Source organism: Rhinopithecus roxellana, chromosome 3, assembly GCF_007565055.1.
Source record: "Rhinopithecus roxellana isolate Shanxi Qingling chromosome 3, ASM756505v1, whole genome shotgun sequence".
NCBI classification, from domain to species: Eukaryota; Metazoa; Chordata; class Mammalia; order Primates; family Cercopithecidae; genus Rhinopithecus; species Rhinopithecus roxellana.
In genome coordinates, this window is record NC_044551.1 from 116,225,261 (window position 1) to 116,297,141 (window position 71,881).

General features: G+C 40.9%; 3 protein-coding genes across 4 annotated transcripts; 1 reads left to right on the forward strand and 2 right to left on the reverse strand.

Moving 5' to 3' along the window:
- Window positions 1-13,808: 13,808 nt before the first annotated feature.
- Window positions 13,809-44,347, reverse strand: LYRM7 (LYR motif containing 7). Of its 2 annotated transcripts, none has more exons than XM_030926964.1 (5): window positions 44,218-44,347; window positions 34,371-34,443; window positions 32,403-32,470; window positions 28,502-28,583; window positions 13,809-15,594 (listed from the first exon to the last, which is right to left on the reverse strand). In XM_030926964.1, exons 1-5 carry the CDS (start codon window positions 44,233-44,235, stop codon window positions 15,524-15,526), a joined length of 312 nt encoding a protein of 103 aa, XP_030782824.1. In that variant the 5' UTR covers window positions 44,236-44,347; the 3' UTR covers window positions 13,809-15,523. The 2 variants fall into 2 exon arrangements, with proteins under 2 accessions (XP_030782824.1, XP_010379864.1); XM_010381562.2 differs by having other exon boundaries at window positions 32,403-32,473; window positions 44,218-44,346.
- Window positions 44,348-49,765: 5,418 nt separating this feature from the next.
- Window positions 49,766-55,950, forward strand: HINT1 (histidine triad nucleotide binding protein 1). The gene is made up of 3 exons (XM_010381564.2): window positions 49,766-50,159; window positions 52,582-52,686; window positions 55,624-55,950. The coding sequence occupies exons 1-3, from the start codon at window positions 50,049-50,051 to the stop codon at window positions 55,786-55,788; spliced, it is 381 nt and encodes a 126-aa protein (XP_010379866.1). The 5' UTR covers window positions 49,766-50,048; the 3' UTR covers window positions 55,789-55,950.
- Window positions 55,951-65,731: 9,781 nt separating this feature from the next.
- On the reverse strand, window positions 65,732-66,146 carry LOC115896425 (60S ribosomal protein L36). Its single transcript, XM_030926965.1, has one exon. The coding sequence runs from the start codon at window positions 66,093-66,095 to the stop codon at window positions 65,778-65,780; it is 318 nt and encodes a 105-aa protein (XP_030782825.1). The 5' UTR covers window positions 66,096-66,146; the 3' UTR covers window positions 65,732-65,777.
- Between the last annotated feature and the right edge of the window lie 5,735 nt (window positions 66,147-71,881).

The window sequence follows — 71,881 nt, forward strand, 5'->3', positions numbered from 1 at the left end:
ATTTATTTCCCTAGCTCCTGAGAGTGTTGGCTGCAGAAGCTGATAGCTATGGCTCTTTCTAAGAGTTGTCCCACTGATGGAATTGTCTCACCAAGGTTATGTCTCTTCCCTGGGGCAGGCTTGTCCTCAATGCCAGGGAACAAAAGCCTGGTCCCCTTGCTTCAATTCAGAACAATTCTGAAGGCTATTTCAGCTCCAGGCCCCCTCTGCAGCTGCACTGAAATTCAACTACTCCCTCCAATCTTGCTTCCCTCACTTCCTGAGAGCACTTCCTAATTTAAAGCTCCTGTGTATAAATCTCTACATCGGTCTGTTTCTCTGGGAATCCTGTCTAAAACAGTAGACTTTTTACTGTTTCATGGCCACAGTAAAAGATAAGAGGGAAAAAAAAAGGCTACATAGAGCAGTTTGTGGCAGGAAGCTTAAGATCCCTCAAAGTACTCTTCTCTCACAAACAAAATCCTGTGTTTCTCTTTCGAATTTATATATTTTTAATTTTTTTTTTCTTCTGGAGACATGGTCTCACTGTGTTGCCCAGGCTGGAGTGCAGTGACTATTCTCAGATGTGATCACAGCTCACTGTGGACTTGAACTCTCTGGGCTCAAGTAATCGGCTTCCTGAGTAGCTAGGACTACAGGCACAGTCACTGCACTCATCTCCAACTTGCATTTTTAAAAATGGTGTTAGGTGTGAATTATTTCATACCAGGTTATTTATTTAAGACACTAAAAATACATCACATTTTGTTTTTATTATATTTTACAAAGCTTGTTCTAATACATTATTTTTATATTTTTAAAATACTGTATTTAATTGCTAATTAGTGCTAGTTTCATGGCAATTGCCTACTTCCTTGCTGGTCTTCCACACTAGACTGTCTTGTCTTTGAATCACTAGCACCTGTCTTTGAGACTGACCCTGGGCAAGTATTCAGTTAATCTTGGTTGAATAAATGAAGAGATTGCATTCAGTTGAAATTGAGGAAAAGATTATAGCAGAAGAAAAAAATCCTAAAGGTCCGAATCACATTTCATTGAATAAGATTTCTTATCCTCAGGAGACCAGAGCTATTAACAATGAATTGCCAGAAAGACATTTTAAAAACTTGTTTTTTTCAAAAAGAATCAGTATCCAGGCTGGGTGCAGTGGTTCACGCCTGTAATCCCAGAACTTTAGGAGGCTGAAGTGGGAGAATCACTTGAGGCCAGGAGTTCAAGACCAGACTGGGCAACATAGTGAGACCGTCTCTACAAAACTAAAAAAAAATTAGCCAGGTGTGGTGGTGTGTACCTGTAGTCCCAGCTACTTGGGAGGCTGAGGCAGGAGGATCACTTGAGCTCAGGAGGTTGAGGCTGCAGTGAGCCGTGACTGTGCCACTGCACTCCACCCTGAGTGACAGGGTAATGCCCTGTCTCAAAATAATAATAATAATAATAATAATAATAATAACAAGAATAATAAAGAAAAGAAAAAGAAAAAGAATTGGTATCTGGAATTCTGAGTTTGGCAACATGTAGACTAAGTTAATAGAACCCTACCCACAACAAAATTATGTATGAGATTCAATTTTAATTTCCTCCAACATTTTATTTTGAAAAACTTCAAAGCTAGAGTAAAGTTAAAAGTTGGAGAACAAAAATGAGCTCCCCCCTTTTCCCTCTCTTTCTTTATCTTTATGAACTAATAGATTATTATTATTTTTTTTTTTTTTTTTGAGATGGAGTTTTGCTCCTGTTGCCCAGGCTGGAGTGCAGTGACGTGATCTCGGCTCACCACAACCTCTGCCTCCTGGTATCAAGCGATTCTCCTGCCTCAGTCTCCCGAGTAGTAGCTGGGATTACAGGCATGTACCACCATGCCCGGCTAATTTTGTATTTTTAGTAGAGACGGGGTTTCTCCATGTTGGTCAGGCTGGTCCCGAACTCCCTACCTCAGGATATCCGCCCGCCTCGGCCTCCCAAAATGCTGGGATTACAGGCGTGAGCCACCGCGCCCAGTCGGATTATTATTATTTTTTATACAGTGTGCTAGTCTATCATGGTCATTATTATTTTTGATGATAAATTGTCCCATGTTTGATCAGCAAGTCTTCCTTCAATCTGACCTCTGTGTCATTTTAACATAACCCCACTAATCGTTTGTTATTTCTTTGCATTCTGGCACGTACTACATGGCTGAACTCACAAGAAAGGAGTTCTTGTGAACTCCCATATGCCAGAAAGAAAAGAGATCTGAAAGCAAAGTAGTGCATAACTGATTAGTACACTGACACTGATGTAGTCCTGGAGGTAATTAGGGAACTTAGAAATAAACCCTAACAGCTACACATATCCGTAAGTGGTGAGTGCAGCAGAGAGTAGAACTACGTTTTTGGCTTGGCATAAAGCTAGGACCCTTCAAAGGATTCTAAGTGCCATGAAAGGCGGATGAGAAACTCTCCCCATAAGCCTAAGGACAGCAAGGTTCCAGGGACTCTGGGTAGGGGGAAAAAAATCACTGGTGAGAGATAAAAATTGCCACACCATGGCGGGTGCAGTGGCTCACGCCTGTAATCCCAGCACTTTGGGAGGCCGAGGCGGGTGGATCACCTGAGGTCGGGAGTTCGAGACCAGCCTGACCAATATGGTGAAAACCCATCTCTGCTAAAAATACAAAAAATAGCTGGGCGTGGTGGCAGGCTTCTGTAGTCCCAGCTACTCGGGAGGCTGAGACAGGAGAATCGCTTGAACCCAGGAGGCAGAGGTTGCAGTGAGCCAATATCACGCCACTGCACTCCAGCCTGGGTGACAGAGTGAGACTCCATCTCAAAAAACAAAACAAAACAAAACAAAAAAACTGCCACACATGTGGTGATTTAGATTATTTAAATGTAATTAAATAAACTTATTTTACTTTATTTTTATTTTTTTGAGATAGGGTCTCACTCTGTCACCTAGGATGAAGTCCAGTGGTGCCATCATGGCTCACTGCAGCCTCCACCTCCCTGGGCTCAAGTGATCCTCCCACCTCAGCCCCCCAGTAGCTGAGATTACAGGCATGTGCCACCGAGCCCGGCTCATTTTTTAAATTTTTTGTAGATATGGGGTTTTGCAACGTTGCCCAGGCTGGTCTTGAAATCCTGGGCTCAAGCAATCCTCCTGCCTCGTCCTCCAAAATCCCCTTCTGGGATTACAGGCATGAACCACTGCACCAGGCAATTTAATTTTAAATGATTTGTGTGGAATGGAAGTCTCCAAAATACCCTCAGGGTGCCTAGCAAAGGCATGCACAAAATCTATTTGGAGGGACGTTCCCACAATCCACAACTCAACATATCTTCATAGAATTAACAATTGCCATTCAAGATGTACCCACAATAAAAAATGACAAGACACATGAGGAAAGAATGTGTGGTGAGCAAAGAGGAGTATTGACCATGCAGTACTTGATAGGTTAGGACATTCTGAAAGAAAGTATAAATTAGAATCTTTAAATGGTGAAATAAATGAGGAACCAGAATTAAACAAATCACTGTGAAAAAGGAACAATGAATTTTCCTAACAACTTATTTCTAATAATGTAGCAATTAAAAAATAAACCCAATAAAATTAAATAAGAAATACATGGTATGGATAAACAGCTGATTAGATACAACTAAGGAGAGTAGTGAATTAGAGCGGGTACCAAATTTGTGAAATTAAGCAAATTAACCAGAATGAAGCACAATGAGAGACGTCTGACAAGAATTCTTGTAGGAAAGAATAGAGACGGTGGGTTGTGGTGGCTCACACCTGTAATCCCGGCACTTTGGGAGGCTGAGGAGGGCGGATCACTTGAGATCAGGAATTCAAGACCAGCCTGGTCAACATGGCAAAACCTCATCTCTACTAAAAATACACAAATTAGCTGGGCATGATGGTGCACACCTGTAGTCCCAGCTACTCGGGAGGCTGAGGCAGGAGAACCACTTGAACTGGGAGGCAGAGGTTGCAGTGAGCTGAGATCCTGCCACTACACTCCAGCCTGGGCAACAGAGTGAGAATCCATCTCAAAAAAAAAAAAAAAAAAAAAAAAAAAAAAGAAAGAAAGAAAGAATAGAGAGTTTTTGTGAGGTAGTATTTGAAAATGGATGAGAATTTTCTAGAATTGATGCACAACATAAATCCTCAGTAAGATGAAGTAGACCAAGTGTTGAGTGGGATAAATAAAAATAAAACCTCTACCTAGAATACCAAAGAAAAGACAAAAATCTTACAAGCAATCATAAAGAAAGGGTGGATTAGCCAAAAGGATTTGCAAAGAGATAATAGACTTTTCAGCAGTAAAATGAGAGGGTAAAAGATAATGCAATATTATCTGTGAAGTGTTAAAGGAAAATAAAGCCTATGTAGAATTCTATACCAAACTATTATTCAGGATTAAGGGTGAAGATAAATATTTTTAGGGACAGTTTCACTGAAAGAACTATTAAGAATGCACTTCAAGAAGGAGGAAATTGAATTCAAAAAGGAAGAAGGATTCAAGAAGCAGTGGTGAACAAAGAAAATGTTGAATATGTAATTATATTTTAGTAAGCATTTAGTGTAAAGTGAAAAGTTAATGACTAATGAAGGAAGTGGTTAAAAGCAAGGTGGAACTACACATAAGGAGATTCACAAATATGTTAAAATAAATTGCCTCCATTACCTCTGTATCAGTCTGTTTGCGTTGCTATAAGGGAATACCTGGGGCTGGGCAATTCCTAAAGAAAAGAGGTTTAATTGGCTTACCATTCTGCAGGCTGTACAAGCATGACACCAGCATCTGCTCCACTTCTGATGAGGCCTCATGAAAGAAGATGAAGAGGGAGCCGGCTTATCACAGGGCAAGAGCAGGAGCAACAGAGATGGGGAGACGTGCCAAGCTGTTTTAAACAACCAGGTCTCTCATGAACTACCAGAGAGAGAACACACTCATCACCAAGGTGATGGTGCTAAGCCATGCATGAGGGATCCATGCCTATGATCCAAACACCTCCTACCAGTCCCCACCTCCAACAATGAGATTACATTTCAACATGAGATTTGAGGGTAGCAAATATCCAAACTATATCATCCTCCCCAAATTTCCTCATGCCCATTTTTAATCCCTCTTGCCCACCTGTCCCTCTGCCCTCATCTCTTGGAAACCACTGATCTGCTTTCTGTCACTATTGAGACAGGCAGGCTGGTTGGTTCCGTTTTAATGTGGTCTGGAGGAAAAGAACAAAAGCCCCTTGCTTAAGTGCTAGCTTACCTCTCAGCCAATTAGTAACAAAATGCCTAAGAAACTATCAAAAACAACTTCGTCCCTCAGGGAGCTAGGGACCTCCCCAGGGCTCTGCATGTGCAGCTAGACTTCATCTCCAACTTACAGTTACCCCTTCCTCATTTTAATGCTAACAATCACACCCAGGCCATGAAGATTTAAAATGCTAATGCTACATCGGATGTATGAAGAAGCATGTGGAGCCACTGTGCAAGTGCTAGAAAAAACCCTCCCATACATGCCCTGACCCAATCCTTCCCTATAGAGAGACTTATTAAAACTAATCCACACACTACCCTCAAGGAGCGGCCCATTCCTTTTGCTTTCATGGTGCTGGCTCCTTGTGCACAAGTTGAATAAAGTTTCCTTTGCTGCTATGTTTGGTGATCTCTCTTGATTTCTATACTGGGGGACTGCAAGAATCTGGGGCACCTGCCAGTAACACTATGAATTAGTTTGTAGTTTCTAAAATTTCATATAAATGGGAGTCATACAATATACACCTTTTTTTTTTTTTTTTTTTTTGGTCTGGTTTCTTTCACTCAGGATAAATATCTTGAGATTCATCCATGAGGTGACATATAGCTATTGCTGTTTCTTTTTATTCCTCAGAAGTATTCCATTGTTTGCATTTGTATGGATATACCGCAATTTATTCCTTCATCTGTTGATGATATTTGGGTTGTTTCCAGTTTCTGGCCATTTCAAATAAAGCTAATATAAATAAATCTTTGTATAGAAAATTCTTTCATTTTTCTTAGGTAAATACCAGGAGTAGAAAATTTGGATTATATGTGAGGTATGTGTTTAACTTTTTAAGAAACTGAACAGACGGGCACAGTGACTTACGCCTGTAATCCTAGCACTTTAGGAGGCCAACGCGGGCAGTTCATGAGGTCAGGAGTTCGAGACCAGCCTGGCCAACATGGTGAAACTCTGTCTCTACTAAAAAAACAAAAAATAAAAATAAAAATTAGCCAGGCGTGGTGGCACGCACCTGTAATCCCAGCTACTCAGGAGGCTGAGACAGGAGAATTGCTTAAACCTGGGAGGTGGAGGTTGCAGTGAGCTGAGATTGTACCACTGCACTCCAGCCTGGGTGACAAAGCAAGACTCTTGTCTCAGAAAAAAAAAAAAAAGAAAGAAGGTGAACAGCTTTCCAAAGTTGTTCTGCTCTTTTACATTCCCATAATCAACTTATGAAAATCCCAGGCCGGGCGCGGTGGCTCAAGCCTGTAATCCCAGCACTTTGAGAGGCCGAGACGGGCGGATCACGAGGTCAGGAGATCGAGACCATCCTGGCTAACACGGTGAAACCCCGTCTCTACTAAAAAATACAAAAAACTAGCCGGGCGAGGTGGCGGGCGCCTGTAGTCCCAGCTACTCGGGAGGCTGAGGCAGGAGAATGGCGTAAGCCCAGGAGGCGGAGCTTGCAGTGAGCTGAGATCCGGCCACTGCACTCCAGCCTGGGCGACACAGCAAGACTCCGTCTCAAAAAAAAAAAAAAAAAAGAAAAAAAAAAAAAAAAAAGAAAATCCCAGGCCGGGTGTGGTGGCTCATGTCTATAATCTGAGCATCTGGGAGGCCAAGGCAGACGGATCACTTGAGGTCAGGAGTTTGAGATGAGTCTGGACAATATGGTGAAACCCATCTCTACCAAAAATACAAAAATTAGCCAGGTGTGGTGACACGTGCCTGTAATCCCAGCTACTAAAGAGGCTGAGGCATAAGACTTGCCAACATGTGGTATGGTCAACCATTCTAATATTGGCCATTCTAATAGGTATGTAGTAGCATTTCATTGTAATTTTTAATGTCCAGTGACTAATGATGTTGAACAACTTTTCATATGCTTATTTTCCACTTGAGTATCTTTTCGGAGGAAGTGTCTGTTCAAATATTTATCTATTTTTAAAATTGGGTTGTTTTCTCATTATTGAAAGTTCTTTATATATTGTGGGTAAAAGTTATCAGATATACAATTTATAAATATTTTCTCCAAGTCTGTGGCTTGTGTTTTCATTCTCTTAAAAGTTACTTTTACAGAGCAAAACATTTTTATGAAGTTCAGTTCGTTTTTTAAAAATATATTATGCTTTTAGCGTTGTATCTAAAAAATATTTTCCTAAAAAAGGTCACAAATATTTTTCTCTTTGCTTCAAGTAGTTTTGTAGTTTTAGGTGTGAAAGGAAAATATCTTGGGCCCCCAAAATCACTAAGCTAAACAGAAAGAAAATTCAAGCTGGGAACTGCTTAGGGCAAACTTGCCTCCCATCCTATTCAAAGTCATCCCTCTGCTCACTGAGATAAATGCATATCTGATGGCCTCTTTTGGAAAGGCTAATCAGAAACTCAAAAGAATGCTGCCTTTGTCTCTCATTGAATGATGTCTCATGTCTCCCTAAAATGTATAAAACCAAGTTTTGTCCTGACTACCTTGGGCACATAGCATCAGGACTTCCTGAGGCTGTGTCATGAGCACGCATCCTCAACCTTGGCAAAATAAACTTTTCAAATTAACTGAGACCTGTCTCAAATTTTGGGGGTTCACATAGGTTCTACATTTAGTTCTAAATATTGATTTTTAATTTTTGTATATGATATGAGGCATGGATCAAAGTTTTTTTGGATATGGAGACTTAATTTTAATCTTTGTTATGACAGATTTAGCTATTTATGGACCTTTATTATTCCTCATACATTTTTGAGTTTTACTAGTTCCTTACATCTTACTGGAATTTTAATTGCAATTACAGTCAATGTAGAGATTAATTTGGGGGAGAATCAACATGAGCCTACAGTGTTTCTCCAAGACAGTTTCACTGAAACTGTCTTGCCAAATTCATCAGTTACCTCCATGTTGCTAAATCCAACAGGCAAGTTTTAATCTAAATCTTACTTGGCCTTTCAGTAGCATTTGGCAAAGGGTACCATTTCCTCTTCAATGAAACTTGGTTTCCAGGACTCTATATCAGAGATTAGCAAACTTTTTCTGTAAAGTACCAGATAGCAACTCTAAACTTTGAGGCCCTTATAATCTCTTTTGCAATTACTCAACTCTGCCTGTACTGACTACAGTGTGAAAGCAGCCATAGACAATACGTAAACAAATAAAAGGCAGCAAGTTACATTTGGCCTCTGTGAGCTATAGTTTGCCAACTTTTGCTCAGCATTCTCCTCATTTTAATCCTTTCATTCATCCTTACCTTACCTTTTCTGTCTCCTGTGTTTGTTGCTCCCTGTTCCCTTAACCTGTCAACATCAGAGCAACCAGGACCTAATTTTTGACCTTTCTTCTTATCTATAATAGATTTGTTGATGATATCACCCAATGTCACGATTTTTTTATCTACACTAATAAATCCCAAATTTGTATCTCCAGCTCAGATCACATACTAAATTCCAGATGTTATATCCAATGTCCTTTTAACATCTCCACTTCGATATCTAATAAGCATCTCAATCAAGACATGTCCAGAACTCCTCTGTCTTCACAAACCTACTCTGTTTTCAACATAGTATTAGTCAAGGTCTCCAAAGAGAATCAATAGGATATATGTGTATTTATACCTATGTATTGACTGATAGAGGAAATCCATTACAGCTACTGGCTCAGTTACAGAAGCTAAGAAGTTTAACAATCTTACATGTGCAAGTTGAAGAACCAGGAAAACTGGTGGTGTAATTTAGCTTGAGTCCAAAGGCCTGAGAATTGGGAACTGACAGTGGAAGTCCTGGTCTTAGCCTGAAAGCCTGAGAACCAGGAGCACTGATATCAGTAGATACATGTCTTAGTTCAAGCAGAGAGAGCAAATTTGCCCTTTCTCATCTGTTCGATTCTAGTCTGGACTTCAAAAAATTGGATGATGCCCACCCACATTGGTGAGAGTGACATTCTTTACTGAGACTACCAAGTGAAATGCTAATCTCTTCTAGAAACACCCTCACAGACACCCCAGAACTAATATTTACCAGCTATATGGGCATCCCTTAGCCCAGTCAAGTTTATCATAAACTAAAAGACAAGCCACATATTGGAAAAAGATAATTAACAAAGGATTAGTATCCAGAATATATAAAGGATTGGTCAGAAAAAGCCAGACAACCCAATAAAGAGGACAAAAGATATAGACTCACATTCATAATGGAAAACCATAATGGCCAATAAACATATGACAAGATGATCTGCCTCCCCAGTAATAAAGAAACGCAAATTAAAACAATATACCATTTTATATCCATTAGTTTGACAATGAGAAAAATCACACGTAACAGTGAGGATGTGGGGAAATGGGAACTTTCACACACTGTCCATTGGAATGTAAACTGGTACAACTATTTTAAAGAGCAATTTAAAAATTTCTGGAAAAGCTGAATATGCATGTACCCTAGGACTCAACAGTTCTGCTTCTTGGTGTGTATGTCCGGGTAAACTTTTTCATGGGTGTAAAAATCTATGTGCTGGAGTGTTTTGAAAATTGGTTTGCAACATAAAAAAACTGGAGACAATACTATCACTCATCAACAGAGACATGAATAAACAAACTTGTTTACTCTTACAATGGAATAAAACATAAAATACCTAAATTCATGCCAAATTATGGCGAAATCACCAAAACCTAATGTATGATGAAAAGCTGCAGAATACATGGAGCATAACACCATTCATTTACATTTTAAAATCACAAAACAACTGTTTTTTGAATATATACACACTTGGTAAAAGTATAAACACAAGTATGGGAATGATATCCACAAACTATAAAACAGTAATTATCCCTGGAGAGAGAGGATAAAGAGAAGGGTGGGGTTTAGCTTTACAAGATTTTATGACTTGGACCTTTAAACAAATACGGCAAAATGTAACAACTGTCAAACGTGGGAATTAGGTTCATGAGTGTGCTATATTATTTGCTAACATTTAAAATATTTTATAATAATTTTATATTAAAAATCACTAGTAGCTTATTGTCTTTTAACACTTATATGTTGATATACTCACTGTAAACAATATTTAAACGTGCAGGAGTAAATAGAATAAAAGTTCTCATTTACTGCTTCCTTCCCTAAATCTCTTTTCCTCCCCGATTAACTACTAACATTTATCATGTATCGCTTCTACCCATACGTACATACATATGCAAATACGTATACAAAAACAGTTTTCTTGTATATAAGTGAATTCCTAGCAACACCTGCTTACACACACACACACACACACACGATGAATATCCCTTTTCTGAAATACTTTGGATCAGAAGTGTTTCGGATTTAATTTTTTTTTATTTTTTTGTATTTTGGCTTACTTGCATTATATATTTACAGGTTGAGCATTCCAAATCTGAAAATCTGAAATCTTCTAGGGGCCATTTCCTTTGAGCATCAGTCATGTCGGTAGGTCAGAAAGTTTTGGACTTTGGAGCATTTGAATTTCTGGATTAGGGCTACCCAATCTTCTGTGTGTGTGTGTATCCTCATCCTTTTCAACTCCTGGAAAATATTCCAGAGTATAAATAAACCATCTTTTCTTTCATCGTACCCTAACTTTGGAAACTTATCTGTTTTAAATTGTTTAAAATTACAATGCTACAGCAATTTCTGTACATATATCTGAATACACATTTATTAGTATTCTTGTGAGTTTTTGAGATATAGACTGAATATATTTAAAATTTTGATGATGTCAATTTTCCTTTCAAAAAGGCCCCATAGTCAGGCGTGGTGGCTCGAGTCTCTACTCTCAGCTATTAATGATGTTGGGAAGATTGCTTGAGTCCAGAAGTTCGAGTCCAGCCTAGACAACATGGAGAGACCTTGTCTCTTAAAAAAAAAAAAAAACCCAAAGAAACAAAAGGCCATATAATTTATATTCCTTTAAAAATGATATGGCACTGCCTATTTTCTTACAGTTTTACAACCTTTACAAATATTGGATATGTTTCTTTAACTTGTGACAACTTGATGAACAAACATGTTTCATTTTAATTTACATTTCCCTCATTACTAGAGACTTAGTATTTCTCCTTTTGTGAATTTCTTATTTGTATCATTTGCCCATCTTTCATTCGAGTTGTTTTGCTAATTGATTCATAGGATCAATTAACTATTTTAATCCTGACATAGGTGGCAAATAACTTTCTCTAAACTTTATTTATAGTAGCTTTCACAGAATACAGAAGTTTTACATTTTTATGTGGAGGTATTTGTCAATCTGTTGGGATTCTGAGAAATTTTTTTTCTTTTTTTGAGACGGAGTTTTGCTTTTGTTGCCCAGGCTGGAGTGCAATGGTGCGATCTCAGCTCACTGCAACCTCCGCCTCCTGGGTTCAAGCGATTCTCGTGCCTCAGCCTCCCGAGTAGCTAGGATTACAGGCATGCACCACCCTACCTGGCTAATTTTGTATTTTTAGTAGAGACGGGGTTTCTCCATATTGGTCAGTCTGGTTTTGAACTCCCAACCTCAGCTGATCTGCCCACCTTGGCCTCGCAAAGTGCTGGGATTACAGGCGTAAGCCACCGCACCTGGCCTCAATACATTTTTGAAAAACTGTCATCTCCAGAATTTTCAATTGTCCTATCGGGGAACATAGTATATCTCTCCTTTTTAAGTGTTATAGCTTATTTTAAAAGTCTATTCCCAGACTTTAAAAAGTCTACTTTATAGTTTTGCATGCTATTACAAATAGGATGTTTTCCATTTCTGATTGGTAACAACTGATATACAGTAAAACTATATTAATTTTGCATGTATCCACTTTGGCTTCAGAAAACTCGCCTCAGAACTGGAATCTTCATTTCTTTATTGACCTATGGCTTTGTGTTTAGAGTTAAATTATGTGCTTTGTCAATAGGTATGGAAATTCCACACATTCTTATTCTCATGTGCTTTTTTGGTATTGTACTGATGCTGTGAGATGCATCTACAGGAAAATAAGAACCAACTTAAACACAGTTTGACTAAAATCTTAATTTTAATGTTCTGAATTAGAAGTTGTACAAACTACCTGCCATATTCCCTCAGCTTCGAATCTACATATGCTTCTCAAATCCGACTCTCCTGCTATATACCATTTCTAACTTCAGCTAAAAGATTGTTTTAGAAAGTCCTGCTGGGCCTCTGAGTCTGAATATTTGCAATTAGAATTCATATACCCCACTTTCACTAGATCTCAACAGTCAAAGCAAAATTATATTTGGGCAACCCCTTTTGTGAATACAGAAAACTTAAAAAAAAAAAAAAAAAAACAAATAAAAAACATTTAATTAACGCTGGTTATGGTGGCATGCACCTGTAGTCCTAGCTACTTGGGAGCCTGAGGCAGATCGCTTGAGGTCAGAAATTCTAGGCTGCAGTGTGCTATGATTGTGCCTATGAATAGATACTGCACTCCAGCCTGGGCAACATGGTGAGATACCCACGTGCAAAAAAGTTTTATTTTTTTCTTTTTTTGAAACGGAGTCTTGTTCTCTCAGGCTGCAGTGCAGTGGCACGATCTTGGCTCACTGAAACCTCCACTTCCCTGGCTCAAGCAATTCTCCTGCCTCAGCCTCCTGACTAGCTGGGATTACAGGTGTGCGCCACCACGTCCTGCTAATTTTGCATTTTTAGTAGAGATGGGGTTTCTCCATGTTGGTCGAGCTGGTCTCGAACTCTCAACTTTAGGTGATCCACCCGCCTCAGCCTGCCAAAGTGCTGGGATTTCAGGCGTAAGCCACCATACCCTGCCATGAATTACTTTATTTAATTAAACTATTAAATAACCAGTTAAAATCCATTTGAAATATAAATATGTAAGAATGTGGTGGCTTACACCTGTAATCCCAGCACTTTGGGAGGCCAAGGTGGGAGGATCACCCGAACTCAGGAATTTGAGACCAGCCTGCCCAACATAGTGAGAGCCTGTCCTTACTAAAAATAAAAAAAAAATAGGTGTGGTGACGCATACCTGTAGCCTCAGCTATTTGGGAGGCTTAGGGAGAATTGCTGAGCCCCAGGGGTCAAGGCTTTAGTGAGCCATGATTGCACCACTGAACTCCAACCTGGGTGACACAGCAAAACTCAATCTCAAAAAATAAATAAATTAGCATATGCTATATAAACAATAGAGTGCCACAACTTTCACAATTTTGTGACAGTCAAGCCTGTTGTTGACATGTTTATATACTTCACAGGAACTTTATTTGTTTTTGAGATGGAGTTTCACTCTTGTTGCCCAGGCTGGAGTACAATGGCATGATCTCAGCTCACCACAACCTCCGTCTCCTGGGTCAAGCAATTCTCCTGCCTCAGTCTCCCGAGTAGCTGGGATTACAGGCATGTGCCACCACGCCTGGCTAATTTTGTATTTTTTTTAGTAGAGATGGGTTTCTCCATGTTGGTCAGGCTGGTCTAGAACTCCCGACCTCAGGTGATCCACCTGCCTCAGCCTCCCAAAGTACTGGGATTTACAGGCGTGAGCCACTGTGCCTAGCCAGGAACTTTATTGTGTAGTCTTATGGCATGAAAGTACAATATCATATCTACCTATCTATATCAATATACCTTTTTTTTTTTGAGACAGAGTCTCACTCTGTCCCCCAGGCTGGAGTGCAGTGGCACAATCTCGGTTCACTGCAACCTCTGCCTCCTGGGTTCAAGCGATTTTTCTGCCTCAGCCTCCCAAGTACCTGGGACTACAGGCGCCCGCCACCATGCCTGGCTAATTTTTGTATTTTTATTAGAGATGAGGTTTCACCATATTGGCCATGCTGGTCTCCAACTCCTGACCTTGTGATCCGCCTGCCTCAGCCTCCCAAAGTGCTGGGATTACAGGTGTGAGCCACCGTGCCCAGCCCTATATCAATAAGTCTTAAAATCTCTAAGCCACTATCTTTAATAACCATGTGAATTATTAATCTCATTTGCTACTAATAATGACTATAAGAAAGCAATCTGGAGTTATTTAAACTAATGTGAATGAAAAATGGAACCAGGGAATTCAGGTTAAAGAAAAAAAGCTCAGTGATAAAATATTCAATAACACTAAAATACAGAATATACATTAAATTTAAATAACGTCAGCCAATTTTCCTCAAAATATGTCATATAGACACTAAAATAACTGTAAGTCAGCACCTTTATATAGTGATTATATAGTGTGATGACATTCAACATTCTCTTATAAGGGCAAATTTCAAATTTGAAACAACTTTCATTTTTCTCTAGGTATAACTTCTAGATACATAACAATGCTTGCATCGAGAATCTTGCAATAATTAAAAACCCTGTATCATCATCAAATGAGAGAATTTATCAGTGAATGGGAGAAAACATACTATTCACTGAGAAAACAGAACGGCAAAGATACACAGATAAAAGAGAAACAACAAGAATATTAAACAGGATTTTACAGTTCCTAGTGTTAGATGGTAGACTGCCAGGCCCTTTTGTGATACTGCCCATCTTCTCAAGGACAGGACATGTGGAAGAAGAGAAGCCATTTAAGTTTCATTAATGAAAACGAAGAGAATGTAGACACCTACTACATTTCACAGTAAAGTCTAACTTGGTCTAAATACAGCTAATTCTACTAAGGCCATATTACTTAGTTTGATCAAAGGCCACTATTTCCTCTTTAAATTAGGATTTCTTTATTCCATAGTGACCCTAGGTGAATTCATCTATTTTCAGAAGACTGATAAAAAAAAGTCTTTATAAGAACACAGAGATACTCTCTATCTCTAAAAAGAAACTGTACAATTATATGTTAGCTACAGAAATAATCCCAGTGCTTTAGAAAACAAATGCCACTTTCTGTAGAGAGCTGGCACACACTGTGATTTTTTTGACTAATTTAATATTTTTTAGGACTAAATATCATTTTAATCTAATAATTTAAATGTAATAATTGCATTTCACATGGCAGGAAAACTCACCAATTTGTAAAAGCACCACATTCTCAAATAGCTATGGTAAGACCAAATACTCATCAAGGTCAAAGAGTGAATATATCTCCCTAAGCGTTTATTTTCCTTTATGAAATTTGATTTTCAATGAATGAAATGTTTTCTTATCTAATTTCCTTTAGAAATACTTAATTATGTTCTTTAGTTCTCAGTAATGACCTTTTAACATGAAATTTAAATATGAAGCTATTCTGTAATTCATTCATTTTCAATATGTCAGTTCAGAGAAAAATGTCTGCATTTCCAGGACTTTTGCCAGAGTTGTAGATTTTAAAGTGAGAAAGTGCAAAGACTTGTTGTATTCTAGAAAACTCATTGCTTCTGAGTTGGTGCATCACAGTATGGCACATTTTCTACAAGAAGGTCTTTCCTAGGGACCAGTTCTGAAAGAAAAAAAAAAAAAAGAGAATAATTAACATCACTAAAATTAGAATTAAATGCAAGGACACTCATTTCCCCCTAAAATTTATAATAGTAAAATATCTAATTTTAAGATAAATCTTACAGGGATATTTTATTTCAGCTGATATCTAAGGTGGCATCCTTGACTCTAATTAGAATTAATAGCATTCTCATTTCAGATTATATAAAAACATATATGATCCACTTAACCCTTTATTATTAAATACAGCAAATTAAATAACTGAAGAGAATTCACCTAAAACTTCTATTATTGGCCATTTAATTACCAATTACTGATAATGAAAACAATTGGAAATTTTGCTTATACTATCTACTATATGAAAAGCAAGACTGGTCTCCTAATTTAAAGATTATAAATTTTATATAACAATGGTTCTTAAAAGAGGGTGTTTTGGGTGTTCACATCAACTGGAGAATGCTACTGGAAGTTAGTGGGCAGGAGCCAGAGATGCTAAACCTTCTGTAATGGACAGTCTGGCATAGTGAAGAACTGTCCTGTCAAAAATGCCAATAGTGCCCACATTGACAAATACCATAAAACAACAACAAAAACCTGTTGAGCCCTAGGTAAGACGTTTTGCTGGAGTCAAGATAAAGCTCTTAAGACACAAATTTTTGGCTGGGCATGGTGACTCATGGCTGTAATCCCAGAACTTTGGGAGGCTAAGGCGCTATGATCATTTGAGGTCTGGAGTTGGAGACTAGCCTGACTAACATGGTGAAACCTCATCTCTAAAAATACAAAAAAAAAAAAAAAATCAGCTGGGTGTGGTGGTGCATGCCTATAGTCCAGCTACTTGGGAGGCTGAGGCACAAGAATCGCTTGAACATGGGAGGCAGAGGTTGCAGTGAGTTGAGATGGTGCCACTGCATTCCAGCCTGGGTGATACAGTGAGAGTCCATCTCTAAAAAAAAAAAAGTTCCAAATTTTTGAGGAGATACATGATTTCTTCTTCTTTTCTCCAGAAGAGTTGAATCTAGATGAGCTATCAATCAAAAAATGCTTGCACGACCTTCTATAAAGTAACCTGCCTATACTTTTCAAAACATCATGGACATGAAAGACGAAGAAAGACTGAAGGACTGCTCTAGAATAAGGATGACTAAAGAGACATGATGACTACATGCAATGTGTGATCCCCAATAGGATACTGGTCCACAGGGAATTTTTTTTCCTTTTGCCATAAAAGACATTATGAGGACAAATGGAAAGATTTAAATGATAGCATTGCATCAATGTTAATACCCTGGTTTTGGTCATTATATTGCAGTTGTGTTAGAGAATGTCCTTGTATATTTAGGAAATACACATTGAAGTATCTTAAAGAAATATACTCTAAAGTATTTCTCCAGAAGATCTAGACCCAAATGGGCTGTCATAATTTTAAAAATGTTCATTTTGGGGTAAATAGGCATTATGTCTGCAACTTACTCTCAGAAAGTTCAGGAAAAAAAAAGAGGGAAGCTGAGGTGGGAAGATTGGGCATGGTGGTACACACCTGTATTCCTAGCTGCTTAAGAGGCTGAAGCAGGAGGATTGCTTGAGCCCAGGAGTTTGAGGTTACAGTGAGCAATAATTATGCTACTGCACTCCAGCCTAGGAGACAGAGAGACTCTCTCTAAACAAAACAAAACAAACAAAAAAAAGACAACACTAAAACAAATTCAACCCAAAAGGCAAACTGAATATTTCACTTAATTAAAGAAGAACTGGTCTGACTAAAAATAGCCAACTTATTAGCCAGATGATAAATTTGGCTTACTAAAATGAAAAGCAGTTAAATAATTATTATTTAATAATTGTTTATATCTCACTTGCTTTTACCAAACCCATGGAGATTTCATCAGAGAATAAATGGTAGTGTATGTTTTCACTTACTAACAATGGCAATAATTTGTTTCACTTATCAAACCTATATGTGCCTATTTCAAGCTAGACATTACATCAAGAAATTAAGATATGAAGGTGAATATATGATAGTCTCTTCAGATTCAAGGAGCTCACAATCTAATGGAAAAGACAGGTAGACAAACAACAAATTCTAGTATAATGTCATGTGTTACAACAGTGGAACAAGACTTTTTTTTTTTTTTTTTTTTTTTTTTTTTTGAGGCGGAGTCTCGCTCTGTCGCCCGGGCTGGAGTGCAGTGGCCCGATCTCAGCTCACTGCAAGCTCCGCCTCCCGGGTTTACGCCATTCTCCTGCCTCAGCCTCCCGAGTAGCTGGGACTACAGGCGCCCGCCACCTCGCCCGGCTAGTTTTTGTATTTTTAGTAGAGACGGGGTTTCACCGTGTTAGCCAGGATGGTCTCGATCTCCTGACCTCGTGATCCGCCCGTCTCGGCCTCCCAAAGTGCTGGGATTACAGGCTTGAGCCACCGCGCCCGGCCGGAACAAGACTTTTATGGGAGAATGGAAAAATAAATGGTTAAATATACCCATATCATTTTAGAGTATGCTCAGCTCTGAATAACCAAAGTCCAACAAGCTGGTTTAAATAAGTAAGAGATTTAATTTTTCTCATATTATCAAGAAACACAGATTAAAGGCCAGGCATGGTGGCTCGTGCTTGTAATCCCAGCACTTTGAGAGGCCAAGGTGGGTGGATCACAAGGCATGGGTTCGAGACCAGCCTGGCCCACACAGTGAAACCCCATCTCTACTAAAAATACAAAAATTAGCTGGGCATGGTGGCAGGCACCAGCTACTAGGGAGGTTGAGGCAGGAGAATCGCTTGAACCCGGAAGGCGGAGGTTGCAGTGAGCTGAGATCGCGCCACTGTACTCCAGCCTGGGTGACAGAGCTAGACTCCGTCTCAGAAAAATAAAAAAAAGAAATACAGATTAAGGCAGTTCTGGGCTAGTGCTTGTCCTTAGTGATACTAAGGACCCAGGCTCTTTCTCTCTTCCTGTTCTGCTACCTTCCATGAGTGGTTTTGTCTTCACTGCCGCTGTCATATCACATCTGTACTCCAGATGTGAAGAAGAGAGAAGAGAAAAGGGCAAAACGAGAGTGCCAGCTCAGCCTATTCCTTTTAAACAGGAAAACAATGACTTTCTTGGAAGTAACACCCAATAGACAGGGTTTATATAGACCAGAAAGGTGTCACATGGTCTGGAAAATAACTTTTTTTTTTTTTGCTTGGTACATTGCACCCTGAACACAATTTTTCAGTTAGTAAAAAAGAACAGGAGAAGCCAAGTGCTGTGGCTCACACCTATACTCCTAGTACTTTAGGAGGCCAAGGCAGTTGGATTGCCTGAGCTGTAGTCCCAGCTATTCAGGAGGTGTGAACCCGGGAGGCAGAGGTGGCAGTGAGCAGAGATCGTGCCACTGCACTCCAGCCTGAGCGACAGGACACTCTATCGCAAAAAAAAAAAAAAAAAAAAAGGGAGAGAGAGAACAGGAGGATAGATACTGGAGAGACAACAAGCACCCCCCTTCCCCGCCTTTGGCTATGCAAAATGCATATACATCCTTCTTTCCATCTGTAGAATACATCCACTCACTACCTGTCCCCTAAGGTCTCATCCAGACTGAAATCAAGGATGTTTGGTTACAGTGCTAGTTTTTCCATTAGGTTCCGCTGAGCCTCATCGTTCTAAGTTGGAGATATTGGGGAAGATGCCCTTTTTGGGGCCTTAAAAGCTTTCATAGTCCACTTCCTGGTAATAGGAGTTTAGGGGCCCAGGGTGGCCTTAAGAGGTGAAAAGAGTTAGCCAGGCTTGGGGTTTCTTGGTAATAAAATTCACTCAAAAACTTTATAAGCTTCAAATTGGTTTCCAGTCACTTCCATGCACAAGTAGCCACAGAAAAATAAGCACGAAGACTGTCATCCTTTGGTAGCAGCCTCTATGTTCTGCCCATCTCCCTAACCCTTACCTTAGTGACCACTTCTTAAAGAAATGAAGAATAGTAAGCTCCAGTCAGTAAATGAATCACGTATTAATATTTGTCTGGAAGAATGAGAAGTCTTGAGGCATCGATCTTATTTCATGTTACAGCTCAGAATTCCCCTGCTTGTATTGGCTTTAGTTTTTGTGGATATGAACGATTAGCATTTTTAACTCTTCAAGGCTCTCTGAATTATGGGACTCTTAATCAATTAGACTCTAAGATGCAGACAGAAGCGTGCCTTTTAGCAAAGTAATACTTCTATCTCTACTTTGTGGGCTAGCTTAATCTGCATTCATCCTCTTTTTCAATTTTATTTATTATTACTACTATTATTATTATTATTGTTATTATTATTATTATTATTTTTTTTGAGATGGAACCTCACTCTGTCTGTTGCCCAGGCTGGAGTGCAGTAGCTGTGATCTCGGCTCACTGCAACTTCCGCCTTCCAGGTTCAAGCGATTCTCCTGCCTCATCCTCCCGAGTAGCTGAGATTACAGGTGTCCACCACCATACCCGGCTAATTTTCGTATTTTTCAGTAGAGACGGGGTTTCACCATGTTGGCCAGGGGGCTGGTCTTGAACTCCTGACCTCAGTGATCTGCCCACCTCAGCCTCCCAAAGTGCTGGGATAACAGGCATGAGCCACCGTACCCAGCCAATTTTATTTTGCCTAACTCATATCACCAGGAAGTGGACTATAAAAGCTTTAACTTTTGGCCTTGGTTACTAGTCCCAGAAGCAGCCTCTGGCTGCTTAGAAGCTGAAAAGGCATAAACAGGTTGTTTCAAATTGTCAAGAACCAGGCAGGCTTGAGACTAAGCTTCCAGGAGCAATAACCAAAGCCATACCACAGAAATAGGCTAATGATAAAAACTGCCGCTCTCTCATGGGATGCCAGAAGAAAATGCTGCCATTTTTACCCTCATGGAATACAAGATGCTATACTTCGGATGTTGCCAGAAACTCAACTTTACTATGTCTGCTCTTGCCACCATACCAGTGCTACTTCTCTTCTCCATGAGGAACTTGATCCTGAAACCACTGATGCTACTCCTGCCAGCAAAACTGATTCTGTGCTGAAAAGAAGTGAGTGTGCGTCACCTAATCAAACACCTGTGCCTGAGCTACAAAGGAAACTGAGGAACTTAAACTTCCTAGGTTCTGTCTTAGGGATTTAGAATTCAGGCAGATGGAAATTCTTGAAACAAAGCAGGGTTATTCAAAGAGTAGTAAATCACTGGAAAACCTGTCAAATATCCACTATTCTATTTCTTTACCCAATTCACCTTATTGGATAATCTTTGGCATCAAAAGATGTTCTACAACTGAATTCTTCTGTATTCATTAACTGTTAACACTTTAATTAGGTCAAATGTACCCCAAGTATATTTACATGCTGTATACTGTTTTCATTATAATTTTGTCTTACTGATTATAAAATCCCTGACTTTGCTTTCCACATTAGATACTGAGTACTGTAACAGCCTTAGTTTGTTGATGTTGCCAGTCCTTTAAAAACGAACTGCATGGAGATCATGGTTTATTTCCTGTACGTTAGGCCCCTGAAACACCTTATCTACTCTGGTCATATTAAATATATCAATAAAAAGCAATTTCTTTCTTTCTTTCTTTCTTTCTTTCTTTCTCTCTCTCTCTCTTTCTCTCTCTCTCTCTCTCTCTCTCTCTCTCTCTCTCTCTCTCTCTCTCTCTCTCTCTCTCTCTCTCCCCCTCCCTCCCTCCCTCCCTCCCTCCCTCCCTCTCTCTCTCTCTCTCTCTCTCTCTTTCTTTTTTTTTTTTTTGAGATGGAGTTTTGCTCTTGTTGCCTGGGCTGGAGTGCAATGGTGCAATCTCGGCTCACTGCAACCTCCGCCTCCTGGGTTCAAGCGATTCTCCTGCCTCAGCCTCCCGAGTAGCTGGGATTACAGGTATGTGCCACCACGCCCAGCTAATTTTGTATTTTTAGTAGAGATGAGCTTTCTCCATGCTGATCAGGCTGGTCTCAAACTTCTGACCTCGGTTGATTCACCTGCCTTGGCCTCCCAAAGTGCTGGGATTACAGGTGTGAGCCACTGTACCCGGCCAAAAAGCAATTCCTTGAAATAAAGTCTTTATCTCAATTTTGGACCAAAATACAAATTTAGGTAAAAAATTTAAAATAAATTATTATGGATAGCATAGTTTATAATAGTGTGATAATCATAGAGATATTTTGAATCCAAATAATTTAAAGGACATTAAAATATTTCACACTGAAGTTCTAGAAACACTTCTAAATATTTCAAGCACATTATGTATATTATATAAATGATGACTTCAAATTAGGGAAACTGTAACACAAAAGTATTTTCTTCTAAGAACCTGTCCCTAGCTCATTAAGTTTGGATCTGTAGCTCTGCCTATGTGCCTCAACAATCTCTGCCTCCTATCATGGCATTGCAAGAACTGTAGCTGTATATTTAATTGTCTGTCTTTTACACAGCACTCTAAGTTCCACTGGATAGGAACCATATCTGTCTTGCCCACTGTTCTATCCCTGACTCTAGCATAACAGCGATTCAATGTTTGTTGAATCACATTAACATGTCTTAGAACACAAACCATAAGATAGTTTTAGACAATGACAGATCTAAATAAACCAAAAGGCAGAAGTTTAAAATACATCTGAAGAACAGCTTTTTGGAGCTTTTTGTTTTTTTAACTGTATCATTCGTTTAGAAGTACATCCCTATTTTTTCTTACATATATGCCAGAGAGGAAGTTAAAAAATATGGATCCTATTAAAAAACTAAGTACCATAAAAAATAATGACCTGAAGTCCTGGGTTTCCTTGGGGCAATCTTTAAAATTTGTATGAATGAAAATATATATGTTTGTCTGGCCGGGCGCGGTGGCTCACGCCTGTAATCCCAGCACTTTGGGAGGCCGAGGCGGGCGAATCACAAGGTCAGGAGATCGAGACCACGGTGAAACCCCGTCTCTATTAAAAATACAAAAAATTAGCCGGGCGCGGCGGTGGGCGCTTGCAGTCCCAGCTACTCAAGAGGCTGAGGCAGGAGAATGGCAATGGCGTGAACCCGGGAGGCGGAGCTTGCAGTGAGCCGAGATTGCGTCACTGCACTCCAGCTTGGGCGACAGAGCGAGACTCCGCCTCAAAAAAAAAAAAAAAAGAAAAGAAAATATATATGTTTGTCAAAGGCCAACATTGTAACCAGGTGACTAATATCCACATTAGAAAGAGGGTTTTGACAAATTTCAATAATCAAACAGAAAGCAAGTATAGAATAATGAATAACCTAAGTGTTTTTCTAAGTCATAAAGGCTATGCTAGACCAGTGATGAATGATATGAATAAAATATTATGATTTATACAAACTCATGCACGTGAGGTAATACAAAAAAAAGAAAGAGTAGAAAATATTTGGAAAGAAAAACAGTTTCCAAAATATTTTTTAAAGATTTTAAAAATAAGGAATTATTTCAAATGATGAAATTATGCTTGTAATAAAGAACCTTGAATTCACCTGCAAGGATAAAGGAAGTAAATGTTTTCCTTTTATTATTTTTAATTGATACATACTAAATATGCATATTTAAGGGGTACAGTGATAGCTCAATGCATGTATATGTGTGATGATCAAATCAAGGTAATTAGTATATTTATGACCTTATTGATCATTTCTTTGTGTTAGGAATATTCAAAATTTGCTCTTCTAGCTATTTGAAAATATACAATAAATTGTTAATTATAGTTACCCTACAGTGCTATAGAACACTAGAACTTATTCCTCCTAGCTAATTGTAATTTTGGACCCATTAACCAACCTCTAGCTATCCCCCTCTGACCCTTCCTGGCCTCTAGTAACCACTATCTGCTCTCTGTTGCTCTAAGTTGAACTTTTTCGGGTTCCACATGAGTGAGAACATGCAATATTTGTCTTTCTGTGCCTGGCTTATTTCACTTAACATAATGTCTTCCAGGTTCATGTATGTTGTCACAAATGACAAGATTTCCTTCTTTTTATGGCTGAATAATATTCCATTGTGTGTGTATGTGTGTGTGTGTGTATAGGTATATACATATGTATATATACATTTTCTTTATCCATCGGTCGATGGATTCTTACGTTGATTCCATATCTTGGCTATTGTGAATACTGCCCACAATAAACATGAGAATGCAGCTATTTCCTGCATACAGTGATTTCCTTTCCTCTGGATACATATCCAGTAGAGGAATTACTAGATCATGCAATAGTTCTATTTTTAGTTTTTGAGGACCCTCTATACTGTTTTCTATAATGGCTATCCTAATTTACATTCCCACCAATAGTGTATAAGAGTTCTCCTTTCTTCACATCCTTGTCAGAATTTGTTATGTTTTGTCCTTTTGACAACAGTTATTCTATCTGGGGTGAGATGATATTTAATTGTGGTTTTAATTTTCATTTCCGTGATTAGTGATGTTGAGTATTTTTTCATATACTTGTTGGTCATTTGTATGTCTCCTTTTGAGAGATGTCTGGAAGTGATTTTTTAAAAAAATAAAAAATGAGAAATTATTTAAGATAAGGAGTTCCTGCTGGGATTCAATGTTTAATTTTCACTGTAGATACTATTTGAATGGAAGAAAAAGAGAGATGGATTTAGAATTCACGCATACAAGGTGATTACTCTTCCAAATGAAGTTTCATTTTATTACTTTTGATTTCTATTATTTTTCATTTTGAGACATCACATATTTTTTAGAAACACATAATCACAACTCTCCATTTTCTAAACAAGAAGCAGAATTTTAATTCTGGTCATTTCTATGTGACAGTGTAGACACTGCTAAAATATTTGGAGGAATTTTGCTTAAAGTAACTTTTAGAAAGACAGATTAAGGAATCAAATTTCTTACATTTTGGAGCTATACATATATATGTATATATATGTATGTGTGTATATATGTGTGTGTGTATACATATGTATAAATATAAAAACACACACAGAAATAATGAGGCTATTATTAAGGCAATATGTATTAATACTCATAAAGGAGTCAAAATATTTAATTCTGTGGGTAAATTAAAATATACATAAAACCAAAGGATAAAAAGAAATCTAAACAATATTCAATACTGTTATATCTAAAACAAGGCATTTGAAATATAGATACTAAATTTAGTTATTTAAAATAACCTAAAACTTTATTCATGTGATAAAAATAATATATATCTGTGATTACCTGTATAAAATGTTGGCTATACTACACAGAAACTCTAAAGATCATTATTAAGATAAAAGCTGATGACTACACGTCTTAAATTTAGGATTAACTATGTTTTCTGCCCTTATAAACATAACTCGGATCAGCCAGGTGCAGTGGCTCACACCTGTAAACCCAACACTTTGGGAGGCCGAAGCAAGTGGATCACTTGAGGTCAGGAGTTCCAGACCAGCCTGGCTAACATGGTGAAACCTTGTCTCTACTAAAAATACAAAAATTAGCTGGGCGTCGTGGCAAGCTCCTGTAATCCCAGCTACTTGGCGGGCTAAGGCAGGAGAATCACTTGAACCTGGTAGGTGGAGGTTGCAGTGAGCTGAAATCATGCCACTGCACTCCAGCCTGGGTGATAAGAGCGAAACTACGTTTCAAAAAAAGCCCGGGTGTAGTGGCTCACGCCTGTAATCCCAGCTCTTTGGGAGGCCAAGGCAGGTGGATCATGAGGTCAGGAGTTTGAAAACAGACTGACTAACATGGTAAAACCCTGTCTCTACTAAAAATACAAAAATTAGCCAGGTGTGGTGGTACACGCCTGTAATCCCAGCTACTCAGGAGGCTGAGGCAGGAGAATTGCTTGAACCTGGGAGGCAGAGGTTGCAGTGAGCCGAGATCACACCACTGCACTCCAGCCTAAGAGACAGAGCAAGACTCAATCGAAACAAAACAAGACAAAAGACAAAAACAATAACTCAGATCTAATAATTTCTTTTTCTTTTTCTTTTTTTTTTTTTTGTGAGAGAGGGTCTGGCTCTGTCACCCAGGCTGGAGTGCAGTGGTGCGATCTCGGCTTATTGCAACATCCTCTCCCAGGCTCAAGTGATCCTCCCACCTCAGCCTCCCGAGTAGCTGGGGCCATGGGTGCACATCACCATGCCTGGTGAATTTTTTGTATTTCTGGTAGAGACAGGGTTTCACTATGCTGCCCTGGCTAGTCTCAAACTCCTGAGTTCAAGTGATTTGCCCACCTCAGCCTCCCAAAGTGCTGTGATTATAGGGGTGAACCACAGTGCTCAGCCCAAGATCTAATAATTTCTGATAAGTCCCCATTAAATAAAAGTAACTTTAAAAGCCCTTTGGACTTATACTACCAGGTAGGAAGATCTATTATAAGGCTATAATAATCAAGACATTATAGTATATGATGCAGGGGAGAAAATCAGATTGAAGAGATTATAAAGTCCAGAAACAGATGCACACATATATAGTTCTTTGATTTTATGACAAAGGTGATCCTGTAGAGTAGTAGGGGGAAGAGTGGTTTTTTCAATAAGTGTTGCTGGATCAACTGGATAGTCACACATGAAAAAATAAATCTTGACTCCCCATCTCATACCATATACAAACCAACTCTAGTTGATATAAACAATCAAATGGAAAAGATCAAACAATACAGCTTTTTTTTCTTTGTTGAGACGCAGTCTTACTCTGTCACCCAGGCTGGAGTGCAATGGTGCCATCTCGGCTCACTGCAAGCTCTGCCTCCCAGGTTCATGCCATTCTCCTGCCTCAGCCTCCTGAGTAGTTGGGACTACAGGCGCCCGCCAACATGCCTGGCTAATTTTTTGTATTTTTAGCAGAGACGGTTTCACCGTGTTAGCTAGGATGGTCTCGATCTCCTGACCTAGTGATCCGCCTGCCTTGGCCTCCCAAAGTGCTGGGATTACAGGCGTGAGCCACCACGCCTGATCTTTTTTTTCTTTTTTTTTGAGATGGAGTCTCACTCTGTTGCCCAGGCTGTACAGTGTATCATCTTGACTCACTGCAGCCTCTGCCTCCCGCATTCAAGTGATTCTCCTCCCTCAGCTTCCCGAGTAGCTGGAATTACAGGCATACGCCACCATGCCTGGCTAATTTTTGTATTTTTAGTGAAAATGGGGTTTCACCATGTTGCCCAGGCTCGTCCTGAACTCCTGACTTCAAGTGATCTACCTGCCTCGGCCTCCCAAAGTGCAGGGATTGCAAGTGTGAGCCACTGTGCCCAGCCTACAGTAAAGCTTTTGGAAGAAAGCATAGGGGAATCTCTTCACGATCTTGCTTGAGCTAGGCAAAGATTTCTTTAATAGAATTAAAAAGCACTAATTATTAAAAAATTCATAAATATGACTACATTAAGAACTTTTCATAGAAAGATAACATTACCAAAGTGAAAAGGAAAGCCACAAAGTCAAAGATTCTTGTAATACATATACCCACCAAATTTCTATATTCAGAACATATAAAGAAATCCTTTAAATCAACAATAAAAAGGCAGACAACCCCTTAGAAAAATGGACAAAAGACTCGAACAGGCACTTCATAAAAAGGAATATCCAAATGTCCACTAAAAAACTGAAGAGGTCCTTGTAGTTCATTAGTTACCAGAGAAATATAAATTAAAATCACAATGTGTTATTACCACATATCCAGCAGAAAGGCCAATTTTTTTTTACACGTGGCTTGTTGTGCATGTTAGTTACATGGGTATTTCATTTTATGAAAATTCACTGAGCTATACAATTAAAAATTGAGTACTTTTTTGTTTGTGTGTTATACTTCCATAGTCTGCTTAAAAAACAAAGTCTTTCAATATATATATTTTTTGAGGCAGGGTCTTACTCTTTCACCCAGGCTGGATTACAGTGGCATACTCACGGCTCACTAAAGCCTCAACCTCCTGGGCTCAAGTGACGCTCCCACCACAGCCTCCCTACTAGCTGGAACTACAGGTGTGCACCACCGCATCCTGATAACTTTCGTATTTTTTGTAGAGGCGAGGTTTTGTCGTTGCCCAGGCTGGTCTTGAACTCCTGGGCTCAACTGAGACTCCTGCCTTGGCCTCCCAAAGTGCTGGGATTACAGGAATGAGCCACTGCACCTGGCCAACAATTTTGAATGTCATCTTTTTGTTGTTACTGTCCCCAAAGATACTTTAGAGAATAAAAACAAAATGTTATGTGAAATGAGATTTTGCTGAAGCAGCATCTGGAGTCTTGAGGTACAATGAAGGATCCTCAACTATATTTCCATTTCCTATAATCCTAAATCTTCTGAATTAAAATAACTAATTATAGGCCAGGTGCGATGGCTCATGCATGTAATCCCAGTGCTTTGGGAGGCCGAGGCAGGTGGATCACCTAAAGTTAGGAGTTTGAGACCAGCCTGGCCAACATAGTAAAACCCTGTTTCTACTAAAAATAGAAAAATTAGCTGGGCATGGTGGTGTAGTCCTAGCTAGTTGGGAGGCTGAGGCATGAGAAACGCTTTAACCCAGGAGGTGGAGGTTGCAGTGAGCCAAGATCGCACCACTGCACTCCAGCCTGGGCGACAGAGTGAGACTCCATCTCAAAAAAACCAAAAAATGAAAAGCAAAAGTCATTATAGAATAAAAGGTAAAGGAATAGTCTAGGTAAGTGATAAATGATGCCAGAAAAATTAAGAACTATAAATAAATACGATAAAAATATATAGTTGTACTGTCTTTGTAATTAGTTTTGAAATATAACAAGATAAAAACAAAAAATAAAAATTAAAAGGAAACAAATGTGGTAAAACAAAGTTTCATAATTCAATATTATAGACTATAACCTTGTAAAATATATATGCTATATACCACATTGCCTGGCAAAATCAAGCTGTTTTACCACTCAGCATTACATGTGCTATAATTATTCAATATTTTAAAACACAGTACAGTTAAACCATTTTTCTTTAATTTTACTTACTCAGTGTATTGTGGTCTGTGTGAATACCTTGTATAACAGATGTTCTGAGTAATAATTCAACATCAGAACCTATTTTCATTAGCTGTTAAGAAAACCAAACAAACAGAGTAAGTCCTTTAGGTGTTTCATACGAATGTACTGTTTTCGAAAATGATAGTTTTACTATAATTTCTTTTCAGGTAATACAGTAGTTTCTCCTTATCTGCAGTTTCAGTTACCCGTGGTCAACTGCAGTCTGAAAATATTAAATAGAAAATTCCCAAAATAAATAATGTATAAGTTTTTAATCACATGTCACTCTGAGTAGCATGATGAAATCTCATGCCATCTGCTCCATCCTGTCTGGGATGTGAATCATTTGTTTGTCCAGCATATCCATGTTGTATACACTGTCCACCTGTGGTCACTTAGTAGCCATCTCGGTTATCAAGATTGACTGTTGCCACACTGCAGTGCTTATATTCAAGTAACTCTTATTTTACTTAAGAATGGCTCCAAAGCACAAGTACTGTGTCTAATTTATAAATTAAACTTTATCATAGAAAAGTATATATAGGCCGGGCGCGGTGGCTCAAGCCTGTAATCCCAGCACTTTGGGAGGCCGAGATGGGCGGATCACGAGGTCAGGAGATCGAGACCATCCTGGCTAACACGGTGAAACCCCATCTCTACTAAAAAATACAAAAAACTAGCCGGGCGATGTGGCGGGCGCCTGTAGTCCCAGCTACTTGGGAGGCTGAGGCAGGAGAATGGCGTAAACCCAGGAGGCGGAGCTTGCAGTGAGCTGAGATCCCGGCCACTGCACTCCAGCCTGGGTGACAGAGCGAGACTCCGTCTCAAAAAAAAAAAAAAAAAAAGTATATATAATAAAAACATAGTATATAGGATTTGGTACTATCAGAGATTTGAGGCATCCCCTGAGGATCTTAAAATGTATCCCCCAAGGATAAAGGGGGACTACTGTACTGTTTTTAACTTTTTATAACCTTTCCTAGTAGTATAGAAAGCTCAGATATGCCATGTATTTTTAACTTTTATCTATCAATTCTATATTTTCTTCCAAAACAGATTTTAGAGTATTTTTTGTTACAATGTGTATTTTTAAGTATGTTTAAAATGCACATTTTTGGGAAGGCAGTTGAACCTTTCTTTTATAGAGTTAGATGTTCAGAACACTTGAACTGCAACTTTGGCTGTATCATTAAGTGCATGGCCTTGGGTTAATCACCTCTTTGAGTTTCAGACCTCATCAAATAATAATGTACTTGAGAGACCCTGAGACCCTTTCAGGGATCTATGAAGTCAAAATTACTTTCAAAACACTACAGCCTTCTGCATGGTTTGAGTTGTGAGCAGTAGAGCTTTCTCCATCAAAATACCATTTTTTACTTGACAGAACCACTGACAAATTAAGATTATTCAGACTTAGCTATTTGGCAGACATTTTCTTAGAACAGTGTGTCACTTCAAAGAAAACAACTGACAGCATTTGCTACAATGACAAAACTGACGCTTTCAAGCAAATATCAGAATTCTGGAGAACTCGTATCTGCCAGGGTAAGCTTGACAGCTTTACAATACTTCAATATGTTTTTCTTGCTTTGTTTTTGAGACAAGGTCTTGCTTTGTCACCCAGGCTGGAGTGCAGTGGTGTAATCATAACTCACTGCAGCCTTGAACTCCTGGGCTCAAGCAACCCTCCCACTTCAGCCTCTAAAAGTGTTGGGATTACAGGTGAGAGCCACCGTGCCCAGCCTTAAAGATTTTTCTGATGAGATGGATATTAGTATTGATAGATGTAATTTTAAAATATGTAATGAACTATGAAAACATCTGGAAGATCTGTAGTATTTAATGAACCTGTATTTTCTAAATCATCACTGCATGATGTTATAAAATCATGCATGGGTAAAAAGTCCATTGACAGGGAAATATCAATTAAAGTTCATTGGTCTACCTAAATGAAGCTTTGAGGGCATGTGAGAGAAAATCCCAAGAAGAGGCAACAGCATAAAAACCCTAAGGGAGGAAACTTTTTGGTAAATTCAAGGACCCTCAAAGAAGGGGCTGAGATCGGAAGAGCGAGGGGGATGTGGTTCAAGCTGAGGTGGCAAGGTAACAAAGGTCAGATCACAGACAGTCTTGTAGGTCATGTTAGGCACTTTAGATTTTTCTTGAATGAGATGAAGAGTCATGGGGTTGTGAGTAGCAGAGTGCTGAGATACGCCTTTTTTTTCTTTTTTTAAGGTTTATTCTGTCTTTAAAAGTACTGAGAATAGGCTGTAGGGAGTGAGGCTGAAAGCAGGCGGCCCATTAGGAGGCTGTTGTAACAAGAGAGATGATGGTGGCTTGGACTCGGGGATAATGACAGGAAGGATGAGAAGTAGCTGAGTTCTGTATATATTAATGTTTTGAGATTTAAGCCAAAAGGATTTGCTATCAGATTGGATATAAGTGTGAGAGAAGAAAAGCAGTTAAGAAAGCACCAAGGTTTTTGGTCTGAGCATCAAAAGGAGGGAGCTGGAATTAACTGCCATGGAGAGGGCTGTGGGAGAGCAAAGCCTCACCTCCTGACACCTGGGAAGGGGCTTAACAGGGCAGAGAAGGAGAAAATAATGGGTCTCCCCAGCCAAGTCCTAGATATAAGACTGGAAACAAGGCTAGTTGAGGAACAAGGGATTGGGGGGGCCCAGAGGAGATGAGAAGGTGGTCTGCATGAATCCTGGAACCCCCCTCTCCAAAAAATTCCATTGGTCTGACAGATAACAGAGTTGCACATTGGAACTAACCTTTAACTGGGTGACAGAGTGAGACTCCGTCTCAAAAAAACAAACAAACAAAAAAAGAAATTACCACATGTCAAGGTGTAGTATTAAAAAATATTCACAATTATGTGGCTTATGCCTGTAATCCCAGAACTTTGGGAGGCCACGGCAGGAGGATCGCTTAAGTCAGAAGTTTGAAACCAGCCTGCGCAACGAAGCAAGACCTCATCTCTACCCAAAAAAAATAAAAGAAAAAAAATCACAATGATCTAAAAGGCTGTTCTACTCTTTTCCAACTACAAATCTGTGTGAGGCTGAATTTTCTTCATATACTTCAACCTAAAAAACATATTGCAGGGGGCTGGGCACAGTGGCTCATGCCTGTAATCTCAGAACGTGGGGAGGCTGAGGCAGGTGGATCACCTGTGGTTAGGAGTTCAAGACCAGCCTGGCCAGCATGGTGAAACCCATCTCTACTAAAAATACAAAAATTAGCTGGGTGTGGTAGCATGGGCCTGTAATCCCAGCTACTCGGAAGGCTGAGGCAGGAGAATCGCTTGAACCCGGAGGTGGAGGTTGCAGTGAGCTGGGATCATGTCACTGCACTCCAGCCTGGGCAACAAGAGCGAAACTCCATCTTAAAAAAAAACACAAAAACAAAAAAACCAGTACCACTCTTCTCACTAAATTTTTTAAATAGTTATTTTTCATAAATATCATGTTACTTTTTAACATCTAATGAAATTATTATTTTAAAATGAATTAATCAATATATATATTTAAAAATTCTCAGTTTACATCTCTAGTTGAGTTACTACAACACTCATTCTCTTTAGTTTCAGTCACTTGCTTTAAGTGAAGATAGAATTTCTGTAGGTTCCTGGGTTTGTTCAGCTGCTCTGGCTTTGACCATGGCTATTTCCATGTTCTGTTCATGGTGTACCTTGCTGTATTTTGGTGTTGGCAGACGACCCTGAGGAGGTGAGCCATACCAAGTAAGTGAAGGTTATCTACAGTTGTGATGGCCTTAACTATCAAGTAATAGTTTTTATTTTACATAATCCTTCTATCTTCATCATTTCCTCTTTGACAAGATAATTATATAAGTTTTACTGTAATTGAAAAAATTACTGTACCTCTTCTATTTTCTTAGGAGAAGTTTCACTTTTATTATTTTTGAATTCTTCATTTATCTTTATTCTGGCTGCTACAAAGAGAAAAATACATATAGTTACTTGCTTTTGTAATCTATAATTCCTATCTCAATAATTTACATGTTCTTCACTATGAATAGCTACTTCTCTAGTATAGAAATTACCCTCATGAAAAACAAAGCATAAGAATAAGAAATTATTAATGAAGTCTCTCAGAGAGCTTTTGACAGGGTGACAAGTTTGTAGGTAAACCTACTATAAACCTTTGGCACTCTACTATTTTTTCTTTCACTGATTTTTACTCTCAAATTCATTTGTATACCTACACCTACTGAATTATAATAAATCTACTTCAATGTTTTATTTTTACAAATCTAAGGATTTCTATTAAAATGCTTTTTTAAGATGGTAAAATTCAATATACAAGTATGTTAAACTACATACACAAGTACACAAAGATCGGCAGCAAACAGGATATATATGTACATATATGTAAAATTTTAAGTGTCTTGGCTGACATATAAAGTGAGTGACAAATAAAACTTTTGCTTACATATACCACTGAGAGTTTGATATCATTATAGCAGCATACTTTGATAGAATCTCACTGGCCTTATTGTGCTGCTGTGAGCATTTAATGGAACAATCCATACAAAGTGCTAGCAAACAACAAATTGTTAGCTGTTCTTATAACTATCCCACTTAAAAAATTTAAAGCAACAAAAATATTCCATGTTGATAATTACTATAAAAACTTCCTTCTATGTTGTGTGTGTGTATATATACATATGTATATATACATATACACGTTTTTTATATATACATATTTTTTCCAGATGGAGTCTTGCTTTGTCACCCAGGCTGGAGTGCAGTGGCGTGATCTCGGCTCACTGCAACCTCTGCCTCTGGGTTCAAGCAATTCTCCTGCCTCAAGGGATTACAGGTGTGTGCCACCATGCCTGGCTAATTTTTATATTTTTAGTAGAGGCAGGGTTTCACCATGTTGGCCATGCTGGTCTCTAACTCCTGACCTCAAGTAATCCTCAAGTAATCCGCCTGCCTTGGCCTCCCAAAGTGCTGGGATTACAGGTGTGAGCCACTGAGCCTGCCTATGTTGCATATATTTCAATATGTAATGTGGTTTAGAGTTTGGACTTTTGAATCAGATTGCTTAGGCTAAATCCCAGGTCACCTCTTACGAAGTATGATGTGGGACAAATATTTTCACATTTTGTCAATTTTCTCATTTGTAAAAATAGGAATTATAGTAGCGATTATCTCATAGAAATGTTACAAGAATTAAATCAGGAATTCATGTAAACTACATACAATACAATACATATATCTTATTCATTCAGAAACTATTTTTGATGAGTTACAAAAACTTAAATCCCTGGAAACAGTGGGGACACTTTACCTAGGTGCACTCTTAAGGAGGTTTAGAAATGCATGAGGAGTGGAACTGACCATGAATAACACAGAACCTGAATTTTGGAGCCTGTGACTTCCAGATAAGATAGACACTACTTAAAACAGGGAGATACTGAATTTGGAATCATTTGGAATGGATTCTCTTTCACAGCTGCTCTTTTAGACTGACATAAGACATTAACAACATGGTAATATCTGGCCCTAGAGAGCGTGAAAATTTGATTACGTAACAAAAAGTTCAATGGCGTGAATATAAGGCAAGCAATGATAAACACTGAAATTCTGGTCCCTTGCCTTTTCTTCTGACCCACTCTTTATGAAGACTTGATCTTTAAAAACTTTTCTTTAAGTAGATATTTCTCAAATAAGTGTAGTATAAGCTAATCTTTTAAAAAGACATTAGGGAGAGGCAGTGAAGGTCATTCCCTAAGATGGGTCTTGACCACACAGGGTTTCTCAGGTAGATTAGTAGTCATCTAAAAAGTAGACTGGCTCCAAAAGGGTAAAGAACATACTTACCTTCTAATGCTCTGACATCATTCTTAAAAACTTGTTGTCTGGTTCTGTGCAGTGTTTTAAAGAGCTGCAAAACCTGTCAAGAAAATCAGAATTCAAGGCTGGGCACAGTGGCTCACGCCTGTAATCCCAGCACTTTGAGAAGTTGAGGTAGCAGGACTGCTTGAGCCCAGAAGTTCGAGACCCTGGGCGATATGGTGAGACCCCCATCTCTACAAACAAAAAAAAAATTTTTTTTTGACACGGAGTCTCACTCTGTTGCCCAGGCTGGAGTGCAGTGGCATGATCTTGCATGATCTTGGTTCACTGCAACCACTGCCTCCCGGTTTCAAGCGATTCTCCTGCCTCAGCCTCCCGAGTAGCTGGGATTACAGGCACCTGCCACCAAGCCCGGCTAATTTTTCTATTTTTAGTAGAGACAAGGTTTCACCATGTTGTTTGTCCAGGCTGGTCTCCAACTCCTGACTTCAGGTGATCCACCTGCCTCGGCCTCCAAAGTGCTAGGATTACAGGCGTGAGCCACCGCATCTGGCCAAAATATTTTTTAAAAATTAGTCAGGCCATGGTGGCATGCACCTGTGGTCCTAGTTACTTGGGCGCCTGAGGTGGGAGGATTGCTTGAGTGCAGGAAGTTGAAGCTACAATGAGCTCTGACTGCACTACTACACTCCAGCCCGGGGGACAGAGCAAGACCCTGTCTCAAAAAAAAAAAAAAAAAAAAAAAAGAAAAAAAAAGAAAAAGCAAAAGAAAATCAGAATTCAGCCCTCAAAAGGAAAACACTTTACATTTTACACAAATTATATTACAAGGATTAAACAGTATTCCTTTTCTGTTTGTTTCAAAGACTATTTTCAAAAATAGTTGGTGAAAACCAGGACTTGCCAAAATAACTTTCCTTTGATTATTTATCTCTACATTAAAAACATTTTTAGCCTTATTTACAAAAATAATACAAAGTTCTTTGAAATAAATAAAACAATATAAGGACGGTTAAAAAGTTAGTAATCCTCATGCTGAAAACCAGTCTGCTATTTTACCAGTCTGGTATGTATCTGTTCTCATTTTTCTTAACTTATTGAAGTTTTAATCTGCTCTTAATATCATACACATACATATACAAAAGAATTTATTGCATCTTAAAAGAGGCCACAGAAGGAAGATGTTTTAGACAATTTAGACAAATTTAATCGCTATTCTTTTTTTTTTTTTTTTTTTTTTTTGAGACGGAGTCTCGCTCTGTCGCCCGCGGCTGGAGTGCAGTGGCCGGATCTCAGCTCACTGCAAGCTCCGCCTCCCGGGTTCACGCCATTCTCCTGCCTCAGCCTCCCCAGTAGCTGGGACTACAGGCGCCCGCCACCTCGCCCGGCTATTTTTTTGTATTTTTTAGTAGAGACGGGGTTTCACCGTGTTAGCCAGGATGGCCTCGATCTCCTGACCTCGTGATCCGCCTGTCTCGGTCTCCCAAAGTGCTGGGATTACAGGCTTGAGCCACCGTGCCCGGCCTTAATTGCTATTCTTTCTTTTTCTTTTTTTCCTGACATGGAGTCTCACCTTGTCACCAAGGCTGGAGTGCAATGGCACGATCTCGATCTCGGCTCACTGCAACCTCTGCCTTCCGGGTTCAAGTGATTCTCCTGCCTCAGCCTCCCAAGTAGCTGAGATTACAGGCACGTGCCACCATGCCCAGCTAATTTTGTGTATCTTTAGTAGACATGGGGTTTCACATGTTGGCTGGGTTGGTTTCGAATTCCTGACCTCGTGGTCTGCCTACCTCGGCCTCCCAAAGTGCTGGGATTACAGCCGTGAGCCACTGAGCCTGGCCCTTTTAATTGCTATTTAAAAGGGTTTAAAAGGATTAAATAAGGCTATTTAAAAGGGTTTATTTAATTGCTATATAAAAGACAAGTGAAATGTTGAGACTTACGAATATTCTGAGCCTATATTGAAAAAAAAAAAAAAAAGAAAAGAAAAGAGCCTGGCATTTTGGTAAAAGACAGATTGTAAAGAGGCTTTAGTGATAGGCTGAGGTCACTTCACACTCTCAAGTCCAAAAAGGTACTCAATATTGTTCTCTCAGTATTTCTCTTCCTCTACTCTTCTCTGTTTTACTTATTGGAGGCCACCAAGTTTCTGAAGCCAGAAATCTGTAGGCCATCCTTTTATTCTACCTTACTCTTGTTGTGGAAACTTTAGGAATGTCTCTGTAATCTTTCTTATATCCTCTATCAACAAAACCACTTACGTTCACGCACTCCCCATCTCTTAGACTACTTATAAAGGTTTGCCACTTTGCCACTACACCCTCCTGTCCTCCAGTCTGTTCTACAAATAATATCTGACATTTACTAAGCATACTGTGTGCTAGACACTATTTTAAGTGTTTTACATATATTAGAAAACCTATTACATCAAAGGCAGACATGAAAACAGAAATAAGAAACAGAGCAAAAAAAACTTAAAAATAAAACAAAAACGAAGCAGTCATAAAAGACTTCCTCAGAAACATGTTATTGCAGAGATGGAATAACATCAATGAAAAGCTATAGTAACTTTAAAAAGGAACATTCCAAAAACTCCCAAAAGCTCTTGGCTATCAAACAGGTGAAAGTAAGGGTTAAGTTGTAAAAAACTGCCCAGATGTAGAATAAAAGTTCAGAAACAGAAATTGAGGAGAGGGAAGATAAGAAAATTAAGGGAGAAGGCCCAACAGCTAGATTGGCAGAAGGGCCAACAAGAGAGAAAAGAGAAAAGCAAGGGAAGAAATTTTAAAATTTTCACTTAATATTTGGGTAAAAGGGAAGAAAAAAAATTTCACCAAGTAAGGCACATTAATTACAAGATAGAAAGGGTTCCACCAAGTGCTCAACATAAAACTCATAACACAGCACAGCATGATGTAAGTTCAGTGTGATGCTGATGAGAAAAATCTCAGAGAATAAACAGTTCACATGTAAAGGATGGAAAAAATCAGAATGGTACCTGATTTCTAAATAGCACTACTATAAGAAGACAATGGAATAACATATTCAAGTTTCGAAAAAATGTCTGCTGTAGAACACCATAGATACTCACACTATCACTCAAAGACAAGGGCAAATACATATTTCAGAAATGCAAAGTCTCTTATTGTCATACACACTTTATTGGAAGGCTACAGAAGAATATGCTCCACCAAAATAAGGAAATGAACCACAAAAGGAAAAGACATGGGAACCCGGGAGACAGGTGGTCTAACATGGGAGAAGAAAAGACCATGGGGAAGGACAAATGCTAGTCAACATTTGTGCAGCCAGACTAGAAAGCAACTAGGCAGGACTATAGCAAAAGACTGAATTGCTCCAGAAAAGGTATTGCTAGGAAAAATGAAACTGGTAGACTGGTTTTGCCTAGAATTTGGAAATAGATATCTAGGATATCTATTAAAGGATTTTTTTAAAGTAATAATTTTAAAAAGGCAGTTATTAATTTAAAGATGAAGAATTGGGAAAAAATGTAATCATATAATGTACTGAAAGGGCTCAGCTGTGGGTAATTTTTATAGTAATAATAACATCAACGATGTTAAAGTACTAGGTGCTAGTAGAACTTTGAGGGCAGCTGTTTGCTTTATAGGACACAAATGAGAAAATGTGGTATATATACATCATGGAATACTAAAAAAGAAATAAATCATATTCTTTGCAGCAGCTGCTGGAGACCATTATCCTAAATGAAATAACTCAAAAACAGAAAATCAAATACTGCATATTCTCACTTATAAGTAGGTGCTAAACAATGGGTACACATGGATAGAACGATGGAAGTAATAGACAGTGGAGACTCCAAAAGGGAGGAGGATAGGAAGGGGTTGAGGGTGGAAAAATTACCTACTGGGTACAATATTCATTATTTGGGTGATGGGTTCACTAGAAGCCCAAACCTCACCATTATGTAATTTACCCACGTAATAAACCTGCATATGTACTCTCTGAATCTAAAATAAAATTAAGAAAAATAAAAACAGTCAAAGGATTTGAATAGATATTTCCTCCCCCCCCCAAAAAAACATAAATGGCCAATAAGCCATGGAAAAATGTTCAATGTCATGTGCCATCCGGAACTAAAAATCTAAACCTCAATGAGATACCATTTCATCCCAGTAGAATGGCTACCGTAAAAAAGCCAGTCAATAAAAAGAGTTGACAAGGACATGGAAAAATAGAAACTCTTATACATTGCTGTTTGGCATTTAAAATGGTACAGCTGCTTTGGGAAACAGCTTGGCAGATGCTAAAAAAAGTTAAACCTACAGTTATGACTCAGAAATTCTACTACTAGGTATATACTCAAGACAAATGAAAACATATGTTCACACAAAAACATGTATGCAAATGTTCTTGGTAGTATTATTCATAATAGTGAAAAAACAGAAATAAGCTAAATGTCTATTAACTCATGAACGGGGAAGTAAAATGTGAAATATCCTTATTAATAAGAACTTAATTAGCTCTTAATAAGCTAATGCAGGCTGGATGCAGTGGCTCCCCCCTGTAATCTCAGCCCTTTGGGAAGTTGATGGGAGTGGATCGCTTGAGCCCAGGAGTTCAAGACCAGCCTGGCCAACATGGTGAAACCCTGTCTCTACTAAAAAATACAAAAAATTAGCTGGGCGTGGTGGTGGGTACCTGTAATCCCAGCTACTCGGGAGGTTGAGGCAGGAGAATTGCTTGAACCTGGGAGGTGGAGGTTGCAGTGAGCCGAGATCATGCCACTGCACTCCAGTCTGGGTGACAGAGTGAGATTCTGTCTCAAAAAAAACAAAAAACAAAAACCAAAAAACAGCCTGGGCAACATGGCCAAACCCTGTCTCTACAAAACATAAAAAAATTAGCCAGGTGTTGTGGAGGGTGCTTGTAGTCCCAGCTACTTGGGAGGCTGAGGTGGGAGGATCTCTTGAGCTTGGGAGGCAGAGGTTGTGGCAAGCCAAGATGACACCACTGCACTCCAGGCTGGGTGACAGAGTGAGACCCTGTCTCAAACCAAACCAAACCAAATCAAACCAAACCAAAACAAAACAAACAGAGAAACACACCCAAAAAAGGCTGGGCGCAGTTGCTAATGTTGCTCATGCCTATAATCCCAGCACTTTGGGAGGTCGAGGCAGGCAGATCACCTGAGGTCGGGAGTTTGAGACCAGCCTGACCAACATGGAGAAACCCCATCTCTTCTAAAAATACAAAATTAGCCGGGCATGGTGGCGCATGCCTGTAATCCCAGCTACTCGGGAGGCTGAGGCAGGAGAATCGCTTGAACCCAGTAGGCGGAGGTTGCGGTGAGCCGAGATTGCGCTATTGCACTCCAGCCTGGGCAACAATAGCAAAACTCTGTCACCAAAAAAAAAAAAAAAAAAAAAAAAAAGAGTTAATGCAGCTGGTGACTTTGAGTTGAAGTCAATGATAATTTGTCATTCCAAAATTCCTAGGACCCTTAAGAATTATGCTAAATGTACTCTACCTGTGCTCTACAAATCAACAAAACACATCTGTTTAAAGCATGGTTCACGGATATTTTAAGCCCACTGTTGAGATCTGCTCAGAAAAAAAAAAAAAAAAAGAGATTCCTTTCAAAATATTACTGCTCACTGACAACACATGTCATCACCCAAGAGCTCTGATGGAGATGTAAAAGGAAATTAATATTGTTTTCATGACTGCCAATACAACATCCATTTTGCAGCCCCACAGGTCAAGGTCAAGTAGTAATTTTGGCTTTCAAGTCCTTTTTTTTTAGACAGGGCCTTGTTCTGTCACCCAGGCTGGAGTGCAGTGGTATGATCACGGCTCATTGAAGCCTCGATCTCCTGGGCTCAAGCGATCCTCCCACCTCAGCCTCCAAAGTTGCTGGGCACACAGGTGCATGCCACCACGTTGAACTAATTTTTTTACTTTTTGTAGAGATGGGTTTGCCATGTTGCCCACGCTTGTCTTGAACTCCAGAACTCAAGCAATCTGCCCACCTCAGCCTCCGATAGTGCTGGGATTAGAGGCGTGAGCCAGACTTCTAAGTCTTATTTAAAAGACTCATAAGGCTATAGCTGCCATAGATAGTGATTCCTCTGATGAATTTAGGCAAAGTAAATTGAAAGCCTCCTGGGAAGGATTCACCATTCTAGATGCCATTCAGAGAATTCAAGAGAGGAGGTCAAAACAGCAATAACAGGCATTTGGAAGAAACTCATCTGAACACTCATGGATGACTTTGAGGGGTTCAAGACTTCAGTGGAGGAATTAACTGCAGATATGTGGAAAGTGCAAGTGAAACTAGGATAAGGAGTGGAGCCTTAAGATGTGACTGAATTGGCCGGGCGCGGTGGCTCAAGCCTGTAATCCCAGCACTTTGGGAGGCCGAGACGGGCGGATCACGAGGTCAGGAGATCGAGACCATCCTGGCTAACACAGTGAAACCCCGTCTCTACTAAAAATACAAAAACTAGCCGGGCGAGGTGGCGGGCGCCTGTAGTCCCAGCTACTCGGGAGGTTGAGGCGGGAGAATGGCGCAAACCCGGGAGGCGGAGCTTGCAGTGAGCTGAGATCGGGCCACTGCACTCCAGTCCGGGCGACAGAGCGAGACTCCGCCTCAAAAAAAAAAAAAAAAAAAAAGATGTGACTGAATTGCTGCAATCTCAATAAAACTTAAATGCATGAGGAGCTGCTTCTTATGAATGAGCAAAGAAAGTGGATTCTTGAGTTTATGAAGATCATCACTCACATCACTTCACTCCTGGTGAAGATGCTGTAAACATTGTTGAAATAACAACAAAGGATTTAGAATATTATATAAACTCAGTTGATAAAGTAGTGGCCGGGATTGAGAGGATTGAATCCTATTTTGAAAGACGCCCTACTGTGGGTAAAATGCTATCAAACAGCATTGCATGCTACAGATAAATCTTTTGTGTGTGAGAGAGTCAATCAATGTGGTCACTTTTACTGTAGTCTTATTTTAAGAAACTGTCACAGTCATCTTAACTTTCAGCAACCAACAATCTGATCAGTTAGCAGTCAACATCGACACAAGATCTTTCATCAGCAAAAAGATTACAACTTTCTGAAAGCTCAAATAACTGCTAGCATTTTGTAGCAAAAAAAAGTATTTGTTACTTAAGGTATGTACTTCCTTATTTTTTATTTTATTTTTTGAGATGGAGTTTCACTCTTGTTGCCCAGGCTGGAGTGCGATGGTGCAATCTCGGCTCAGTGTAGCCTCTGCCTCCTGGGTTCAAGGGATTCTCCTGCCTCAGCCTCCCAAGTAGCTGGGATTACAGATGCGCACCACCACGCCTAGCTAATTTTTGTATTTTTAGTAGAGACGGGGTTTCACTGTGTTGGCCGGATTGGTCTCAAACTCCTGACCTCGTGATCCACCCACCTGGGCCTCCCAAAGTGCTGGGATACAGGCATGAGCCACCTTCCCCAGCCAACATATGTACTTTCTAAAGACATAATGCTACTGTACACTTAATAGACTACATTATAGTATAAACATAATTTTATATGCACTGGGACCAAAAAACATGGGTTATTCGCTTTACTTCACTATACACTTTGTTGCTGTGGCCTTGAACCAAATCCGCAGTATCACCTGGGTATGCCTGTATCTAAAAATGTGGAAGTGGCTTTGGAATTGAGTAATGTGTAGAGGCTGGAATAATTCTGAGTGCTTGATAGTAAAAGCCTGGATTGCCTTGAAGAGATTGTTGGTAAAAATATGGACTTTGCAAGCATCATAGAATCCCAGGGACTGTAATATTGCAAGAGCAGAGAAGATATGTTGCATAGGATTTAAAAAATGAGAAGTAAGTAAACCTAATGTTTTTACATGCTATTTAAAGTACACCATTAGTACAACAAATTAGCATCCCTAATTTAAGAGGACTAGTGTAAGAAAATGTTATCATTATTGCCATAGCACTATTGGAGTTAACATTACCTTGGAGCAGATAAACTTCTAATTAAAATGCAGAAAGCCAGGTCACAGACTGTACTGTCTTCCTTATTTACCTATACTGATTGGACAGATTTAGGCAGTGTAGATGAAAAGTGGATTCTTTATAGTCAGATCAGTTTGAATCTGAGATTGTCACTTAATGTAAGCTTGGACAAGTAACAGCCTTTTTGTCTCAATTTTCTTGAATAATGGATTAATTTTAAGGGTTATAATTTCTGTGCTAGGTTTCACTTTCCTCTTTTTTTTGGACATAGGGTCTTGTTGTCACCCTTGTTGGATTGGTCACCTTTGAATCTTCCCACATGAAGCATAAGTGCCTTCTATACATTGTAGGCTCTACCAAAAGTGTTTTTGGAATGAATCCTACTTAATTTCATTTGTATCCAAGTTTTCCAACCAAATCCCCACTTCAAGGACTTTTCATGTGCTAGTTGCCCTTTCTGGAATGCTTTTTTCTCTACTCTAGCTAATTTCTAATCAAACGTCAGGTCTGAACTTCCTTAAGAGATTATTTACTTATTTTTTGAGGTGAAGTCTTGCTCTGTCACCCAGGCTAGAGTGTAGTGGCGCAGTCTCGGCTTACTGCAACCTCCACCTCCCAGGTTCAAGAAATTCTTGTGCCTCAGCCTCCCGAGTAGCGGGATTACAGGCACCCGCCACTATGCCCAGCTAATTTTTGTATCTTTGGTAGAGATGCAGTTTCACCATGTTGTCCAGGCTGGTCTCAAACTCTTGACCTCATGTGATCCTCCCGCCTTGGCCTTCCAAAATACTGGGATTACAGATGTGAGCCACTGCACCCAGCCCCTTGAGAGATCTTACGTGAAATCCTAGTTATATGCTCACAAAACACTGTAGTTTCAAATCACAGCATTTATTACAACTGTAATTAAATAACTGTTTAAGGTCTCCCCACCTGCTAGATTTCTTTATGAAGGCAAGGATGTTCAGCTTATTGCTGCATCCACTATGCTTAGATAATATAGCCTGCTGGTTGTTGGCTATAATAATAGCTGTTATGGATATTCAAAGAAATTTTTGAATGAATAACCCTGAGCAATTGTTTCTATTGGTGCCGTGACATTATGTACAAAAGTACACGATGGCTGCTTGGTGGTTCCCTAAACTGCTTAACTTCACCATATTATAACAGGCCATTTCCCCATGTTTATGTTTCAGGTAGTGACAACTACAGATCCCAATTGGCCATGCTGATGTTAAACGTTAAAGGATGGCTGCCAATGAGAATTGTGCGCTGGGTAGGAACGTGCATCATGCTTGGGTGTGAGAAATGAATCTGAGACCAGGTAGGTACTCAGAGAGATGATCGGAGCACAGTAATCACATCCCAAGCTCATTCAGTGAGCTCAGGTCTCACCAGGCCCTGCTCTGTCTTGCTATGTTACTTTTGACAAGTAATTTTGTTGGGGTTCGGTTTCCTTGGCTGCTAGACTTCTGTGCACCTTCTGTTTATCCGAATAAACTTTTCACCTCATTGAACTGCTGTTGCTCAGGTCAGCCTCTGGCGTCTCCTATACTTCCCAAGGATGTGAAATGGGTCCCTCAGACAAATACTCGGTCTGAAGATGAAAAGAGGGCAGAACTCAAGTCGCGAATTTGTATCATGGATAAACACTGCGTACCAAGTTAGTACCAAGAATAGGAACCACACTGGTGCCTCCCGCTCTCCTCCGCACCTGCACAAACCCTCGGAGTTGGTCATCTGGCTTCTCTGGGGTAACAGCCACATCCTCCGAAAAGGGTCCGGAGCCCCAGCCTCCAGAGACTCCAGAGAGTTTTCTCAAGGCCGCGAACACGCCCTCCCCCACTGCACCGTACCCACCCCTTCCCGGGCCCTGTCACCTTGGCTGCCTGTGCCATGGCTCTCCTCACCGCTACCTCCGGAGCAGTCGACTAGTCACCGCTACGGTATAGGAGCCGCTACCTCCGGAGCAGTCGACTAGCCCCGCCTCTCAGCAACCAATCAAAGACTGAACTGTCCAACTCCCTGTAGCCGCGTTACTAACGCGCCACAACCAATCACCAGACAGCATCTCCCTTTTAGCCCCGCCCTCCTACAAAGGCCAGAGAAGGAGTTTGCTAAACGGGCGTTTCCCAAAGCCGTTTGCTAAACGGATGGGAACTGGTAAAATCGCGAGGAGTCCCAGAGCCCAATTACTGGCCACAAGAGAACGGAAATCACCTGGACGCCATTTTAGTTAGGGGCACAGTTACTTCCGGCGCAGGGATCCTCTGCTAGGCTGACTGGGTTTGTATTTAGTGGATGGCATCGGCCCCCGCGTTTTGTTACCTCATGTTTACGGTATAGGATCGTCTGTAAAATAACCTTTATTTTAACGTTTCCCAGTTGCGACTATGTCTTTGGAAATGTGCAGAAATAAAAGCCAAGTCCTAACAACTGACTCCTAAAAATTTTATACCTATATTCTCTCATTTATTTCCTCAGAAGTTTAGGTTAAAGTACTTGCTGAAGTTCGCACAGGTAGTAAATGGAGATCTGGGATGCAAATCCGCTATACCTGACCGTAAAGCCTAGTCTTACCCTTTATATTTTGCCTATTCAACTCTCTTTATTCCTTGGTTTTGCTGATAAAGAGGTCAGAAATGGGTAATCAGCAGCATCGTAATCAGAAACAATCATAAGGTATTTATTTAAGTGCGTTTTAACCTATGACCTTGCAAGCATCAAGAAAAAAACTATATATAGTCACATTACTAACGCGCCACAACGTTTTTCTATTGTTCCTCTTGCATAATTGTTCTCCTTCCCTACCCCTATAGCCTTTCAGGTTAACTTTTAGGTAAAATTGACTTCTTATTAAAAATGAAAGATCTTATTAAAAATGAAAGATCTGGACCAATGGATTTCCAAAGCCCTTTTCCTTCTCTGTGATCTATGTTATTTTAAGGAATTATTGCAAGTCATTCTGAGAATAACAAGATAATCGATTTTTTTAAATTAAGGTGCATTCGATTTGCAGAACATTTAACGTAATGAAGCAATTAAACCAAGTATACTGGATATTGTCTTTTATCTAGGAAACAATAAACTAGATGATCTTGTACCTTGCATTGTGCTTTCTGAATGCTGACAGTGATTTAAAAGATGCCCCATCCCCTCTTCCCCCATTTTCAGTGTAGACTCATAGTGCAGCTTCCTGAAAATTCATAACGTATTGTGATGATTTCTTGCTAGCTAGTGTCCTGCATTCAGTTAACCAAAGTCCCTCATCTGCTGATATTTTAAAACAGTTCTATAATGACAGAATCAGTTCAGTTCTGTGGCTCCTCTTTTCTTAAATCAATCTGCATGACTCCTTTAACTGTTCCACATATGAGGTGGGCTCTTCACTATTCTAGTTGTTCTGGGAACATGGCCTGGTTTGTCTTGTCACCCTAAAATAATCAAAAGGCTAAGGATCCAGTTAAAAGGGTTTATTCAGCTGTAAAGTGTGAGGGCAGTCATATGGGAATATGTAGACACCAAAGAATGGTGATGAGTGCTTTCAGTGTAAAGAAAAGTGAAGATCATTTATATAAGACAAAATGGAGATGCCGAACAGAATTAACAACATTTCAAACAATGGATAACATCTAGATTTAAGATCTGATTGGCTACTATTGATTACACTCTAAGGTGGTTGCTTAATATTCTATGGTAAAAAAAAGTAACAATCACAAGGGTCTACAGCTCCAATATTATGTAGTCTAGGTTTGAAATGAAGAATAGGGAGTCTGATTAATGTATAATATCTCAACACAAAGGTTGGGAAGCAACAATAGTCATGCACCAGAGAAGAAAAACAGCCGTATTACATGACTGAGTTTTCAGGGCTTCACTTTGCCCCCTTGGCTTAATAAATTTGGTTCTGAAATTTCATTTTCTTTTGAAAGTTTGCATCTCAAAGTATAAGTCACAGAACTGAACAGGAAATTCCAGCATGTTCATCATGTAAGTTCACAGAGCTATGTAGTAGGCAGAATAATGGCCTCCAGAAGATGTCTGTGTTCAGATTCCAGGAATCTCTGACTATGTTATATATGACAAGAGGCTTTGAAGATGTCATTAAATTAAGTATTTTGAGATGGGAAGATTATCCTGGATTGTCTGGTGGACTCAGTGTAATCACAAGGATCCTTATAAGTGAAAGAAGGAAGCAGAGTCAGGGAGAAGTTTGAAGATGTTCTGCTGCTGGCTTGGAAGATGGAGGAAGATGGAAGAAGGGGCCGCAAACCAAGCAAGCCTCCTCTAGAAACTGGAAAAGGTGAGGGAATGATTTCTTCCCTAGAGCATCCAGAAGGAATGCACACTTGCCAACACTTGATTTTAGCTCAGTAAAACTCAATTTGAACTTCTGACTTACAAAATGCTACCTGTTTTTTGGCTTCTTCCATTTTCTTTTTCTTTTCTTTTCTTTTTTCTTTTTTTTTTTTTTTTTTGAGAAGGAGTCTCCTACTGTTGCCCAGGCTGGAGTGCAGTGGCCCGATCTCGGCTCACTGCAAGCTCCGCCTCCTGTCTCAGCTTCCCCGAGTACCTGGGACCATAGGCGCACGCCACCACGCCCGGCGAATGTTTTGTGTTTTTAGTAAAGGTGGGGTTTCACCGTGTTAGCCAGGATGATCTCAATCTCCTGACCTTGTGATCCGCCCGCCTTGGCCTCCCAAAGTGTGGGGATTATAGGCGTGAGCCATCATGCCCGGCCCAACTCTTTCCATTTTCAAAGCCAATAATGGAGCTTTTTTTGTTTTTGAAACAGAGTCTTGCCCTGTTGACCAGGCTGCAATGGCGCTATCTCGGGTCACTGCAACCTCTGCCTCCCGGGTTCAAACGATTCTCCTGCCTCAGCCTCCCTAGTAGCTGGGATTACAGGCAGCTGCCACCACGCCCAGCCATTTTTGGTACTTTTAGTAGGGACAGGGTTTCACCATGTTGGCCAGGCTGGTCTCAAACGCCTTACCTCATGATCGCCCACCTCGGCCTCCCAAAGTGCTGGGATTACAGTCGTGACCCACCACACCCGGCCGAGCATTTTCAAATCTCAGACTTTCACCTCTGCCTCTGTGGTCACATTTTCTCTTACTCTCACTCTTCTGTGTCTCTCTTTCACTTACAAGGGCCGTTGTGATTACTTTGGGCTCACCTAGATAATGCAGGAACCTCCCTATTCCAAGATCCTTAACTTAATCACATCTACAAAATCCCACTTACCATGTAAAGTAACATATTCACAGGCTCCAGGGATTAGGACATGGGCATCTTCTGCCTAGCACACTAAGTTTGTGTGATGCCAGTCAATAAGGTTGAAATGGAAAGAAATGAGGTAGAAGCAGCAGCAATGGGCCTGATCACACAGAGCCCTATAAGCCAAGGTAAGGATGTTGGATTTTATTCTGTGATGGTATACACTAGCATATTACCAGCAGGAGAGTGACACTATGGTTTATATTTTATAAAGATCATTTTGGGTGCTGTGTGGCAAATTAACTACAATGGAAGCAGAGAGGTTATCCAACTAGGAGCCTTTCAAAGTACTCCAGGAAAGAGATGTTAGCAGCTTGGATTAGAGTAGTGGAAGCAGAGGAGATAAGTGATTAGATTCTAAGTGATGTGTGTTGAAAGTACAGAGAGAAGATTTAAGGATGATTTCAGTGCTTTTGGCTGGAGTAATTGGATGAATTGCTCACCCAATTGCAGATATAGAATCCTGCAAAAGGAGGTTTTGGTTTGTTTGTTGTAGAGGCAGTCAAAATAAAATCGCAGTGCCTGGTAGCCATCTAAGTGGAGGTGGTCAGTAGGCTGTAATGTATGTCACAGACCAGTCTGGAATTAAGGGAAGGGGTACGTCAAGAGACAAATACTTCAGAGTCACTACTCTACAGATGGTAAAGCCTTCAGATGGAATGAAAGCTGACCATATTTTTATTATCCAAACCAGCACACATTTTAACTTTTTATTTTGACAATTTCAGATGCATAAAAGTTGCAAGAATAATACATAGAATTTGCATATGCCTTTCAATCAGATTCTCCAAATGTTAACATTTTATTGTTAACTGCTTTATTCTTTTCTATTTCTCTACTTACCTATAGACAGACACTTTTTCTTTGAACTATTTGAAAGTAAGTTGCAGACATGACACCCATAGCCTTACATACTTCAGTGGGGTTTTCCTACAAAGACATTCCCTTGTATCAGTAGTTCTTAAAGTATGGTTCCCAGGCTAGCAGCAACTGTATCACCTGGAAAGTCAGAAACCTAACTTTTAGGGCCCCACCCCAGACCAACTGATTTTGACAATTTTTCTGTGGTTATGAAAGGAAATTAACATGACTTCAAAACTATTATCTAACTTATAGGCATTATTAGATTTTACCAATTGTCCCAGTAATGTCTTTGATAGCAAAAGTACCAAATGAACACATTTGAGATTGAAGGGAAACACATTGAATAATTTTGCCAAGACAGAGTAGTCGTGTAATCATAAAAGGCAGTTGAGCTCATACCTGTAATCCCAGCACTTTGGGAGGCTGAGGTGGGTAGGTCACCTGAGGTCAGAAGTTTGAGAACAGCCTGGCCAGCATGGGGAAACCCTGTCTCTACTAAAAATACAAAAATTAGCCGGGTGTGGTGGTGCGTGCCTGTAGTCCCAGCTACTTGGGAGGCTGAGGCATAAGAATCACTTGAACCCGGGAGGCAGCGGTTGCAATGAACCGAGATTGTGCCACTGCAGTCGAGCCTGGGCGACAGAGCAAGAATCTAGCTCAAAAGGCACTGAGGAGGTATACTTTTTCTTAATACGTACACTTAGAGGTCTAGTATGATGACTGGAGTTGTCTATAGTATTTTATAAATGGATGTCCTTAGTGACCTTGACAAGAGTGAAATTGACACAAAAATGAAAGATAAGAAAGCAGACACGGTATGTAGAAAACTCTTTTTTAAAAGGAGCAAAGATATGGAGCGGGATGTGGTAATTAAGGAAGGTTTTGTTTTTTTAAGGTGGGTCATTTTATAAATACATTATGTTGATTGCTGCTGGGAAAAATTCCTTGAAGAGCAGTCTAGGGAGGTTTACAAACTACTGATGCCTGGAGCTCATCTCCAGATGTTTTTATTTAATGGATCTGGGGTGCAGCCAGGTTCACGGGGATTTTCAAAAGCTCCCCAAGTGATCTTAATGTGTAGTCAAGATTGAGAACCACCGGTAGAGAGAGAAAAAAATCTGAAGAGAGGGCTTAAAATCTGCTGCAGCAGCAAGACCTTAAATAATCTAAGTGCTAAATTGCAGCCAGCACCACTTGAATTGTCAAATCTTGTCAGTTACAGTATCCAACTTTCCCTACAAGCGTCCATATGCAGACGAAGGGTTTATACCAGTAACTCCATTCCCCAGGAGACAAGAAAGGAGGCTAGAAAAACGACTTATGAATCTCCTTGGAGCTCAAGACCGGGAACTTTCCCCTACCCGTCCCTGCTGCAGTTCCTGCGGAGCTCCGGCACGCTGGCGGCTCTCCCAGCCCCGGTCGCCAGTGCGCACGCGCAGGATTCACTGGGGCGCAAGAGCCCGGGGACCTGCGCAGGCTTGGCTGCGCCCTCTCGCGCCGCACGCTCCGCGGATTCCTCCCTCCTTCGGAGCCTCTCCCCGGGCCGCCGCGCGGGAGAGAGGCCGAGATGGCAGATGAGATTGCCAAGGCTCAGGTCGCTCGGCCTGGTGGCGACACGATCTTCGGGAAAATCATCCGCAAGGAAATACCAGCCAAAATCATTTTTGAGGATGACCAGGTAGGTACCGTGAACCACCTCGCTCGCCTGCTGAGGTGGGGTATCGTCCGCGGATCCTCGGGTTTCTCGCGGAGGGACAGGAGGGGTCGCGAGTGCAGCGGCGATGGCAGGGGACCTGGCCGCCCTGGCCCAGTGGGCCCCCAGCCAGGGGACAGGGCCCGGGCACTCCAAGGCGGCCTGCTGGCGCGTGCCGGCGCTCCGGTTACTCGTTATCTGCCCCGGGCGCGGGCCAGGCCGCCGGGCGTCCTGGGTGCCGCACCTCGGGGCCTGGGCGCGTGTCGGAGCGCCCTGGGACCCCGCGTGGAAGCCCGCCGGCTCCCTGGCTGCCTCGGACCTCGCCTATATCAGGAATCTCGAAATCTCGCCAGCGCTCTGCCTGACGGAGAGAAACCCGATCGCGCCCTGACTCATGCCCAATCTCCGCGATCTCCCGCGCACTGCCGGCCTGCCAGGGTCGGCAGTTCCTGGGCGTTGCTCCGCACGGCATTGTGCTCGAGGGCCCCGGAGCGCGGGGAGGTGCGCGGACCGGCTGGGCCTGCCAGCTTCTTCCGCGGGGTGCGGTTTGCCACCTCACCGCTACCCCATCCCTATCTCCACCCCAAGGCGTACCCTGGGCTGGCAAGGCGATCTCCTGAGATAAGAAGTGGGCCCGCGTCTGGGATTTGCTTTCGGTTGACCTCTCCCGCTGAACATGTTGGACCTACAAACAGCTGAATGATTCCTTTTATATTCAACAGGAAGTAATTTTAAGCCAAAAGACAGACTGCAGTTTTTGTTGACTTCTTGTAGGTGAAATCCCAGTTGATGTGACTTTGAGATATCTTGTGTAAATTATTTAGCGGACAGTTGTATTTTTGGGATTGGAGCTCAGATAAAGCTGGGCAGATTGGGTGATTTAGATAGAACAATTTTGTAAACAGTTTTGTTAAATTTAGGAATTATGAAATATAAGAAAAACATTTATTCTACTAGTGTCGTTTAGTTAGATTCAAAACGTTATCAAAGATTTAATTAGGTTCCTCCAGGCGAATTTTTAAAAAAATACTTTGTCTCTACTCAGGGGTAATTCTTTGGTTTTAGAAAAAATATTTCTTTTTAAAGTTTGCAGTTGCCTTTGAGAAATGGTTGTTGAAAAATTTACATTTGAACCACCGAAGTCCAACTGTGTAACAGCAGGAGCAGTCTAAATGAATCAGCATTTTGTAGGGAGCACCCAGTAGAATTACTCCTGAGACAAATAAGTGTGGATGGGTTTTATTAAAACAGTTTTCACTTAAGCAGTGAGCAAGAGATACAAAAATATTAATGTCGTGTGTGTATTTACAGACACTGTGTTAAATAATTAGTCTAAATGCTGAAGAGTATGTATCATATATGTGCTCTTCAGTTTTACACAAAAGGATAGGTATATTTCTTAAATAGTTGAGTAAAGTGAGAATAGATATTAATCAAATAGCAGACAAATACGTAGTTAAAAAACTGATTGCTATCATAAAGAAAAAAAACACACACACACACAGGAAATTGCACAACTAGGACTCTGACCTGGGAGTAATGGGGCGGGGAGGGGAATCAGAGGTTTTTTTCTGTTTTTTTCTTTTTTCTTCCAGAAATCATGTATGTGCTGGGAATGGAATGGCGGGATGACTAGCAGTTTAAGTTAGACAGAAGTTGGGGTTTGGAGGGGGAGAGGATCATTGAAAAAGCTTTGAGGGCGGAGAGCTCAGAAGGACAGTTCCATGTGAAGAGTTGCAGGAGATCTGGAGAGGCAGACAATGATTAGCATGGCCAATTTCTGTGCATTCATTGGCTCCCAGTTTAAATGTCACTGCCTCAGAGTTGTTGTCCCTAAACAATCTAAATCAGGCTTTTCCTGTAATAATCATTCATATTATCCTTTACTGTGTAACGTGTGTGACCTTTGGTGATTATACCTTTATTTAAAGTTGGTCTTCCCATAAGACTTCCATGGAGTCTGGGTGCAGTTTGGGAAGCCAAGGCGGATGGATCACCTGAGGTCAGGAGTTTGAGACCAGCCTGGATAACGTGGTGAAACCCCGTCTGTACAAAAACACAAAAATTAGCTGGGCCTGATGGCACATGCCTGTAATCCCAGCTACTTGGGAGACTGAGGCAAGAGAATCGCTTGAACCCAGGAGGCGGAGGTTGCAGTAAGCTGAGATCTTGCCATTGCACTCCAGCCTGGGTGACAGAGTGAGGCTCCATCTCAAAAAAAAAAAAAAAAAAAAAGACTTCCATGGAAAGGATCACGCACGGCACCATTTGTAATGTGTACACTTCTGTTTTCTTAGCATCTAGTGCCCCCCATGTAGTTACTGTTCAGTAAATATTTGTTGAAATAAGTTTTATCCTACCAATATACTAAAAGTTTGATTTCTTTCTTTCTTTCCCTTTTGCCTAGTGCCTTGCTTTCCACGACATTTCCCCTCAAGCACCAACACATTTTCTGGTGATACCCAAGAAACATATATCCCAGATTTCTGCAGCAGAAGATGATGATGAAAGTGTAAGTAAATTTCTAACATGATTTATTTTCTTGCTTTTTAAATTGGGAGATTAATTTTGTCCTTAAAGTGCTGTCACATTTTCATCTTCCTAAGGTCATTACTGAGGAAAAACCAGAAAAACCATTAAGACTTCAATTGCCCAGCTGTTTTCCAAAGTTGCTGCATCATTTTGTATCCCACCAGCAATGAATGAGCATTCCATCTTCTCCATATCCTTACCAACACTTGCTATTATCTTTTTTTTTTTTTGAAATGGAGTCTTGCTCTGTCACCCAGGCTGGAGTGCAGTGGTGCCCCCGATCTCGGCTCACTGCAAACTCCGCCTCCCGGGTTCACACCATTCTCCTGCCTCAGCCTCCTGAGTATCTGGGACTACAGGTGCCCGCCACCACACCTGGCTGGTTTTTTGTATTTTTAGTAGAGATGGAGTTTCACTGTGTTAGGATGCTCTCGATCTCCTGACCTTGTGATTCACCCTCCTCTGCCTCCCAAAGTGCTGGGATTACAGGCGTGAGCCACCGCACCTGGCCTATTGTATTCTTAAAGCTAGAGAAAAGGTTATTAAGAAAATCATAAGGAAGAGAAAATATATTTACTATTCATTAAGTGGAGTGAATCATAAAGGTCTTCATCCTTATCATCTTCATGTTGAGTAGGCTGAGGAAGAGGAGGGGTTGGTCTAGCTATAGCTGTCTCAGGGGTGGCAGAGGCAGAAGAAAATTTGCCTATGGTTAGATCCGCACAGGTCAAACCCATGTTGTGCAAGGGTCAGTTGTATTTACTTGGGGATACTTTTTAAAGTGAGACATTATTTCTGAAACCTAGAAACTTCAGGACATTAATTTTTAATTCAATATATTTGTACAAATCACAGAGTTCAAAGATTAGAGCGAGTACTTAATGGTAAAATACCATCTTATATGCAATAACATTAAAACCTCAGAATACATTCTTTTTTTTTTTGAGACGGAGTTTTGCTCTTGTTGCCCAGGCTGGAGTACAATGGCACCATCTCAGCTCACCACAACCTCTGCCTCCTGAGTAGCTGGGATTACAGGCATGTGCCATCATGCCTGGCTAATTTTGTATTTTTAGTAGAGATGGGGTTTCTCCATGTTGGTCAGGCTAGTCTCGAACTCCCAGCCTCAGGTGACCTGCCCACCTCAGCCTCCCAAAGTGCTGGGATTACAGGTGTGAGCCACCGCGCCTGGCCCCAGAATATAAATTTTTACCATTTAGTATAACTAGACAGTCATGGCATTTTAAGGTCAGAGCTTCTTACTCCAATGCAGCTCTTTTCTATAAGGATAATAAAATGTGAATTTTTACTCAGTTAACATTCTAAATTGGTGTTTTAAGGTCAGCTCTTTTACTTAGAAGACAGTTGTTTGCCAGGAAACATTTACTGAACCAGTTTTAAAACTGCTAATTAATAATTAAATTTTGTGACCAGTATAGGTACCTGCTGTACAAAATTTTATATAGATGCTCATCAACTTAAGATGGGGTTACATGCTGATAAACCCATCATAAGTTGAAAATATTGTATGTCTGTCGAAAATGCACGTAATACCTAACTTACTGAACCTAACTTACTGAACATTATAGCCTAGCCTAGTCTAACTTAAGCTTGCTCAGAACATTTGACATTAACCTGCAATTGGGCAAAATCATCTAATGCAGAGCCTATTCTGTAACAGAGTTGAATATCTCATGTAAGAGTATTTTACTGCATATCACCAGTCTGGAAAAGGATCAAAATTTGAAGTATGGGTTCTCCTGAATGCATATCGCTTCCACACCATTGTAAAGTTGAAAAATCATAATTTCCCCAACTTACAATTTTTGTCCATTGTCCACCTGTACAATGGACCTTACTGCATGAGTAAGGTAAGCGGAGTCCACTGTCCTGGGGCTTACTAAGGTAATGAGAACAGATGTGTAAGACTCTCTCCCTTCGCTCTTTTCTTGCCATAGGAATTAAATGAGTTCCCTTTCCTGAGAGCTTTTTAGAATGTTGAAGTTAACCCTCTCAACCTTTTTCTCTCACAATGGGAAAGCATAAGCAGTGAAATGGGAGTTAAAGTTCTTTTCTCTCTCCAACCTTCTCCCCTTTAACTTTTATTAGGGAAGAAAACTGGCAACACACACGTGGACTCCTTGTGTCAATAGAGACAAATTGACTGTAGATAGAAGCAAAAAACAAACAGGATGACACAGAGTGAGACTAGGTATTTGCCACAGGATCCTACAAGTCCGCAGACAATGCAATAGATCTGGTAGTGTTCACAGGAAAATCCATAATGGTCATAAGGAAGTCATAAAGCAAGCAAGATGTCTTGCTTTATTAAGAAAACGTAAACACCACTTGGAATATAATTAAAATTTTTTTTTTGGTTTGGCATAGTGCCTTGTGCCTGTAATCCCAGTACTTCAGAGGTTAAGGTGGGCGGATTGCCCGAGCACAGGAGTTCAAGACCAGCCTGGGCAACATGGAGAAGCCCCGTCTCAACAAAAAAATACAAAAATTAGCCAGGTGTGGTGGCGTGTGCCTGTAGTCCCAGCTCCTCGGGTGGGTGAGGCAGGAGGATCACTTCAACCTGGGAGGTCGAGGCTGCAGTGAGCTGAGATCATGCCACTGCACTCCAGCCTGAGTGACAGAACAAGACCCCGTCTCTTAAAAAAAAAAGTTTAATTGAACAGCAGATTTTATTTCTAATTTGTTTCTTGAAATTAGTAATGATAAATACCTAATCTTAATGGGTCTCCAGTTGTAGATTATGCTCTGTTGGCATTAAGAGTTTCCAAATATTTGCTCAAAGGGGTGTGTTTCAATGAGAGTTTTAAGATTTGATATTTCAGCTTGACAGTTTGTTATTTAATGTCAAGAAGTAATAAATTGCCTGTGCCTAAGAAACTTTTTTTTCCTTTTCCAGCTTCTTGGACACTTAATGATTGTTGGCAAGAAATGTGCTGCTGATCTGGGCCTGAATAAGGGTTATCGAATGGTGGTGAATGAAGGTTCAGATGGTGGACAGTCTGTCTATCACGTTCATCTCCATGTTCTTGGAGGTCGGCAGATGCATTGGCCTCCTGGTTAAGCATGTTTTGGGGATAATTTTCTCTTCTCTAGGCAGTGATTAAGTTAGGCAAGTTCCAGTATGTTAAGTAACACACTTATTTTTGCCTGTGTATGGAGAGATTCAAGAAATAATTTTAAAACCGCATATATAATAAAAGACATTGTTGCATGGCTTATAGTCTCTCTGAATGTTGCATTGGATTTGTTATTTTAAAAATATATTTGTTGGAATATGTGAAGGTGGGTTTATAATTTTGGAGGTTTCTTGCTTTTTCTTCCCAAGGAGGACTTAACATATGAACATTGCATTGTTTTAATGGTGTTACTAGTCTTTGAAGACAAATAATGAGAGTTTATAAATTTAGCTTTAACTTTGAAATATCTTTCCAGGCTAAAATAGATCCAAATTAGGTTTTTAAGCTAATTCTCACGTTTTCTAAGAACATAGCAAATTGACGATTTTGGTTTTAGAAACAATGCTTTTCACGCCTGTAAATCCCAGCACTTTGGGAGGCCGAGGCGGGCGGATCACGAGGTCAGGAGATCGAGACCGTCTTGGCTAACATGGTGAAACCCCGTCTCTACTAAAAACATAAAAAATTAGCCGGGTGTGGTGGCAGGCACCTGTAGTCCCAGCTACTTGGGAGGCTGAGGCAGGAGAATGGTGTGAACCTGGGAGGCAGAGCTTGCAGTGAGCAGAGATCGCGATCGCGACACTGCACTCCAGCCTGGGCGACAGAGCAAGACTCTGTCTCAAAAAAAAAAAAAAAAAAAAAGAAACAGTGCTTTATGTTCAGCACACATTTCCCCTGGACTCTGGGCATAATTTGGAAGGGATGAAAGTAGGTTTGTCACACAATCTTTGATGACCATGTGAAGCCATACATTGGTATTTGCTTGCTATTTAAACTCCATCTGAATATTTATTATGAAGACTTGAAAATATTTTACCTAGAATTCACTTTTCCAATGGAAACCTCATTGTTCTAAATGCATATGCATACATTAATAAACATATTTAAGTTGTGCATGAATCTGGCTACGTCATAGAGAGTAGGAAAGGGAACGTGTCCGGGTCTGGGTTTTCGTGTAGACTGACAACCAACCTTTTGTTTTTAGTCTCACCATGTACCCTGGCCTTTCTAAGGTTCTATTTTTTTTAATTTTTTTTTTTTTTTTTTTTTTTTGAGACAGAGTCTCGCTGTTTCGACCAGGCGGCGGTGCGGTGGTGCGATCTCAGCTCAGTGCAACCTCCACCTCCTGGGTTCAAGTGATTTTGCCTCACTCAGCCTCCTGAGTAGCTGGGGTTACTGGTGTGTGCCATCACGCCAGGCTAATTTTTGTATTTTTGGTAGAGACGGGGTTTCACCATGTTGGCCAGGCTGGTCTCAAACTCCTGAGCTCAGGTGATCTGCCTGCCCTGGCCTCCCAAAGTGCTGGGATTTACAGGTGTGAGCCACCACTCCCGGCCTCTAAGGTTCTATATAATACAAGCTTAATAGCTTTGCTTCTTTGCTTTCCTTTGTGTAGGCACTTTGCAGCTTCCAAAATTTAATACTTTGTTTGTTTCTTCTCCCATTCTCTTCATACTTAACAGGTTTTTTCCTTTTTTTTTTTTTGAGACAGAGTTATCCAGGAGTGGAGCTGGAGTGCATCCAGGAGCTGGAATGCAGTGGCACGATAGCTCACTGCAACTTCCGCCTCCCAGGTTCAAGCAATTCTCCTGCCTCAGCCTCCCAAGTAGCTGGGACTACAGGCGCACACAGTCATGCCTTGCTAATTTTTGTATTTTTAGTAGAGACGGGGTTTCACCATGTTGGCCAGGCTGGTCTCGAACTCCTGACCTCAGGTGATGTGCCTGCCTCGGTCTCCCAAAGTGCTGGGATTACAGGTATGAGCCACTGTGCCCGGCCTTCCATGTTTAATCTAAAAAGATTATTGTAGGGTTTTGACACATTTAATTGAAAGTTGTTTTTCTTAAAATTTTATTTCCTCTTAGTGATTTTTTAAAATAGTTTTTTTTTTTGGAGGTAGGGAAAGAAGGGAAATTGGCTCTTTATGTGCAACACATAATTTTTTCCCAATTTGTCATTTGTCTCCTTACTTTGTTTATGGTGTTTAAAATGTCTTTTTTTTTTTTTTTTTTTTTTTGAGACAGAGTCTCACTCTGTTGCCCAGGCTGGAGTGCAGTGGCCGGATCTCAGCTCACTGCAAGCTCTGCCTACCGGGTTTACGCCATTCTCCTGCCTCAGCCTCCCCAGTAGCTGGGACTACAGGCGCCTGCCACCTCGCCCAGCTAGTTTTTTGTATTTTTAGTAGAGACGGGGTTTCACTGTGTTTGCCAGGATGGTCTCGATCTCCTGACCTCGTGATCCGCCCGCCTCGGCCTCCCAGAGTGCTGGGATTACAGGCTTGAGCCACTGCGCCTGGCCTAAAATGTTTATATAGTTAATACATCTATCTTAAATTTATTTCATAAGCCTTTCCCACCCTAAGAGGATTTTAAAATTATATTTTTTTTTCCTAGTACTTTTTTTTTTTTTTTTTGAGGCTGAGTCTCGCTCTTGTTGCCCAGGCTGGAGTGCAATGGTGCAATCTCAGCTCACTGCAACCTCCACCTCCCAGGTTCAAGTGATTCTCCTGCCTCAGCCTCCCGGGTAGCTGGGATTACAGGCATGCGCCACCATGCCCGGCTAATTTTGTATTTTTAGTAGAGATGGGGTTTCTCCAGGTTGGTCAGGCTGGTTTCAAACTCCCGGCCTCAGGTGATCTGCCCGCCTTGGCTCCCAAAATGCTGGGATCACAGGCGTGAGCCACTGGCCCTGGCCTTTCCTAGTATTTTTATGAGTTTATATTTTATGTTGAGGGAAGGTGTAGGGAGGAGTTTTGGAGGGATTTGTGCCACAGTAAAGAATGAAATAATGGATGCATTTGTATTATGTATAAGAGGGTTGGCTCGGCTTTTATCATGTATATTGTCTTTCCCAATGATTTAGTTAAGCTAGAGTTAATAAGTCAAGTAGCCAACCACCAAGTTGTTTTGCTGGTTCTGTCTGTGACCTCCGCCCAAAACTGTCTTGTGGCATATATTCACCAAATTTCATGTGGTCGCCAGTCTCCAGGATAGCCCACGAGGATCCTCACTTCTGGTATTTGCACCCTTGTGTTTCTCATTGAATCTGAGCTGATCCGTAATAAACAGTATGGTACAAATGATAGTATGATTTCTGAGGCTGTATCACAAAAGGCCTTATGACTTACACTGTGGTCTCTTGGATTGCTCACAGCTATTGACTGAATATTTATGTTTCCCAGAATTCATATGTTGAAATTCTAACCTCCAATGTGATGGTATTAGAAGGTGGGGTCTTTGGTAGGTGATTAAATTATGAGGCTGGAGCTTTTATGAGTGGGATGAGTGCCCTTATAAAAGAGACTTTGGAGAGCTCCTGCCCCTTTCACTGTGTGGGAACCCAATGAGAAGAAAGTCCTTACAAACCAGGAAGTGGGCTCACCAGACATGGAATCTGCCAGTGCCTTGATCTTAGACTTCCCATCCTCTAGAACTGTGAGAAATAAATTGCTGTTGTTTATGAGCCACCCAAGTCTATAGCATTCTTTTTTTCCCCCCCCGAAACAGGGTTTTTCTTACTCTGTTGCCCAGGCTGGAATGCAGTGCCGTGATCATGGCTCCCTGCAGCCTCGACTTCCCTGGGCTCAGGTGATCCTCCCACCTCTCTTCCTGTACGAAGTACAGGTAGCTGGAACCTGTAGCTGGAACTACAGGTTCATGCCATCACACTGGTTTTTGTATTTTTTGTAGAGATAGGGTTTCACCACATTGTCCAGGCTGCTGTGGTGTTCTTTTCTAGCAGCCAGAACAGACTAAGATACTTGGGAAAGCCAGTTGCTATGGCCAGGGACACTCAAGCAGCCCACTGGAAAGGTGTTATGTTGAGAGGAACTGAGGACTGCCAACAGCCAGCAATATGTCAGCTATGCGAATAAACCCTCCCCAGCCCCAGTTGAGACTTTGAGATGACTGCAGTCCTGATTAGCATCTGACTGTAATCTCATGAGAAAGACCCCACAGTACACGCACCTGTCTAATCTCCCAAATTCCTGATCCACAGAAATGGAGTGATAATAGTCACCAAGTTTTGGGGTAATTTGTAACAGCAATGTTAACCAAAACACCCTGTTGTCTTAAATTTTTTTTTCTTTTTTAGCATACAGCTAGACTGCATTTCCCTGCATCCTTTCAGCTGTGTGGGGCCATATACCTATTGTCTGGTTAATGAAATGTCTGAGGAACTAATGTATGTCATTTCCAAGACCCTGAAATATCTCCCATGCACTCTCCTTTGCTTTCTTTTTCTTTAGTTGACAAGATGCAGAAAGGATTCAACAGAGGAGATTTAGATGTTTGGTGGAATGAGCCTGAGTCTCCAAATGACTGCATGGAGGAGTATTTGCCACACTCCTGACCCACATTGAATTTTATTTGTTAAGCCACTGAGATTTCAGGATTTGGGTAATAATACTTAGGAGTATTTACTGTAATTAATACAAGACCTATGATTTCAGGAGTGATGAAACTTTATAAGGTGGCTTGGGATTTTAACAATCATAGCAGCCTATTTGATTGTTCTGCTCTTAGAAATAGCTCAGAGGTTGAGATTGCCAGGGTAAACAGGGGTTAGAACTTGGAGATAACACTTGGGCTTTTAAGTAGAGTGTAAGCCAGTTCCTGTGGGGACCATAGCACCACACTTTTATTTATTTTTTTTTTTTTGAGCCAGAGTCACTCTGTTGCCCAGGCCGGAGTGCAGGGATGTGATTTTGGCTTACTGCAACCTCTGCCTCCCGGGTTCAGGTGGTTCTTGTGCCTCAGCTTCCCAAGTAGCTGAGGTTACAGGCATGCACCACCATTCCCAGCCAATTTTTTTTTTTTTTTTCATTTTTAGTAGAGAAAGTGTTTCACCATGTTGGCCAGGCTAGTCTCAAACTCCTGATCTCAGGTGATCTGCTCACCTTGGCCTCCCAAAGTGCTGGGATTACAGGCATGGGCCATGCATCCATCCACTACCACATCTTGATTGAACTGATCTGAGGAGGCTATGTGAGAAATGACTCTTATCTTTAATATTAAATGTTATATTTTAGAACTGAAGTGATAAGTTCAGGTCATTTGAGGAACTTAGTTTATCATTGAAATAATTTCCTTGAGTAAGCCACTGAGAAAATCAAAGTGCTCTTTAATCTTTATTTTAAAATATGTGTATTCTTGCTGGGTGTGGTGGCTCATGCCTGTAATCTCAACACTTTGGGAGACCAAGGTGGGAGGATCACTTGAGCCCAGGAGTTCAAGACCAGCCTGGGCAACATGATGAAACCTCGTCTCTACAAAAAATAGAAAAAAAAAAAAAAATTAGCTTGTGTGGTGGCATGTGCCTGTAGTTCCAGCTGCTTGGGAGGCTGAGGTGCTGGGAGACTTAGCTGGGAGGATTGCTTTAGCCTGGGAGGCAGAGGTTGCACTGAGCCAAGATCATGCCACTGCACTCCAACCTGCGTGACAGAGCGAGACCCTGTGTACCAACAAAACAAACAAACAAAACATATTTTTCATTTATGTAGGTTAGAATTAGCTTACATAATCAAAACAAAACAAAACAGATTTAAATGGCATAATAAAGGCTTATTTTTTTCTTTCAAGTTATAGAACCCCCTAAGGTGGCAATCCAGGGCTCTTTTACCACCTTTGTGACATCAGCAAGAATTCGGGCTCCTATCTTTCTTCTCTACCATCTTTTATGTCCTTAAGGTCACTTCATGATGCATGGATTGATGCAGCTCCAGGTATCAGATTCCCCCATCAAAAAGAGAGAGAGGGAAGGAAAATGGCAAAAAGTCATGTCAGCATTATGTCCCTTTTAAAAAGAGCTTTTACGGAGGTCCTTCAAGACCTTCTGCTTATGTATTATTGATCACCCCAAGAGATAAGACAGGCTGGGTGTCTTGCCGTCCAGAATTAAACTAGAAAGGAATAAATCTAGAGTTGATACTGACAGGTAGGTCACAGTATATCCCCCATCACTGATAGCCAGTGTTCATGACTGTGGAAAATCAGCCAGGCATTCTTAGACCTTGCCACAGTGCTGAAAGGACTGATTAGGTAGTTGCAATTTGGCTATATTCACTCTTTTCTCCAACACTGACTTAAGACTAGGAGGCATTTTGTTGACCACCCCCTATTTTCTGTGAATAGTGGGTGCAACTGTAATTCCAAGCAAAGCTCCTTTGCTACACTCATTTCTGGTGCTTTATCATACTGATTACATTTTTTTTTCTATTTACATTATGGCTTACAAACTAATAAGTAAATTTTCAAAAGCCTTTCTCACTCTTTCTCATTTTTTTTTGAGGTACGGTCTCACTTTGTTACCCAGGCTGGAGTGCAATGGCACAATGACCTTTCACTGCAGCCTTGACCTCGTGGGCTCAAGTAATCCTCCTACTTCAGCCTCCTGAGTAGCTGCACCTGGCTGTTTTTCTATTTTTCATGGAGATGGGGTTTTGCTTTGTTGCTCAGGCTGGTCTCCAACTACTGGATTCAAGTGATCCTCTCCCATCAGCCTTCCAAAGTGCTGTGATTACAGGTGTGAACCACCATGCTGGGTCAAAAGCTCTTTTCTTCTGGCACAGATTTTAGTTAAAGAGAACAAAAGTTGGTTAAGTCCTTCTCTTTCAAATATGTATTGCATATATGTCAACAGCTCATTCGAAGTCTGCATATCAGCCTTTTCATTCAACTGTAAAGCAAACTGAGAGCACTGGCTGATGATAGTAGCTGCTCCTTGAATTGCTTCCTATGATATACAGGATCATTTAATAAAGAGATTTCTGCTTATAACAGCTTATTAAGTTTTCTCCGTATGTTTATTATAATTATGTTCTATAAGCTTCTCAGAAAGAGTGTGACTTGTACATGCATTTGCTTAGAGTAAAATTTGATGTGTCTATAGCTGGTTTTGCCCCTTTATTTCATATCAAAGTTTATTTTGCACTTGTCCTAAGAAATATGCAGTTGGTTTAACATCGATTTATTGTGCTTTGAAAATGACCTGAAAGCTTGAGTGGCTTCATGTTACTTTTTTAAAAGTCAGGACTTTTGAAGTATAAGTTATTAATACAATAAAGTCTACCCATAAAAAGTGTACAGCTTGATGAATTTGACACAATCAAGATAGAAAATGTTTTAATCATTTCAAAAAGACTTGTTAGGAGGCCATTTTATAACCCACGTTATAAATGATGGCTTGGTCTGGTAGGTAGTGTTACAGCTGATGAGTAGTGATCCAATTCAGCATGTATTTTGAAAACAGAGCTGGCACGATTTGCCAATGGACAAAATATGGGAGCGAGAGAGAGAAGTCACTATTTATTATACCTCAAAATTCTATGGACTGACTGGGTGGTTTCTGTGCTGTTTTGTATCAGTTAAAATCTCTCTCTTTTGTACTCTCCCTTTATTTCTCAGACCAGCCAACGCTTAGAGAAATAGAAAAGAATGTTGAATATCAGGGGTGGGGTTTTCCCCGATATCTGGTGCCCACGTGGTCTTTCTTTTTTCCTAAGTGCATGTGGGAACCTGACTCCCTTTGGTAGGTGTGGAGAAATGTCATCAGTTTGGTCCACAGATACACGTGTTTGACTCCCTGATGACTGGTGAGTAGTCTGTGTATGGTCCGGGTTAACTATGTGTCACATGGAGTATAAAAATTATACTTATCTCTTCTGTATTAAACTCTGGTTAAAACAGGGAATGGTTTGAGTGCCCATGGAAAATATGGTCACTCTATTCAGGGCAGTGGTAAAATTCTGTCCTTGGTTTCCTGAAAAAGGAACCTTAGATGTAGACCTGTTAAAACAGGGAAGAGTCCGAGTAACCATGGAAAATATGGTCACTTTATCCTGGGCAGTGGAAAAGTACTGTCCTTGGTCTCCTAAAAAAGGAACTGTATGTGTAAAGGTATGGGATCTTGTTGGTACAACATTCTGGGAACTGGTCTCAACAGGGAATTATATTCCCATCACTGTTTGGGGTGATTGGGCCTTGGTACTTGCCATCCTAATACCTCCTCAACCATCCTCTGCTACCAGATATCAGGGGAGATTCACCTCCAATATTCAACGTGGGTTCTTTTCTGTTTCCCTATGCATTGGCTGGTCTGAGCAATAAAGGGAAAGAGTACAAAAGAGAGATATTTTAAAGCTGGGTGTCCAAGGGAGACATCACATGTCAGCAGGTTCCGTGATACTCCCTGAGCCGTAAAACCAGCAAGTTTTTATTAGCGATTTTCAACAAGGGGAGTGAGTGTACAGATAGGGTGTGGGTTACAGAGATCACATGCTTCACAAGGTAATATCACAAAGCAAATGGAGGCAGGGCGAGATCACAGGACCACAGGATGGGGCAAAATTAAAATTGCTAATGAAGTTTCGGGCATGCATTGTCATTGATAACATCTTATCAGGAGATAGGGTTTGAGAGCAGACAACTGGTCTGACCAAAATTTATTAGGTGGGAATTTCCTTGTCCTAATAAACCTGGGAGCACTACGGGAGACTGGGGCTTATTTCATCCCTTTGTCTATGACTGTAAAAGACAGCCACCCCCAAAGCGGCCATTTTAGAGGCCTGCCCTCAGGGGCACATTCTCTTTCTCAGGGATGTTCCTTGCTGAGAAAAATAATTCAGTGATAGTTCTCCTATTTGCTTTTGAAAAAAGAGAAATATGGCTCTGTTCTGCCCGGCTCACTAGCAGTCAGAGTTTAAGGTTAGCTCCCTTGTTCCCTGAACATTGCTGTTATCCTGTTCTTTTTTCAAGGTGCCCAGATTTCATATTGTTCAAACACACATGCTCTACAAACAATCTGTGCAGTTAACGCAATCATCATAGGGTCCTGAGGTGACATACATCCTCCTCAGCTTACGAAGATGACGGGATTAAGTGATTAAAGACAGGAATAGGAAATCACAAGGGTATTGATTGGGGAAGTGATAAGTGTCCATGAAATCTTCATAATTTATGTTCAGAGATTGCAGTAAAGACAGGTGTAAGAAATTATAAAAGTATTAATTTGGGGAACTAATAAATGTCCATGAAATCTTCACAATTTCTGTTCGTCTGCCATGGCTTCAGCCGGTCCCTCTGTTTGGGTTCCCTGACTTCCCACAACAGTTCTACCTGATCTTATTCATGCTGCTGTGTTCTGTTGAGGGTTAGAAAGTCCAAGATGACTCCACTCAGATGTATCATGGTTGGTACCTGCAGTCAGCTGGGGTTTCTGGAGTCCTGTCTCTAGGGCCCCTCGGTCTCTTGTTTCCTTACATTGAGGTTACACAGTAATAATCTCAAACTTAGTTTACATTCATTACAATTTATTATTCCTTATGATTTTGTGGGTTGTTTGGGCAGTTCTACTTATTTCACCTGGGCTCACTCATGTAGCTACATTCACCTAGGGGGTTGCAGGGAGATGGATTTAGCTGGGACAGTTGGCATGGTTTAGTTACACACCACAGGCTCTTTGGCTCCCCATGCAATGGAAATTAACAGGGGGACAAGCAGATTTCCCAGACAAGCCTTTTATTTCTGGGTTTGTGCTTGAAAACAAGGGAAAGGCTGGGTGCTGTGACTCACACCTGTAATTCCAGCACTTTGGGAGGCTGAGGCAGGGGAATCGCTTGAACCCAGGAGGTGGAGGTTGTGGTGAGCCAAGATCGTGCCATTGCACTCCAGCCTGGGGAACAAGAGCGAAACTCTGTCTCAAAAAAAAAAAAAAGAAAGAAAGAAAGAAAACAAGGGACACAACGGAGGCACAAGGATCCTCCAGCTCACTCTGAAAAAAGCCTGTAGGGATTTTTTTTTTTTTTTTTTTTTTTTTTTTTTTTGTGTGTGTGTCAAGCTGTTCTTTATTTCAGGGAGAAGCCAGGGGAGAGGGCTCAGTCTTTCTTGGCAGCAGCTTTCCTCATAGCGGCTAACACGTTGCTCAGCTCCTCCCGCTTCCTCTTGGCGCGGATGTGCGTCCCCACCCTTTTCTTGATAAACTTGAGGGCCCGTTTGTCCTTGGAGACCTTCAGTAACTCCATGGCGCGCCGCTCGTACGGGGCAAAGCCACACACCTCCCGAATCATGTCCCGCACGAACTTCGTGTGTTTCGTCAGACGCCCGCGGCGGCGGCTGTGCCTGGGCTTGCTCACGTTCTTGGTCACCTTGTGGCCCTTGTTGAGGCCCACGGCCATAGGGTAGCGTAGAGCCATGGCTACTGCTCTCCAGTGGCGGCCGTGACGGAAGGGCTGGCGCCGCGCGGACCTGTAGGGATTTTTTTATCAGGCAAAGTGTGGGAATTGACATCAGGGGTAGGGTATGCAGGCTGGGCTGGGCAGAACATGGAGGGGCAGGGTATGCTGGTTCCCATATCTGGCTGCAATGCTTATATTGAGTAATGGGCCACCTCGTGGTCTGGCCAGCGGCAACAAGGCTGTAGATCAATTATTGTTCAACATTCCTTTACCAGGTGAGACACTCTGCAATCTTTATTCGATTTTAGATCTAAACCAGTTTCTGGAGTTCTTTAAGTAAAAGGTGCAGTTAAACATTAGGAGTGCACAAAAGAACAATATAGACTGGCTATTTTCTGTATATGACTATTAGCGGAAATGGTGTCACTTCTGAAGTAGTGGTGCAGATTTTGTGATCAGTGGGAATCATGAAAGGATGCTCTTGGGGTGAGCTAAAGTCAAACCCTTTCCCTATTCTGTCTCAGTTTGGTTTCTTTCCAGGTTGTCTTTCACCTTGAGCTTCTACACAGATTACTGTTCTCAGAGCAACAATCCAAGAGGTCAAACAAATGCTGGAATATCTCTTGAGGCCTAGGCTTCAGAACTTGCATAACATCACTTCCACCACATTCTGTTGGTCACAGCAAGTTAAAAGGCCAGCCTAGGTGGAAAGGTTTTGAGAAATAGACCTCATGTCTGCACGTGAGAAGGAGAAACCTCACATTGCAAAGGGGCGTGCATACTAGGATGGGAGGAAGATAGAGCCATTAAAGAGTCTACCCTACCGCCATTATGCTGTTGACTCAGCTACTTTCTCTCCTGCCATTAAGACTAATTGTTTCCGTGTCTTTGTGTGACTTGAATTCATACTTTCTAAGAGAGGACAGGGGCTCCTGAGGCATAAACCTCAGGGGCCAGATCACTTCAAAAGCTACAGATAGCCCGCTAATGACTGATCAGTGTTCACTGAGGTGAGGCAATCTGGTATGGTGGCCAGTGTGTACAGACCTCTTAAAGGCTTATAGAAAGGGACTGGGTGTGGTGGCTCATGCCTGTAATCCCAGCACTTTGGGAGGGCCGAGGCAGGTGGATCACCTGAGGTCAGGAGTTCAAGACCAGCCTGGCCAACCTGGCCAACATTGTGAAACCCTGTCTCTAAAAAAAAAAAAAAAAAGAAAAAGAAAAAAAAAATTTGCCAGGCATGACGGTGGGTGCCTGTAATCCCAGCTACTTTGGAGGCTGAGGCGGGAGAATCACTTGAACCCAGGAGGCAGAGGTTGCAGTGAGCTGAGATTGTGCCATTGCACTCCAGCCTGGGGGACAGAGCGAGACTCTGTCTCAAAAAAAAAAAAAAAAAAAAAAAAAAAAAAAAAAAAAAGACTTATATAAAGGGACAGGGCATGTGGCAAGTCCTCTGAAGCTTTCCTGAAAGGGTCCAACAGGCATCCTGCTTGACCAGTACAGTACAACTGAAAATTGGTATAGTGGTTACAGATATCAGCCTGCCATTCAAGTGTGTAATAAATATACCTCTTTGTTTTTCTGTAACAACTTTTCTGTTTTGAGTCTCTGATCCATTATGGTGAAAGATACTTACTTTTAGTCAATTTGGAGTTTTCCCCCTCCCATCCCTGGGGTCGTACTTAATTTCTGGAGGGTCTTGTATAGTGCCATGGGATCTGGAGGGGCCATCTAGTCCTCTTTGTTATTGGTCTCTACAGTTTACCTGAGACTTTTGTTACCTTATTTAATCCTTGTTCATTGATCCCTGTAGGTTGATGTTTTATACTAATGATGACCATGATTATGATAGTATTATGATAGTAATTATGAAAGTATTATGATAACATTAGTAAGAGTAAGAGTTAGTATTTAGTAAGAGTTGCTATTTGTTTAATGCTCGCTATGAGACAGGCACTGTGTTATATGTATTAAAAATAGTATTGCTGGCCGGGCACGGTGGCTCACACCTGTAATCCCAACACTTTGGGAAGCCGAGGTGGGCAGATCACAAGGTCAGAAGATCAAGACCAGCCTGACCAACATGGTGAAACCCCGTCTCTACTAAAAATACAAAAATTAGCTGGGCATGGAGGCGCGTGCCTGTAATCCCAGCTACTCTGGAGGCTGAGGCAGGAGAATCTCTTGAACCCGGAGGCAGAGGTTGCAGCGAGCTGAGTTGGCACCACTGGACTCCAGCCTGTGACAGAGCTAGACCCCGTCTCAAAAAAGAAAGTATTGCTAAAAACAACTCTGTGTACATGTTACATCTTGCGGAATTTGCACAGAGCATATGTGTAATGGACATTTGTAACTATCAACATCCAGCTTTTGAACTCCTTTCCTATTTGAGGGATTCCTTGCCTCCCAAAAGAGAAGCTGAAATGAACAGACACCTAGTATTCTAGCTCCTTTGCCAGCTGGGATGTAGGCCCTTGACTTAGGCTTTGCCGATCAGATGCACTCATCTGGGATTTTGAATTTGAAACTAATGACACAAAGAAACAAGGACAGTGGAGATTTCTTTCTGGTGTCAGTGGCAGCAGCATCAAGTTGGCAAGCACAATAGTGTCTGTGTTGCCAACCCTTGGATCCAATGTTGAATACAAGGGATGACAACAGTGCAAACTGCAGTTTCTGTGTTCAGTGGCAGTGGTAGCAGCGTACCAATAGACTGGCTCTCTGGTTCTATTTTTTTTTTTTTTTTTTGAGACAGAGTTTCGCTCTTGTTGCTCATGCTGTAGTGCAATGGTGTGATATGGGCTCACTGCAACCTCCGCCTCCCAGGTTCAAGTGATTCTCCTACCTCAACCTCCCGAGTAGCTGGGATTACAGGCATGTGCCACCATGCCTGGCTAATTTTGTATTTTTAGTAGAGATGGGGTTTCTCCATGTTGGTCACGCTGGTCTCGAGCTCCTGATCTCATGTGATCTGCCCGCGTCAGCCTCCCAAAATGCTGGGATTACAGGCATGAGCCACCATGCCTGGCCCCTGGTTCTATTTTTGTTTGTGGAGTTACCTGCATAGCTTCTCTTTATTCCTGCCTATTTTCCCAGTTTATCTGTGAGCCATTCATTAGTTTCAAGAAATTAGCCGATGGAGAAATTCTTAGCAAGAGTGATCACAGGCAATAGGGAAAGGGTAGGTGGAGAGCTTTGGGGTTGGTTAATTAGCCTGATTTGGGAAGGAGGCAAGGAAAACCCAGTTAACATTAAGGAACTGGATTTTCACAGCCCGTGGCAAATAGTAGCAAAATAGTTTTTTTTTGTTTTTTGTTTTTTTTTAAGACAAGGCCTCTCTCTGTTACCCAGGTTGGAGTGCGGTGGAGATTATAGCTCACTGCAACCTTGAACTCCTAGGCTCAAGTGGCCCTTCTAACTCAGCCTCCCAAGTAGTTGGGATGATAGGCCCATGCCACTACGCTTGGCTCAAAATAGCTAATTAAATCATTTGTATGATCACCTGCAGTGACATGCCAGTTGAAGGCAAGGCTTTGGGTTTCCAAATCCTAGTGCCATAGGATCATATAAAGGATAGGCATGGAATTTGAGGATTGTGCAGGTGTTGCGACTGCTTCTAATATTGCTGAACATCCTAAAAAATAATAACAAGGCTGGGTGCAGTGTCTCATGCCTGTAATCCCACCACTTTGGGAGACCGAGGTGGGTGGATCATTTGAGGTCAGGAATTCGAGACAGCCTGGTCAATATAGTGAAACCCCGTCTCTACCGAAAATACAAAAATTAGCCAGGTATGGTAGTGTGTGCCTGTAGTCCCAGCCACTCAGGAGGCTGAGGCACGAGAATCACTTGAACCTGGGAGGCAGAGGTTGCAGTCAGCTGAGTTGGGGCCATTGTACTCCAGCTTAGGGGCGAAAAAAATAAAAGCCAAGATTTCTAAATTATTAGCTCAAGTTATCAGAGAAACCCAGGGAACTTCTGTGGCTCTGCTACAAAAATCTGTAAGAGATTTTGCAAAACAAACTCTTGCAGCTGAAGAACTGAAACAATTTTAGGCCAGACACAGTGTTTGATCCTCAGGGTTGCCAAATTGTATTGGTTTAATTCATGGATGTATATATAGTCTCTTATGAGGAAGCCAGAATGTTGATCAGGAAAGAGTGGTATCTAAATATTTAGAATGAGCTAAGTTGGAGAATTTGGCTGACTCAGACTACCTCAAACTCCCAACCTACTGAGCCTCCCTTTTCAGCTGATGTGGCCTTTTATCTTGCGTGGAAACTATTTTTGGTTACTTGAAGACCCTTTCTTAATTATCTCTCTTATATACTACAGCTATGCCTGTGCCTCTCTCTTTAAATGGAAAGGGAACTCTCTCATACCTGATTAACTTCCTTCCATGCACCTCTTGCATTTATTTCTCTCCCTCTTTCTTTATAATTATGTATTAGGAGATCCTAAATGGCACATTGGGACCATCCTTAGAACTTTGAAAACAAAAATTGCCAGGCAAAACTAGCACCTTCTCTTATTATTATGATTATGATTATTATTATTGTTATTATTTTTGAGACAGAGTCTCACTCTGTTGCCCAGGCTGGAATGCAGTAGTGTGATCTCGGCTCACTGTAGCCTCCGCCTCTCAGGTTCAAACAATTATTGTGCCTCAGCCTCCTGAGTAGTTGGGATTACAGGCATGTGCCACAATGCCTGGCTAATTTTTGTATTTTTAGTAGATACAGGGTTTCACCATGTTGGCCAGGCTGGTCTCGAACTCCTGACCTCAAGTGATCCGCTTGCCTCGGCCTCCCAAAATGCTGGGATTACAGGCGTGAGCCACCATGCTCGACCCTTCTATTATGGATAGGGAAGAAGAAAGACTGTAAACACCCAGGAGTTAATAATCTAAAAGTAAATAAAAAAGAAAAGCATACCCTAAAATCAAACATGAAGAGAACCAAATGAAGTCAACAGTGTATAAATATTAAAAACATAAACACACAGAAAACATAATTCAAGTTTCTTTTGAACACAGCACACAGACCCCTATATCCTTACTAGGACAAATTCTAAGGACAAAGAACAAATGCCAAGAAATTTTGAATTTTATCTCACAACCTTGTTGTTGTTATAATGGTGAAATTATTTTTTGTCTGTACAGTAAATAGTCCAAATGAGTAAAGATATTGGTTTGAATGGGAATCAAGGTTTTCATTATGGAAGAAGGGAGATAAACACATGGAATGGAAAAGTTGATAAAGAACCCCTGTAAAGTTGAGAAGTATGTCTATACTGATGACTTTTTTTGAAAAAAGAAAATCTAGCTCTCTTTACTGTCAAGGCCTAGTCACAGTAAACGCTACACAACACTCAGCTCTTGTTTTTTAAATACCATTCTCTACTAGAAGGCATCAGGTTTCCGTGAAAGAAATGGCTGATCCAGGTGTGGGGCAGGGAAAGTTCAAGGTGAGTATGGAGCATCTTGCTGTGGTTGTAGCCTGGAAGTGGAAGTGCTCAAAGACTGAGAGGTTATATCAAAAAGACATAGCAGTTAGGTTGAAAGAGTTCCCTTTGGCCAATTTGGGACAACATGAGCATAGTAATGATTAATAATGGCCTGAGCACGGTGGCTTTTAATCCCAGCACTTTGGAAAGCTGAAGCAGGTGGATTGTTTGACCTCAGGAGTTTGACACCAGCCTGGGTAACATGGTGAAACCCTGTCTTTACTAAAAATACAAAAATTAGCCAGGCATGCTGGCATGTGCCTGTAATCCCAGCTACTTGGGGGATTGAGGCCAGAGGA

Coding starts and splice junctions, on each gene's coding strand:
- LYRM7 (XM_010381562.2), bottom strand. Junction 32,474..34,370: donor TGATGTCAGAGCATTAGAAG/GTAAGTATGTTC, acceptor TTCTCTTTGTAG/CAGCCAGAATAAAGATAAAT. Junction 28,584..32,402: donor CTCCTAAGAAAATAGAAGAG/GTACAGTAATTT, acceptor TTTTCTTAACAG/CTAATGAAAATAGGTTCTGA.
- HINT1 (XM_010381564.2), top strand. CDS start 50,049: ATGGCAGATGAGATTGCCAAGGCTCAGGTCGCTCGGCCTGGTGGCGAC. Junction 50,160..52,581: donor TCATTTTTGAGGATGACCAG/GTAGGTACCGTG, acceptor CCTTTTGCCTAG/TGCCTTGCTTTCCACGACAT. Junction 52,687..55,623: donor CAGAAGATGATGATGAAAGT/GTAAGTAAATTT, acceptor TTCCTTTTCCAG/CTTCTTGGACACTTAATGAT.
- LOC115896425 (XM_030926965.1), bottom strand. CDS start 66,095: ATGGCTCTACGCTACCCTATGGCCGTGGGCCTCAACAAGGGCCACAAG.